Genomic DNA, 72,089 nt, shown 5'->3' with positions numbered 1-72,089 from the left:
CAAATTGTGCTGTGGGGGAAAAAATTACTTAAAAGCAGCAAGAATTATTCAAAACTTGAGAGAAGGCGGCTCTTCTTTTCTTCTGTCTTTTTCTAGTACTCACATTCCAGTATTACTTATGAGCTTATGATAGTCTATAAACTGGCAGCAGATACGCAGCAGTTAGTGCTGTCAGGGTAGCTGCCCCTTCACAAATTTCCCAGTTTGCAGAAGTTATCAATGCAGAAACATCTCCCCGCCCCTGCATCATATACTGATCCTGAAAGGTGGAATCAAAATAAGAAAGCAGTCTGTGCTGGCAAAGGCATTTATAAAATGAATATCTGTCTTTGCTGTTGCAAGCTGTGCCTTCACTAAGGGTTTTATCAATATAGAAATTTCCTAAAAGCTACCATACTGCAGACCAACATTACTGCATCAGCATAAGTCTCTGCACAGAGTCAGTCTCAGAAGCAGCAGAAGTGGGAACTTGCTTTTGCCAGCCCCTGGGGAGGGAGCAGCTCCATGAATTTTGTACATATAGAAGTTGTTGATAAGCCCTCTTGCAACATCAATGCCTTTCCCATAGGCATTGGAGTAACCACTTCCTTTCTTCTAGTTTGCAGCTGCCTGTTTAGCTCAAGACAGAGAGCAGAGATTAAGACCAGCTTAATAGGAGAGAACACCTGGAGGAAAGCCTGCCAGTGGCTCCTGCATCTCCAGGAACAGCTCTGTGAAATGAAAGAGCCATGGCAAGGTCCATTCCTTTGACAGGGAACAGTGACATGATCCTAATTGCAATGGGGAATGCAGCGACCCTCCTGCTCCACTCCACAGAGAGCTTGACTGCTATAAAGTTTTATTCTTATGGCATTTTGCTTTCCCGTGCTTGGAAAGTTCTGCATTTGTTGACTTTGTGTCAGCTGATTAATTGGGTATTAGCGATGCTTTGGGTGAAATCCTGGTCCTGCCGAGCAGGAGGGGAATTACGCCAATGATTAAACTCAGAGTTTATGATTGAATTTCCATACTTTTACTTTACATATGACAGCTGGTGTGACTGGATCTCAGGGTAACTCACAAAGAGGAATACACTTCCTAATTGTTGCCCCCATCTATGAATACACTAGATATATTTCACATATCGAAAAAAAGAGGAATAACCTTCCTTGGACGTGAAGATTATATGACATCGTGCAATGCAGTGTGGACAAGTCCTTGGCTACCTTCTGTAGGAAGTATGTGTTATGTTATTTATTCTTCAGGGGTATGAAAATAGAGCCTAGACCAGGGACAGCCGGGGCTGCTGCCTTTGTTTGGGCTTGAGTCAGACCTGGAGAGCACACTGGCTGGGACTCGCTCTGCCCAATTTTGGTAGCCAAGCTGATGCATGATATGCTTCTTTCGGCAGGGAAGTCACATTTTTCCTGCTCCCTTCTATGTCCCCCTCTATGTTCATTTCTGCATCCTGTTTACCAGCCCTTACCTGAATAAGCAAGTAAGCATGTGGGGGCCACGCGTGTTCTAGGTTAAAAACAAAAATGACCTTCTCCTGGAAAAGATGTGTTGGGTTTTTTTTAACCTGGATTGTTATTGTTATTTTGGTTATAGCATGGCTCCCTAGGCAGCAGGGCCAGCCCCACTGCCAGGGCATCGAGTTGCAACCAGGGAGCAGAAGAGAGCAAGACAGCAGCCAGAACTGCCTTCGTTGCCTCTTTCTGCCAGAGAAAATGTATCCTGAACTGCCTGCAGGCAGGGAAGGACCTCATCACTACCTGCTGCAGAGCAGGGACTGGGGACAAGAAGCTGCATATGGCAAAGGCAGAGATGATGTGGGATAAAACATCCCCAGCCTTTCTGAGCACAGATGATACAGTGAGCCTTAACACTTCCTACCCCCTTCAGGTATCCTCAAACATCACAGCCTGGACTGGAAAAAATTGAAGACATGATGGGTAATTCCCACACATCATACCTTGGGAGCAAAGACCCCAAGCTGCTGGCACCCTGGCCAGACAGAGTACCTGGCCACCTTGCCCATGGGATGTGAGGAGGGACCCAGCCTTTCCCCTCACTGTACCACATCCTCGGGCAGCAGAGGCAACTGCAATGCAGAGGACACAGGAGGCTGTGAAGGACAGGGGCAGCAAGGTGGTACCCGGGGTCTCACAGGAGCAGCCTGGGCAGTGCAGAAAGCCCTGGGGCACCGGCCAGTGCTTCAATGACAAGTTGCCTTTCCTACCTTCCAAGATGTGATGGCAATATCGACCATCCACAATGCTGAAAGTCACCTGCTCCAAAAGTACCAAACATAGGGGTATTTTATATTCCTACATCTCCCATGCTGGCACCAGTGGCAAGGAGTCCTTTATCTTGGTGACACCTGGAAAACTGTTTGCACCTTTTTGCCTTTTAGGTGGCTCTTGCCGCACTCAGGGGTGCCACTGGCAGTGCTCAGCGGCAATGCTCAGCAGCGGTGCTTACACTGCACGCCCACAGCTTGCGGGGAGGAGGGGAGTCAGATCTGCTCCTGGTACAAAAGCAGCAGTACGGAGCAACTCTACCACTTCCCTGAAGTCCACACTGGCTTGCTGTTGCTATTAGGCAGAATCCAAAGTGTTAGATGGGATAAATAAATCCTGAATGTTTTTAGTGCTGGCTACCTCTCCCAGCCGGATGTGAGTTCTCAGGATTTTTCATAGCGATTACAGCACTACCAGAGAATTTAGTGGAGGGTGAGAACTTTTTACTGCAAACCGTTGAGTTTCTGTTCAACTAGTTATGCCCATTTTATTCCTAAGAGACTGGCAATCTGCAGCAGAGATGACTGAGAAGCCACTTCAAGCGCAGAGAAGAGCATTGATGTTAGCCTGACAGGTTATGAATAAATAATGTCAGTATTCACAGCAAGGCTCTGTTAAGGTAAATACGGGATCACACTTGTTTTTTCAGCTTCTCTGGTCAGAGCAATAAACCCACCACCTGCTGATAAGGTTGGTGGGGCTCTCTGTGAAAGCAACGGTCCCGCTCAGAAAGATGCAATTCTCCAGGGTGGCGTGGAAGGAGTAAAAGCAGAGGCACCGGGGAGCCCTTCAGCTCTACTCACTAGTTAAACTCCACTGATGCAACGTTAAGCACGTGCCTAAAGGATAACTTCCAGAAAAAGGCCCCATAATATTTGCATTTATTTCTTTAAACCGGATCTTCTATAAATCTTCCTCACTCTAAAAAATGACTACTCAGCTAGGCTCCAGAAATGTACACAGTTTCTTCTAATTGCCTTCCTTCGTTGCTTATTAGAAAGAATCACATCTACATTTTCAATCAATGATCTGTGATTTTATTTTGACCAGGTTTCTTCTTTCACCTGAGGGTTTCTTTTTGCTGTTGTGTTCCAACATAGCTTCCCTCTGGAGTTGGAAATTATGGGACTGTTCTTCCAATTACTGTGTGAACTTAGGTTTCTAAAATTCAAAAAAGCTTGAACTCAATGAGTTTGACAGGCAAGCAAAACCTGGGGCAAAAATAAAAAAAAAAGCAAAGAAAAAAGAAAAAAAAAAGTGAAATAACAGCAAGACAACAGTTTCATAAATTTGGAAAGAGGGTTTCTTGCCAGTTTGTTTTTATTAACTGCTATATAGGAAATGAGGCTCAAAGTATTGAAAAGATGGTGGGGGAGAAGGATCAGGTAAAGGGATTGCAAAACCACCACAGACAAGTTTAAATTGGTCCATTGAAGAACCAGGCTTCACATGCCTAAGAATCAATAACCAGGAATCACCACCAGCTATAAAAGTACTCACGACTAACCAGTAATAACCAGTAATGACCATTTGCTTCTTTTTTTCCCACCATAAAACACCCAGAAAGAAAGAAAGAAAAAATACATTTGAGTTCGTATTGTCAGAAGTCTGTAAGAGTTTCTGCATGCCAGACCAATGCTTTGTCAGTTTTCCTTTGAAATGCTGGACCCACTGGCATAAACAGATTTGCAGATACTCCCAGAGCAACAAGCACAGGAGATACTGAAAGGTACCATCACTGACAATATATAAACAACACACTTGCAAGTAAAGATAGATCTGAGGTGTTTTGGGAGGGAGAAGCCATTGGTGAAGTCTGTCTTTCTGTTTGCATTTTGTTACTATGGTTTTAGGACTAGTTATAGTAGTTGGTCATCTAATAACTTCCACAGAAAGTGCTCACTTTCCAGTGAAATTCTCCCTTTGATTTCCCTGTAAACCATCCTCAGCCCTCCCCATCACATCCCAATAACCTTGCATCATGTGTACATTAATTCTTCTCTCCCTACCTACCTCACAGACTTTACATTTGAAATTAGAAGTGATTATTTTGTTACTCTGATTTATCATTTTCCACCTGAAAAAAGTCCATATGAGTTTTCTATATGCTATAAATAACAAAATATGTTCTCAGATTGAATAACAAAGTTATAATTCAATCTGGGAGCTTTCCTGTCATTCATAAACCCTCAAGTTGTACCCTGGTGGTTCCCAGTGTCAGTAGAAGCCCGTGATTGAATTCTACCCATGCAGTCAATCAAGGACCACATACTACTCACTTGGGGTATTTCTGTAAATGACAAGGTTTGAATACCCTGAAATATAAGGCAACGCTAGAGGAAGTAGGATGTTAGTCATAATGAGGACAGTTAATTTTTTATATATTTAATGAGACTGTGGCATGGCTTGTGGTTTTTCTTTTTCCTTTTCTTCTTCTTGGGGAAGTAAATCATGACCTGCACATATAGGAAATCATATATTGTAGATAAGCAAATGCTTTTGAGTTCACTATCAAGAAAGACAATAGGGGGGAAAGGAAGGAAGAAAGGAATGAAGAAAGGATGGTGGAAGGAAGGAAGGAAGGAGGGAGGGAGCGAAAACCTAGCAATTTAACTGTGAATTAAGCTCTAGTTTTCTGTTACAAAAAATTCTCAGTAGAATTACACACAGGAGGGCCCTGTGTTTCCTGTTTGTCCTGCAAGGTGACAAACACTTTTGCACATGTTTCTAGTATTCACTGGCTAGTCTGTGTTGAGTGCCCACCTCAGCAGGCAAATTTCAGAAGGACAATATCCGTAATGGGCCATCGTATGGGGAACTGGTCAAGCACTGTCAGAAATTTATAGCCGTTGAAAGCATGAACATGCCCTGTGATGCACAGCTGGGTCCGTCACTGAAACATCAAACGTCAGAGCCTTTATAGAAGGACCTAAATGATTCACAAGCCATATGGGCTTTCATTTGAAAACCCTCCTTATATTTGTAGTGACAAAGAAGATTCACAGTTGTGTTGGGGCAGAGCTGGTTTTTAAGGGATTCACTGGAAGATCATCAGACAATTCTTTGAAATATATTCTGAGACGTGTTTCTGGGAACAGAACTATTGCACTCTCAGTACTTAGCAACCTAACTTCAATTTAGGATTGCGATATAAAGAAACATTCCTTTGGTTTTTGTTTGTTTGCCCAGGAAAAAAAAAAATTATACTCTTTCTGTGGCCTTCAGAAGTGACCTGGTCCTTTTTCAGGATATAATAAAGGAAATAATTAAAGTCCTGGGAAAGGTTTGTTATGGAATCACTGTTTCTCTAGAGCCAGATCAAGTAATAAAGTATTTTACTAGGATACAAAAGGCCCTGGTAATTTAAGAGAGAAGCAACTTTTTTCCAATCTAGTTTCAGATTATATCATCTCTTAGGAATCCTTTGTGACTGGTCTTCTATTTAAAGAGAAATAGCCCCAAACTAATAGGATACTTGACCCCCAATTATAAATTGTCCTACTGTCATAGTCAGTACTATTTTTTATTACTGCTCATGTTTTTTTAATTTGTCTTTCAAATAAATCTAGTCTTTCCACTGTTTTCACCAAACATGGGCCAAAAGAATCAATTTTTTATTCCAAATTCCAAAAACCTGATATCTCAGGAGCTAGTTTCACAAACTCTTCCCTTGTGTTATTTTTAATCTTGGGAAAATGGATCCATGGCAGCAGCCAAATCTTTTGTTTCCTGGGGTAAGTGTCCTACCCCAGTAGATCTCTATCCCTGCAGGGAACTTTCAGTTACTTTCCTGTGTATATGAAAAAGATCACCACTGATTTTTTTGCTTATGTCTGAGTTCTTTGTCAAACCTTTCAGATATGGCCCAAGGCATTGCTCTACTGTCACATGAATACATATATTTATTTGTCTGACATCATTGCTGACCATATTTCTGAGAGCGGCAGAAAAAATGTCACAAGAAGTTTGCAAGAGCTCTTTGCCTGAGGCCACCCAGCCCCTGTAGCTCCCTCCCATTCTCCTGGTTATGCTTATCTTCCATATGGCAACACAGATCCATCGAGACCAAAACTATGGATTTCCAGGCCTTAAAATAGCTATTTGGGGGTTTGTTGCCTTAAACATAGTGAGCTTTCATAGCTCATTGGCTTATTTCTTGCAGCACAAACAGTTCAAATTATCTGCTTGTTAGATTTCTGGGCCAACAATGGTACGAAAGTTGCAGTTATGATGTGCACTCAAACCTAACCTAGCATCACCATCCAAATGCCACCTAGACCAGTTTCAGCTGCTAAATAGGATGAATTCAGTACAGCACAGTATTAGTATAAAAATTATTGCTTGGGGCCAAGGTATTATTCTGTGTAATTCCCTTATTCAACAGCATAATTGTGTCCCCTGCATCACGGACCAGCTACTCCTGTTCCTGTCTTTATTTCCTGTAATACCCATAAAATATCAAGGGCTTTCCAAATGTAGAAGATAGGCACGGAGTTTTTTCCCAGAATCTTTTATGTCATAAAATAATCACATTTACAGTCTAAAAACTGTTAATAAACTGATGGATTTTTCACTGAATTTTACCCATGGTTGCTTTCTTAGCCAGGGAAAGGAGAGAGGTGTGTTTCTGCGCTCAGGTCTAAACGAAGGGCTGAATCCCCATCCCCAAGCAGCTGGGGAAATGCTCACATTAGGGGAAGCAGACTTTGGGCCTCCTCAAGAAAGATCAAAAGGTAAATCCTATGTCCTGCAAACCCATTCTGAACCTGGACATCAACAAGTAAGGCAGTTCAGCCAAAGCACTTTGCCTTTCAAGAGGAAAAAAAATAGATGCTTATATTTAGCTGCCTTACTATAGACACCCAAATTTGACTGTTTTAACCCTAGCTTCCCACTTCAACCCATTTCAGCCACTTCAGAGGCTGTTTTACAAGGAATAACTCACTAGAGTCTTTGCTATATTACAAAAATACAAGGTGGCATGGCACAGTTTGTTCTTACTGTTGCTGCTGAATGTTATTGGACTTTCCAGAAATGTCACCAATGCAGAGGGAAAAACAGTCACTCCCCAGTTCCCTCAGGCTCTCTGTATTCCTCCACGCAGCCCCTAAGATCACACTCCAGACAGCTCAGCTTAAAAATAGTCGCCATAGCTTGATGCAAGCAGATGAGGAAAGGCTACAAAGGGAATTGACAGGCGTGCTTGAGTATTTTTTTTCTGCTTGGCTAAAAGATGGCGATCTGAGAACTAGTCAGCACAGAACTATTATATACCAAGAGTCCAATATTGTATTTTTAAATTTAATTGGTTTCAGGGGTAGCTGAGGAGACTCGCAGCTATGCAAGAATAGGTGCTAAATCTATTTTGCCTACAGAAATTGTATTTTGCTTTGGAAAAGCCCCAGATGAATTTTGAAAAGACTTTACAAGTTCACAGGCTGCACCTGTAGGTCTAATGTCTGCAGTGCTCTGCAGAGAAGTCTGTTTCTTGTGTGAATTCCCTGCAATTGTAATCTCATCTCCTGTAGCACCACTTAAGCACTGGATATTAGCTATAACAAGCAAAGTAGTAGCTACAGCTGCACCTCATCCCCATTGTACTTCATATTGGCTCACTTTACCTAAGACAACCCTCCAAAGCTTTCACATAAAACATTTGGGTAAACAAAAATTATTTATAAATGATCTCATGTTGTTGTGCCATGGCCAAAACTGAGAACAGCTATTAGCCGGCCTGTCGACCAGACCTTCGTTGGGCTGGTTCAGTTTAGATAGTCTGGCGTGCTATTGCTGATATGTTGCATCATGTCTGTATCTTTGATTACACCTCTGACTGTCCTGTCCATACAAGGCATTCAAGGTGAGGTATTTAAAACTGCACTTAAGACTGTCATATTCAAAGAGCTGTGCAGATATTAATTAAACTTTTCAACATCCCTGCCAGCTGGGAAAAGATCCTAGTATTATCATCAACATTTCAGAGGTGACAGAGGTGAAGTCAGAGATGCTAAGACCTCTATTTCTAACATGTCTGCCTGAAGTTGTAGAACAAAACACACAATCAGAATTTTAAACAATCTTATATGGAACCAGCCAAATATTCAGACGTGTTGCCATTCTGTATCTCCCCCAATTTCAGCAAGCACTTGGATAGCGTCTATGAGATGAAGGACTGTCTCTGCACTTAGCATTTGCTGTAAGTAATAAATATATATATATACAGGTGGTTATTAGAAATGATCAAGAAATGTCCCAACTCCCTTTCTAAATAAAAAAATAAAGTCTTAGTATTAAAAGTGTTTAAAGAAACACAAATGTTTCAATGAAAAAGTTGTCAAGAAAATTTTTAATCTCTGGGATAGAATTACTGTGTGGGAAAACCAACTTTGCATAGCCAAGATCCCCCATCTCACCTTGGATGGGGAGATGTCAGGTCAAGCTCCTCATCTGAACCATTGCCCTAACCTACTAGACTATTGAGGCTTTTTTTAATCTGCCTATTTTTTATTTTCTTCCCTCTCCCTTGAAAAAGAAAAAAAGGAAGAAAGATCTCATATTCTTTCTGCACTGGAATGAAAACAAATTTTGAAACCGCAACATTTTTCACAAAACAGAATTCTTGTTTTCCGGCCAGCCCTATTACTTATTATTATCGACCTTTCAGAGACTCCAATTCGAAATTTTTAGCTAAGTTTCAGTGGGAATCAGTGCCAGAGCTGCAGTCAGCGCTCCAAAATCCCTAACCGCCCATTCTGCTAGCTCTCTCACACCAAAGATGCCTCCCCTCCCCAAAACCAGCCCAGGAAGAAAAACCACTAATGATCTTCACCCTTGCAAAGAAAACCATCTGAGTTTTGCGTTTGTGCAGCAAGAACTTCTGTCCTTTCCCATAATAACCTGCTCAGATATTTTTTAAACAGCTGTAACCGATGCCGTCCTCAATAAAGTAAACGAAAGAGAGGAAAAACACGCGCCGCAGCACATTTGACAGTCAGACACCTAGAAGAGAAGTGGTTCAGGCCCTGGGGGACACGGCGTCAGCGTTCCGCCGCTTGAAACTCCCCACTCCGGCTACGGTTGGAAAGTGTCATGTTTTTGACACCTTTCTCCCAGAAATGCTTCCCTGAGGCAGATGCTGCTGTGATTAACATTAGGGAAGCTCAGGACGAGCATGACATCATTGTGATGTCATTCCTCCTGTCCCTGGGGTACCTGGGTAGCAGAGCTTCCACATACACTGCAGCACCCGCAACTGCCTTCCAAGGTGCGTTTTGAGGCATCGAAACTTTTAAAGCCTGTCTCCTGTCCTCTCACATCCTTAAGCTTGGCGTGAGCACCCTATCCAGATTTACACTCCCCGTTTTACTAGCACATCAGGCCTGGGACATACCCTCTGGCAGAGACGTATGGAATGTAAGTAAGTGACTGTGTTACTTGGCAAAAGACAATTTCTCTGAGAAGCTAAAGATCTGAGAGCTTTTACATAAAGCACTTTTTAAAATTTTTTTCCTGAAGAAAGGTCAGAATTGAAGCTGTGGAATAGTCTAACATGTTTCCCAGACCAGTCTCACGAGCAGTCCTGTTCCCATCTTGCTAACCACTAGTCCTCCTACACCTTATCCTTTGTTGGAAGTGTAAGAATATCTTGTGTATGTATATATAACTAGATAGATGCTGAAGCCTTCAAAATGCTCTGTTGGCTTGGAAGGGAATAGGGCAGCCAGTGTTTTTTTCTTGGATCCTCTCAGTAATGAGCATTTGATTAAAATGTTCTTGGCGCCTCCCTTTTATTCCATCCAGCAAATAAAGCCTCTTTGAAAATCTCTAGTTTTCCTGTATCAAAACTCAGCATCTTGGAGGGAAAGCTTCGTTTGCTCCACCAAAATGGGTCACGATGATGAAGCAGCACACTAAGGATTTAATGAACATTTCTGGGTAGGTGTCCTCCTATATCATTTATTATAGAAATCAGGGGTCATGCTCATTCCTGATGCAATGCAATTGCCTGCACCAACAGTCAGGGGCTGAATTTAACCTCTTAAAACATATAGGACTAGATCACTCTTGGGGAGGAGCCCAGAAAACTTCTGCCCTGCCAGCTGAAAACAAAATTTGAGCGTGAGCTTGTTCTTACTGCATAAGCATCCAGTAAAAAATAGCTGGGGCCCTGTTGCACTGGCCCCAAGGAAGATAGGTCCTGCTGGTTTTTATATAGCACTTTTAAGAGAAGTATTTTGTGGACAAGAAAAACATTTAGAGAACCTGCATGCAGACACTTTCAAGAAAACCAAATCCTGGACATGCAGAACCAAATACAGATCATGTGTACGTGATCAGAGCTCCACTGTTGTCAGTCATTTACCCTGAGTCTGACTGTGGCTCTGTAGGCTTATTGCATGTAAATGTGGAGCACACCTGGATGATTTTAAGAGATTTGCCACTTCCATAAATGAGACATGGTCTGAAAGAGAGATTTCTTCTTTCTAACACAGTGGCTATCGTATCAAAGGACTACCTTTGCTATGCCATACCTATTAGCCATCTCAGAGAAGACACTACTGGTCTGGTTTATATTTGGCATGTCCTCCTTGGGAAAGAAAGGCAACTCCCCGTGATTCACCTTAGCTGTTTAGAAAAGACAAAACATTTCAGTCAGTAATGGCCTGTTAAAAAGACTGATCCTCTGGAGAATAACTCTTCCATAAAGAGAAGATGGCCACTGGAGAGGAAAAGTGGGGGGAGAGGTGCTGAGCACTGTCACATGTTGGAACCATACGCTGGGTTATAAATCATGGAGATATCCTTAGCTGCAATCAGGCATGGGCTCAGAACAATCCCCAACGAGGGGTTCTAGATGCATGCTGTTTCAGGATCTTATCTTGATGAATGGACGATGGCACTTCAGTGGATATTGCATTAGCCATTCTGCACTTTTACTGCTAATTGGCTGTAGGGTGAAGACAAATTGTCTCCTTTCCCCTCTGAACAGTGTCAAGATTAAACAGTGAAAGGACATGGAAAGAATAATTGCTTAAGGCTCTGGCGTGATGTTTTCTCCTGTACAAACATACAATTAGGCTGTCTTAACCTCCCAATGTAGCAATAAACACCACTTCACAAACTAATTTACAGGCAAAAGTCAGAGACGGGGCTGGAGCTCTGCTCTGCAAGGCGAGGGCCCTGTCATTCAGCCAAAGGGGCAGTTCCACTAATTTAAGCCAGCAAAAATCCTTGTATGCTTTCCTCCAACTCAAATGAGACTGAAATAAAGTCTATACATTTGAATCATTGAGCAAACCAGCTAATAAAAACTGCATTTGTGACTGGTCATAAAAAAAGAATGTAATTGGTCATACTCAAGAAACTACTCGGAACAGGGAAGTGAGGGGAGCAAGGTCTTAATAATATTGACTTTTCTAACACTTTGACATTTTTCTGCCTCCGTCGCTATCTGTCAGTCAGTAACACCTATGGACGGGAACTGCCAGCGCACATTTCTTCAGTCAGGCTGATGGCAGGGCCAGGTTTGCATTGGAGACACTGCGCTTTTCATGCACCATGCACTGCCCTTCTCTCACCGAGGGGTCACCCAAATCGTATCCAGTGCTGTATTTGGAAAGACAGGACAAGCTTTTGTTTTCTAAATGCAAAGAGCAGTACAAACTGTGAAATATGAATTGACAATCCTTGGCAGGGCTTACGAGGGAAAGCTGCCCCAGGTCCTTCTTGGGCTGGCAGGGCTCCCACGTCCACCCCTGTGCCACACTGGGCACATCTCGCAGCCGCAGGCACTGCCCCGACTGTATGGCCACTGAGCCATGTGCAGCTCTGTGTGAAGGACAGATCTCTGAGGAGATCCTACGAGCTTTCTGGACGCCAGAGTTTGCTGCTCCAATTTATCTGACTTAGGTGAAAACAGCCCAAAAGACACAGCAACCTGAGCAAGCTGCTCGAGGCTCCTGTATAAACCTGGAGTTGAGACACAGGCACTGCCTAAAACCCAATTCATCTTGTTTTCACAGTGAATTCAGACTGAAGTAGCAAACTTGGATTATCTAACCAGAGTTAGGAATGTACTTTTTTTGGCAATGCTTATCTGTGTTAGACCAAGAAATCCACAGCGTAAACTTTGAGAGCTACACTGGTGTAAATAATCCCAAGTTGTTGCCCGTGACCCCTGTTGCACAGACTCTTGGTGAACCTGGCTGGAATTCCAGGGTCACTGGTAACACTGGGAGGGATCCAGTCCACCCAGTCCTTCGAATGCCTGACTTGAGAGAGTTTTAGTTTCAGGTTTTCGTCCCTGTCCCAGGGAGCAGATGGAGTCCTCAGCCTGCTCCCCTCATCCCCGCCGCATGTCCATGATTGGGCTTTGTCAAGACCCCAGGTGGAGCTGAGGTTCCTCTCCAACCACACTGGGTCACAGCAGACTTCTGAGAGGGTGTGTGGGGGCAGATGGGCATCCCCTTCCCAGAACAGGTACTTCTGGCCACTAGCATTCATTGCTGCAGGATCCTTCAGCCTAAGGAGGGAAGTACCTAATGAATTTAGCTGCCTGTGAGGTTAGGAAAGTGGTTAGACTGAACTCTTCTTTAGGTCTTAGGTTCTGGAGTCTCCATTTAGGAGAAATGAATCCCACACTGTATAGAGGCAACATAAAAATATTCCCTGCCTCAGGGGAGATCCACTGACTGGCTTAGGCAATGTGCATCACATGTTATTCACCACATTCATCACCGGCTATTCAGTGCAGTAAGTATCACCTTTTTTTTTTTTTCATATACTTGGCGTGCATGATAGGTGTTTTCACCTTCTATGACAAACCAGGACAATCGATATTTTCGCCATTTGTAAAGCCAAAATGTACTAACCTTTGTCAGCTGTCTTCATGTCAGCTTCACAGAAGCATAGTAAGCTTTATTTCTTTCATTTATTTCCTCCCATAAGCTGTCAGTACAGCCCATTGTCCATTGTTTTTTCTAATGTGTCCCTTAAGGGTAAACATGGCTCGGGATGACAATAACATTTTGCTGAGGCTCCTAACTAGCCCTTACTGTAAGGCTGTGCCTGGTTTTGTCAAAAGCAGTATCACTTTCTTCAATAAAATATCTTTGAACAGCAACAGCACCTCTGTATTTTGGAAGGTGGGCCAGCTCTAGCTGCGCCGCTGAGAAACTGCAGTCTTTCCATTCTTCCACAGCCTCCAACAGTATAACAAATAATAAGGTTACCAGAGGGTATGCAGCTTAGTGTGTCAAAAAACCCTAATCAGATATCTTTGTTTCCCATAAACACTTACAGCTGCAGCTTCTCTGCCAAAAAAAAAAAGGGTGGTTTTTCCAGTGGGGTTGCTAAATTCAGTATCTCACTGGGAAGCATCAATGGACAGGAGGGCAAGAGAGCTTTTACTTCCATATGACTAAGGCAGGCAAATCCCAGGAGGAGTGAAAGACCTATCTCAAAGTAAAAGCTACCTATGCTGCTCTGAATTGGGGTTTTAGAGCAAGATATCTACCACTGGGTAAGCAAACTCTCTTCCAGCAGTGGGGATGTAGCCTAAGAACAAAGTTGTTTCCAAGAATTTTAAAACAGCTACAGAGGTATTTTCCTCTGAAATCTGAGTAAAGGCTGGTCGTATACTGATGAAGACTGCAGATGATGTCACATCTTCAGGCTGGGACAGACTAACTTACACAGCAAAGGTGAAAAACTATCCTGAGGAGATCTGTGTGGGGAAACTGGGCAGCAGGAGAGAACGTGATTTAGGAAACGTTCCCGGCTGGGACTCGCCTACAGGTCTTAAACACCGAGACAGGATACTGGCACCTCCCCAAAGCAACATTTTTGTATATCTCAGTTTTTGAAATGTATCTCAAGCCAATCTCTCTGAAGTAACCCTGGAAAATATGAGTGGTAACCAGGGTGGGCTTCCTCTACACGCAGTGAGGCATTATCCCTTCATCGTCAAAGGAGAGGCAGAGGCACTTGGAGGATGCAGTTCGCCTCAGCCTACATTCGGTGCTTAGGGTCAGGTGAGATGAATCCCAACCAGAATGTCCCCACGGCACGGTGCAGTGCCACGTGGGACACCCACCCCAGCTCTGAGCAAGCATGCAGCGTGAACACACAGTGGCCTAATGTCCCAGCCAGGCTGGGAAGGCTTCTTGAACCACAGTAAAGGGACCTACCTCTTCCCTGGGTGATCATGGGCATAGCAACTATGACATTGGTTTTCTTTTTTAAAGACAGCTCACATATTCAGGGAATTGCTGTTCACCATCAGGTTCCAGGGACTGCAGACATTCACCCATGCTTATCAAGCTCACATATTCAGGGAATTGCTGTTCAGCATCAGGTTCCAGGGACTGCAGACGTTCACCCATGCTTATCAGAGGTTTCAAGCTTTCATCTCTACCTGTGGTAATCAGACATGTACTTCTCACCTGTTCTGACAGTAAAAAACTCCTGATGAAGTTGGCATGAAAGGCCACGGAGTATTACAGCCCTGCAGGTGAGCTCTGTGAGAACATGGACAGGCAGAGCCAGCTGAGAGCCGGAAGACCTCTGCATAGACAACCCAGTCTCCCTGTTAACCTTGGTGCAGGTGCTGGACATACAACCCTTCTGATGAACAGAGCAATTTCCAAAGGGAAAACACAAAAAGACTCAACCCCACTTGGCTGCCTCCTGCACCCATCCCACCCCACCCAAACATCAGTCATCTAGATGAAAGCACGATACAGTTGCCTGTATAAAATCACTGGCTTGGAGGGCCAGCAGACTCTTTGAGGTCCGACACTGAGCTGGTGCGGGAGATGCAGTCACTCAGCTCCCACTGCCTTCCCAGGCTTTGAATTTGGGGCAGTATTTAGATAGCAAATCTTTGGGAACTGCATCTCACTCTGGGAATCTGCTTTGCCTGGAAGCATGTGCCTTCAGTCTCAGCAGAGCTAGCAAGCTGTTCACAATACACATTTTCAAAAGCATATGGGCCAAAAGTCAATGAGACCTTTTTCCTGAGTAATAAGACTGGGTTATCCAACATCAACACGCAGCTATTTCTGCAAATGTGTGACAACATGCCACAAACCTGCAGAGCAGTCTTCACAAGAAATGCCACCAATGCATTAGGCTTTCTGCCATGATATTCTGGGCTCACGAACAGCAGCAAGGCAGCCTGGGATCGGCTCAAAGGCTGAAGCAAAAGCTGGGGTTTGCCTGTGAGCAGCATTCTTCTCTAAATTAAAACCCTGATATTTTATACTATGGAAGTCAGTCTTGGAAAATGGGGGATTCGTCAAGGTAAGGAACAATTTAGTAGTTTAATTATGAGCCCTTTAATGTCTTTTCATAATCAGTTAATAAATACCTTAACAATAAAATTGAATTTAAGCTTTTAATAGGCTGTGTTGGATTGAACCTAAACAAAAGAATTAGCAGCTCCAGGCATTGTGCAATAACTTCTCACTGCTTGGTGCCAGGAGAAACAAAGCATTTCAAGTACATTTTTTTGTACCTCACTATAATAAACGCTTGTAATATTCCCCAATTTCTGGAGTGTAAGATGCAGATCTTATTTATCACAGTATGTGACACATCTGGCACATGGATCAGGAAACAACTGTTTTACTTCATTTCTGTCATCACCTTCCAACAGATTTCTTTCACATTCCAATTTGGACGAGAGAACTTGGACTTTCTCTCCATAAGTTCTCCATTAACAGTTTCACAGCAACGAGCACTATTGGTTCGTTCTCCTTCCACAGCAATTAGTTACACCAAGCTGCATATTTTGACTTTTATTACAAGCGAACATGTAAAATTGCTGGTATTTACTCCTATCTGCTCCCAGCGCCTCTGTCACAGGCAGAGCAGAGAGATGCTTGCTGACTGTCATTACCTCCGTTTAGTACCACTTTCAAGCAGCGTTGCTGCCTGGATGCACGTTGCTGCTTTCTGCCGCCTCCTGTCACTATTATTAACATGTGTTTTATTTACAGTAGGGCTTTTGTTATGTCACTGAGTGTGTTTCGCAGCTGAAGAGAGCACTCTGTCTTCTGCTTGAGCTGGGGCGGGCATATCAAACTCGCCGAGATGGGAGCTTTGCAAGCTGCACAAACGACTGTGCACTAATAAAGCTTGAAAAGCTTGAATTACACTGGAACCCACAAAAATTTTCAAATTAAAAAGCCATATTTAGAGGCCCCCTGTGGGCTGTGATTTTATTTAGTTTAATCCCCTCTTGAGGTCAATTAGGTAGACACCCTTCTGCACATGCACACACCAGCACCCCCCCCCCCCCCCCCCAAAAAACTAGTTAAAAAGGGGGGGTAGTATATCACTCATCCATTCAAAGACTGAAATTCTTTTCCCTTCTGTTGTCCCTGAAAATAACATGGCTGTCAGAAATCAATAAAAGTACATGCAAACAGTACTCATTTTATTTTTCTAGCTCTGCTTTAACTTTCCCTTGCTTCTTTCTGCAACATCTAGTAAATTTTCACTGTTGCATACTGTTTCACCAAATGTATAATAAGTGCAAAACCTCCAGTGTTACTGGCAGGGAAGGGCCGGATGCCTTGTTTCTTAGCCTGGGAAGTAAAGAGGTGTTGTGAAAATAAATTCCTCAGGCAACTGATTGAAATGTATCATCTCTGCGTAAAGTGCATGGATGGGGTGGGGTAAGGATGTGCTCCACTTTCCCTAGATGAATCCTGTTAAGTGCAATAGTCTTGTTCCAGCAGCGAGCCCAAAGAAAGTCTGACTCTATATGCACACATTTAATTCACCCCTCCCCATATTTTTTTTTTTTGCATAAGCTGTTGGCAAGGAGCCAGCTTCCTCACTGCTGCTCTTTGCATCAGAAGTGCAAACTTTGTCTCCTTTGTACCAAGTGGCAGACACCACATGTCCCATATGAAAAAGGAGTTAATAAAGCGCATGCTGAAAATATAAAAGAAGGTCAGAGGTGATGTTTTGGTAATGAGGACTTCTCCAAGTGGGGAAAACAAAAGATCAAAGTTATTGTAACTGTTACAGCTGTCTACAGCAATGGGCAAATAACAAATAAGTATTCCCACTACCGACTAGTGCTTTCACTACCAGAGTGGGTTAAGAGTCCAAAATAATACATTCTTAAAACTTTGTCAGATATTTAGCAACAAAAGCACCTTTCCCGAAGGTAACACGCTCATGCTGAAGTGTTTACAGGAGAGGGTCTCTCCAGCCCAGATAAAACAGCCACCACGGCGTGCCCTGGACTGAGCAGCCTCCTGGCCTGGCCAGGTGCCTCAGGGCACAGGCAGCACAGGGGTCTGCAGAGTGGCTCCTGGCATATTTGGGGGGCAAACATGAGCTATGGCTAGGAGCCACAGGCTGCCGCCACGGTACAGGGAAAGCAACCGCTGGTATGGAAAAGGAAAAGCTGATTTGTGAAATTCAGCAGCTCAAGTGAATTTTCAGGATAAGCATCTTTCTGATTATCCGAGGAACTGCATGGGGTCTGTGCTCAGATACACCCACTTAAATCTTCAAGAACAACATAATGAAAACAAGGGCTAAGGAAATGTGCCTGAAATAAATGTAATTTTACGGCACTTTAAAACAGATTAGGGCAAAAAGTCTATTTTGTTTTACAGGGGCTCTTATCCTGTGCTCATTTCTATAGCGTTGGAGCAGCACTTAGCATATCCCATATGTTTATTCTCTCATCTGCCACACAGGGGCAATGCATCTGCAACAACTGTCATGTTTGGGGAGGCTCCTGCTTCGCTTTTTCAGAGATTGCCCAGAGGCATGGTGGGGGGCACTTCTGCCAACATGCTTTGTTTGGGATTTATGTTTGAGAAAGTCAGGTGAAAAAGGGAAAGCTTTTTAAAAAAAAACCCAAAGCAAATTCAACCGATTTTTCCAGAGCAAGGGTAAAACTGCATGGGAGAATCCTTATTCAAGTTACAGGTCAGGTAAAAAAAGTCACTTAAGACATAGGGAATAATATTCTAAAAAGACTAAGGTTGTCATAACTTTGCAGGTATGTAAAATCATACAACATGCATACACAGACAATGTATAGACCCATCTCTGGATCTGATTCAAGTCTGGGAAAAGATGTCCTCTAGGCTCAAACTGAGATCAGGGCCAACTGAAGGAAGAACTCTTGCTGCAAAAAATGACATTTTGGAAACTCAGCCACTGCAGTGTACCCCAATTTTACCCTGGTCTGACTGGAATCCAGCTTTGCATAATGCAAGAGGAAGGATGAAAGGATGGAAAAGACACCCCCCCCCCAACCAGGAGAGAAAACCGTGGACCAGATTGTCAAAGTCTTCTCCAAGTCCCCCACAGGGCCAGCATCTGCCTCCCATCAGACACCTTCATGTGCACAGAGTTGGGTCTGGGGCAGTCTCCAAGTTCAGTTCCTGGGCTGATGAAGGTAGCTGCTGCTGTAGTGGTATGAAGCAACAAATGCTACTATACCTCATCTGCATCAGAAAAACAGGTTTCTTTAGACACTTAAGAGAAATTACACATGCCCTGTCTTTGTATATTGATATATATATATACATAAAGCACATATAATATAGGGAGCATTATAACCATCCTGCATAATTTCATGGCAACAACGCAATTTTAACTTATTCTAAAAACATAGCAATCTCCTACTGCCCATTAGGACTGCAGGAACTCAAAGGCTGCAATTTACGGCCAAACACTGTGCCGGTGTGAAGGTCTGTCAGGGTGCCTGGAGCGCTGCTGCACGGACACACAGCTCCCACCCCTCTCGGGCTAATGACAGGACTGGAACACACTACTTACTTGCCTGACTTTTTAAAAAAATGCATTTGTGAGGGGTACCTAATGACGACTGCAAAAGCAGTCTGTAGGACAGTTAACTAGCAAAGAGTTTCCTGACTCTCTGGGTTTCCCAGCATCTGCAAATTAGGGAGGCAGCTACTTTTTTTTGTCCCATGGAGAAAGCAAGCCCTAAGTCCTTACCCATCCCCCTCCCATGGAGAAATGAGCAGGAAACTGCATGCTGAAATTCATTGAGTTTCCTCTGCCCTACATGTGTTATTCCCCTGTAGGGGAGAATGGGGCCTTTTATACCTCCATAGCTCTGGGCTCTTTGAGTAATGAAGGGAACACATTTATTGGTACAAGGTTTGGTGTTTATTGATGCTACCCATTTTTCACCAGGTTTAGCACTCTGTGGGGAAGGCACATGGACTTTCCAAAACACATTTTATAATCAAGCCATTTCAAGGTTTATGCAGTATAATATGTTTAACTGTTAAATTGTAAATAAAAGTCACTGCCCAATGCTGAGCCTCCATCGAGACGTTACAGTCAGCTACATCTTTAACTATCTGATTTATAAGCAAGTTGCCAGCACTGTTGCATGTGTTACATGCACATGCTGTTTACCTGGCAGATGTAGCATGCAAAATTATACTTCTAGAAGGGTTGTGGGCTTAATGTACCCCTGCCTCACCCTTGGCTCAGTGAATAGGGGAAAAACTCCTTTCCCACTGTAAAAACAAAACATATTCCTGGCTCATCCTCTTCCCAAGTAGGGCTTCACTTTTTAACAAACCTGCCGAATGATTTGCTTTCACTGCCCTCCCCAGCAGCTCCGCTCCCTCTTGTGGCAGCATCGACCCCGAGGAAACCCCAGAGCACAGGGGATTTATTCCCAGAGAAGGTCCAGAAATAAAACGCAGCTCCAGATATTATGAGGGAAGGTGTTTGAGGAGGAAAACCCACATCCATATGCACAAAAGCCTAGGCACCCCCAACCCGCACCAGATATTTCCCAGACTGTATGCCTAATATAAATCAGCAGGGAATTACCTTGCTGAGTGTGAGAAATCTCGTGCTGTAGTTTAACGGAGGAGACACTGCTGCCCATCACTCTGCAGGCAGCCCCGCACGCACCCAGCAGAGCTCCCTGGCTCTTTCTGGAGGCCGTGCAGAGGGGTCCATCTGATGAGGCATGAGGAGTATTAACTGCTTCCAAAATCCTGCATCCGGTATTGATTTAACAAAGTCTGGCCCTGGCAAACACTGTTAGCACAAGGAAGGCTTTCTTGAGTGATTGTTCTGCCCTTGTTTGCCTTTTGCCTGCAAGCATAGCATTGCCCATCGCAGTGCCTGTTCAAAGACCAGTTGCTACAAATGCTCCAACTATTTACTTCTCAGTTTGTTATTCTCCACCAAAAAGCAAACCCTTCAAGGAAGAAATAAAGGAATAAAAACATACCATCTCAGATTAGGGATGAGAAACAGGTACCCCATCAGTTTTAGTTAGTAAATCAAAATCCCCAAAGATGATGAAGTAGCTCTTATCTTTTATGACAGCACAGCCAGATCAAACACTTCTCATGGCAAGAGAGAAACCCACAGGGGGGAGCTCTTCTTTGCAGAGATTCATTTGCTATCTGTTATTGATGTGTTACTTAATTTACTGATCCACAGAGGAATGAGAATTCAAAGGCAGTACAAACTGCATTCTGCATAGGTTCTTAGGAAGAAAAAGGTTTTATCTCCTCTTCCTTCTTGTAACTATTTCTGAAAATGGGCACCCCTGTCATGGTCTCAGTGTATTGCCATGGTACAAAAAATTTCAGGTCAGTTTAAACCTGACGGCTTGTCAATAGGGCTGCACAATAGGCCTTACTCTCTGGTTCATTCCTGTTGCTCACTTTGCCAGTACAAACTCTGCAGCTGTCAATTTAAATAAATAAATAAAATAACTTGCATGGAAACATGGTCTTTAATCCTTATTCTTCCTTATAAATCCAAAACCCAATCCATTTAATGGAAAGGTGTTAGGGGCGCAGCCCAGATAAGATACATAGAGAATGGGTTAATATTTTCTCATTTATGTTTTTACCATTTTAGTGCTGTTCAGACATTTCAAACCCATGCACGTGAAGGTTACAGTAGGTTACAGGGGAGCCTGTAAAAAAGACATACCAAGACAGGCTAAAGGATGGAGACCTCCACTGAGGCTGTATTCTACAGACCATGGTGAAGAAGGAGGGAAGGGCAGCACAGCCTGACTCAGCCTTAATGCAGCTGGACCCTTTCCCTGACATCTAATCTTTGTATCCCTTTCAATCCAGTTGCATTTTTTGATGTTTGCAGAATCTCTTTTCAGGAAGGCACATTGCCCTAGAACAGTTTGCTTTTCCCCTGAATCCTAGATAATTAGGAAAAAATAAAAGAATGTAATTTTTCTACTGAGCAGTAGATTACTAAGATATCACCCTCTCCCAGTAGAGTCAATGGGAGGCTTCTGTCTAACCTCAGGAGAGTAAGTTCTGGCCAATATTGGGCTTGGGCTCATCAGAACTGAGCAGGTGACGGTTTTCTCACCTCATAAGACTTTTTCAAGACAGTGGAAAACAAAGGTATCTCATTCTGCATTAGAATGCCACCAAATCCCTGGAATCTTGTCCATGACAAGAATGGAGCTGAAGGAGAAGACCAACACAATAGCCACTAGTTGGGCTGGGACAAGAGAAACTGAAGTTCAAATCCTTCCATTTCCAGCTGCTTTTATATCTAAGACAATGCATTAAACAATGAGTCAGTGATCCAGTTTCACCTTTTCTGTCTTAATGAACCTTCATTTGCCTACAGAAGTGGGGCAGCTTCCCCATGATCGCTGTTAAAACATTTCTCGAAGTGCCAGAAGACTTTGGAGGGCTCAGGAGGTAGGTGTCTCCAACAGTCCATAGGAAAGCTTTAGCCATCAAATTGTTATTTGCTTGGTCCTGTAATCTCTCTTTGATTTTCAGATCAAATTCTACCCTGGAGCAGAGAAATAATTTCTCATCAGAATTGGTACATGTCCATGAAACATCAGTTTAGTATTTGCCTACTGAAAAATTGTTTCATTTAAAAAATCCCAGCTTGTTCCAGTCTCACAAATGACAGTCGATGGTGGCTATTCAGGTTGGGATCTATACTGCTAATAGTAGCTGGTTTGGTGAAATCTCACATAATAACCAAATCCTCTGAAAGAAGAATTGCAGTCTGGGACACATTGCACCTGATTACTATTTGCACCAAGTTTGCTGACATTTAGCTTCTTAATGACCGTTTCAGTTGTCAGCACAGTAGGACCAGGATTTCAGGTTTTATTTTGGGGGCACATGGTGCTCCCACCTCTTGATGTGTTGTGCAGGGTTCCACTGTGCTGAAGTTTGTGACTCCTATTTCACCTTCCTTAATTTCAGCAACTGCTCCTGTAGGAATATGTGCTATCAGACAGTGGGATGTCATCAACACTACCCTGCAAGACACTTCTTTCCTCAGTTCAAAGTCTTCCAATTGGGGCTCCATTTGATCAGAGATTTACTGCTTTCACATTGTCTAGATATCATGTGGATATCCTTGACTTAGCAGCTGCTGAGAAATTAATATGTAGGCTGAATAAATTATGCCAAACTTTCACAGTTCTGACAGGTTTAGAACTTCTTTCCACAGTATTGCTTGAAAACTTGAGCCCTTTAGTAATAAAAATACTGGCTAACTAATTAAAAAGTAGAAATATTTCTTAAAAGTTGCTACCCACTGAAACAGCCCCATTATTTTTGTTTACCTTATTTCCTACCAAAGAAATTTTTCTCAGAGTCATGACATCCAATTTTATGATTGTCCTAAGAAAGTATACAAACAAAAATATAAAGTCCCCCAAATATGCAAGTAAAAGTGTCTGTTTCTCAAATATACCCTGTATAGATTGCTGTCTAGACTCTTCTGCTCACTATTATTAGTCATGACCATGCATCCTTCAGTGTTTCCTAATTATTTTACTGGTCTTCAGAAGTCTGCTGTGGGAGTTTAAATTTTTTTAATGCCTTTTATTTCCTTTTTAAATGGCCAAGCACAAGTTTGGTTCTGGTTTAGTCCCTTAATGGAGTTATTTCTCCAGTGGTAATTGAAAGGAGAGTTGGCAATGAGTGCCTTCCTTTATCAGCACTCAGAATCAGTACCTTCAAAGCCATCCTTGTGTCCCTACTTACCCCAGACTAAACTGGGGTTGCACACTTACCCCCCTGATGTTGTTCTTGTCCTCTTTGTCTACCTCATCCCTTTTTAGGACACTGAAAAATATTTACAAAACCCATGAAAACAAAATCAGAATGGCACTTCTTGATCCTACCCTTGAGGCAGCCTTGATGTATATTTGACCATGAGCCAGCGATGCACACTTGCAGCAAGGACTGCCAACAACCTCCTAGGCTGCATGAGTGGGAGCTTTACCAGCAGGTCGAGGGAGGTGATCCTTCCTCTCTACACAGCTCTGGTGAGACACATGTGGAGTGCTGATCCACTTCTGGGGTCCCCAGACTCTTCTCAGTGGTATCCAGTGACAAAAGCAAATGAGCACAAACTGAAACACAGGAGGTTCCCTCTGAGCATCAGGAAACAGTCTTTTACTGTGAGGGTGGCCGAGCACTGGAGCAGGTTGCCCAGTGAGGTTGTGGAGTTTCCATCCTTGGAGATACTCAAAACCCCACTGGTCACAGCCCTCAGCAACCTGCTCTGGTTGACCCTGCTTGACCAGGGGTGTTTGGATGAGATCACCTCTAGAGGTCCCTTTCAGACTCATCTATTTCATGATTCTGTGATATATGACACTGGATTCTCAGACAGCTGACACTGCAGCTTTGGGCAAGCCATGCTGAGCATCCCAAAGGAAAGCAGAGGGACAAGGCTGTGCCAAAGATTCTCTCACATCTGTAAACTTGTCGTCAGGAAAGCTATGAAAATGGGGATAGTCAAGAGCAGATTAGTAAACTCTAGCTTTTGGGGGTGGAAGAAAAACATGTTATATGAATTCCTCCACAAGTTTCACAGAGAGCTTAGTTTATGCTATGAAAGTCACATGCTGCTCATTCAGGGTATTATGTTTTCACTAAATCACCCAGACAGTATTGACATCTCTCCTTTTCTCACCTGGGAGGAAGGAAAAGCGTCACAATAAGAGCTGTCTCCCTCAAGACTGATTAACCCTTCAGTAAGAAGGAAACCCAAAAGGTGGACACTCTTTTCCTGCTGCAGGAACCAGGTGTCAGCAAGATCAAGGATTCATGCTTTCTCCTACATTCTTACACTTCAGGCAGGTACAGGTGACTGGACTCCAGCTTGTCTGAAAAATCGTACCGCTGGAGAAGCTTGGCTATCACCAGAGCACTGGCTATCAATTTGCAAGATCGCAACAGGGAATTCACCCACTCAGAAGTTGTGGGGTTTGCAAAGATAAAGATCTCTTCAGATTTCATTTTTCCCTGCGGTCAATGACCATGCACGTAGTGGCCAGCTGGCATCCAAACAATGCCACTGTAAAAAAGCAATCTGTAAACAGCATATCACATTGCTTGCAAAAGATAATTCAGCAAACAGAAGATGCAGTTCAGAACTCTATTACTTCAGCTGGTAGATGGACAACCAAGACGATGGATATTGTAATTTAAAGTAATGATTTGTATTCTTGACATCACAAACACATGCATTGATCTTGTACAATTTGTGACCGTTACATGTTCAGTACATCAGTGATTTTGGGTGCTGGACAGAGGGTACCACTCTTACATGGTACTGCATGCTTGGAAACTCTGGATGGTAAGGACTGAGAGAGAAAAGGAAAATAAGGAGAAATCTCACAATCATACAAACTAATGGCTCCCATTTGCCTCTTTGCTGCCAGCAGTATATTAAGCCTCTGAACACAAGCAAAATGTCTAAGAAACTATTTTTTTGTAATTGTCTACCCTTCTCTTGGGCTCCAGTGATCATTATTAATTGAAGGTCCAACATATGTTTGCATTAGACTGTATTAGGAAATGGTATGGTCTCCACCCATGTTCAGTGGGATTTCAGGACTATTTATCGGCATGATTCCGCTCCCATTTCAGTGAGAGGTAGTTTTTCATTGACTTGAGCAAGGACAGTGTTAGGCCTACACTGAGAGTTTTAGGGGAGAAAAAAAATTGCCAATTAGAACTGGCTCCAGACAATAATAGTATCATTTTCTTATATTCAGAGCAGTAAAGCAAATATAAAACAAACAACAAAAAACTGACAAAAAAGGGAGTTCATTCTAAGTTCAGTCCATTAAGAATTACAGTTTGATACTGTTGATTTCCCCTGAGTTCAATAAAGACAAACTCACAAAAAACCCCCATATCTGTCCTTTTCCAAAAGGCATTAATGAAGAAAGGTAATAATGAGATCTGACTTTATCTAATCAATGAATAGCCCCAGCAATAAAACTTTGTCTCTTGAAGTCATCAAGCTGCTGAGAGTCATAGAATTACATGTAAAACTTTACGAAGCTGCAGTGATAAAAGCAGTTTTTAAATGAACAGGTTATCAAGGGCACAGAATTATCTTCACACACACACTCAGCACACTGAGGAGTGGTTTCTGTCTGAGATCAAAACTCCTACATGGAAATATCTACAAGCCACTATCTGTGGGCAAGAGGAGGGTCAGAGCTCCCACTGTACTCCATGAAGATCCTAGTACAGTTGGAGAAGCCTTGGCAGTGATTCACCTCATCCTTAGCTGGTCACTGAGAGCTTGGTCCAATTGACTAATGTAGATGTCTAGTGTCACTTGAGATGCTCTGTGGTATCCAAGACACCCTCATGAGGCTGGCAGATCTGACATGGGACCCTAGGGATACCCGTGTCTGTCTTTAGCAGAAGATGAAAGCTGACAGGATACCTGTGGGCAATTCAAATACCACTCGATGCCTAAGTTTAGGCAACTGAGCCCCTTTACTGGCCCCCATGAGGACACCTAATTGTAAATGACTAAGATAAGGTGCCTTATTCTTGAACCCAACCCCACCAAAGTCAGCTGGAGATGCCAAAGAGCTGAAAAAGTAAATAAATAACCCTAGCAATACCCCATTTCTGAATGCATAGCAATTTGGTCCTTCAGCAGGCTATATGTAAACAAGCAAAATAATCCAGATGCTGTAGTGGTTGCAGTCACCTTGGTGAGTATCTTGTCCCAATCACAAAAAAACCCCAACAAACCCAGCTCTTCACAACATGCACTAGATGCTTATGGTTTGGGGAGTAAAGCTGAAAGTGTTATTTTGGCCTTTAGAGCAATTTTTAAATAGAAAAAAGTAACTTGACATAACAGAAAAAGAACTCCAGTTTCAGCAAAATCTTCAAAATTCTTCACTTTTATCAGCAATTTGAATCCACCTCACGCCTCTGGCCATAAATTCTTAATGCCTTTGTGAAAAGAGCAGAATGTCTGAGTTCAGTTTCCAAAAGATGAATATAAACATCATCGGTGGGCACTTCTGGTAGTAGATGCCAAATATGATTTGGGTTTTGGAAATTACCGTTGCTTCTCCCATCACTCTTTCCTTTGAGCCAAATTGGATGTAGATTACTGAAATACTTCTGCCATTCCTGTATCTGGTCCACACATACATGAAGGACTAATATGTATCATCAGAGCATAACACATAAGAATATGTTGGGTTTAAAGAGAAAAGCTATGGGTATCCATAGGATTTGAAAGATATTGGTGTAAATAGTGTACATTTATGGAGTCCACATAAGCCACGTTTGGCTTATGAAGCCCTTGAGTGGTAAGTGGTTGGAGCTGGGATGTATTACTGAGAGGTATCACATAGGCTTCACCTGACATGCTCAACTCCAGGTTTCTGGTTTTGGCCCCGCTCAAAGACTGACCCAATATGGATGCTTTTTCGTTTTGATGTTCTTGTATACATTCAAGAACCAGACACAGTACTGAAACATGAATGAATCTATAAAGGCTATCTCAAGGAGTCAAGTAAGGGTTACTAGACCAAAGTTGCCAGTATGCTGAGAAACAGAGACCCTCATTTGGAGAAAATACAGGTCTGACATAAACGCTCCATCTAAAATATACCATGAATCAGTACGTATGGACAATTAATAAAAGGTGCAAGATTTCTTTCCTAGAAATGGAAAATAATCTGAAAATAAATATCCACATGCATGAGAAACTTTCTGCAAATCTGGTAAGCATATATTGCATGGCAGAAAGACAAAGACTATCTACAAAGTAAACCTATTAATCTTTCTTTTAATTTAACAGCTAGCCTACAGAATCAGTGCAGAATCAGATATAAATTTAATGGTATGGATTGTGTGAGTAAAATATGTTCATGAGTGACATCTTGGAAATACGCTTACATGAATTAAAATTTAATATATTATGGAGAACAAAGTCTTTTGTGCTTTAACAGCCTGATCCAGCTCTTTATGAAGACAAAAGAAATATTCCCATTCACTTTTGTGAGTGCTGGACCAGATCGATACCAAGAAAATAACAACCCATATGTTTCTGATTCCACTGGTCTTTTGGTGGTGACGAATAGTCATCTCTGACTAAGGAAGTACTATGACTCTCAAAAGAGAGTAATCCCTGATTTACACCATTCTGGGAGAAGAGTCTGGCCCACCCTTGAGTGCATGCCTTCTTAACCCCTTAACATGTGGCAGTAAGTAAATCCTGCAGAAAAGCTGCTGAACTTGCACATGCAGTACCTTCTAAAGTAAACTCCATGGCTGCCAAAAAGTGTATAAGAAGTCAGAAATAACTTACAATATGGCAGGTGTTACAGTGCAATAAGGGCATGTCTTAGGTACATTATAAAACACAGACTGAAGTAGTTCCAGGATCTGAGAGTTATTACGACACAGACTATGAGGTTGCTATTTAGATGAAATTCCTCCTACCATGTCTTCAAACCAGTTTTTTTCCCCCTTATTTGCTCCATTCACCACATTTAGATGCCACCATCTTGGATTTCCTTCTCTGAAAAGGAAATCTCCACTTCTCAGCATGAAACTTGAAAAGCTTTCAGTCTCAGAAGGAGCTGCTGAGCCTATGTTCTACACCCAGGTAACCTAAGCCATGTGGAAATATGAACTGTTCACAACCTTCAAGTCCTCCAAAGCGGGCCAAGCTCAGGACCTCAGCCAGCACCATTAGTACCTCAAGCAGCAGATGGCAGTAGTTAGTGGGAAAGTCAAAAGTCAAGGGAGGGAGTGGGGAGAGTTGCCAAAGCACTTAAGAACATGCATGCATTAAAGCACCACCCTTGGGAAAGAGATGTTTGCAGTAATTCTGTGCATGCTGGTACATCCCTATGACAATGTCGATCCAGGAGATGCTGACTCTTGTCCTGAGAGTAGGATGCTGCCTCTCAACTAAGACGACCTCTCTCCGGTGGGATGCTGTCTCCTGACTAACAAACCTTGTCTCCCAGCCCACTGCAGCATTGCTTCTGCACAGCAACACAGCTGCCCACTAGGTTGGCATGTCCTCAGTGCCTGTGGAAAGCACATCTCTAGGTACGGCATATGCTCTGCAACCCCAGAAAGCCAGGCACTGGGGAAACTCTTGAGTCAAATCCATGGGACTTCACAGCTCTAAGAATTTGACTTTTTGGCCCTTTTGAAAAATCTCACACTAGATCTTACAAAACTGGCAGTATTCACAAGAGTATAAATTAGGACTTCAAATCACACACTAGATCTTACAAAAAGGGCAGTATTCACAAGAGTATAAATTAGGACTTCAAAAATAATTACTCTAAGAAGTAAAAACCAGCCTCTCATTAAGCCAAGGCTTCACCCTACAACAGCAAAAACCAGAAACCAGGACCACGTTGCCTCATCTCTAATGTGAGACAAGAAGAGCTTTGGGTACAGCTACAAGCAGGATTTTGCTTCATAGGAGGAAATCCAAGATGGTGGCTGTGAAGTGACAAATTCCTGCTCGTGCTGTTTTATTTCTGCTGAACGTAATTTGGTTGTTTAACTAGCCTGGCCTTCGCGTAAAGTTAACTCCCGCACACACATGGCCTTATATTTGCTGGATCAGTAGCAGAGGTATCATAAGAAGCACTTTTCATTTCAGTTTCCATAGAAGGGTACTAAGAATATGGAGCAAAATTTGTCTTCTCAAACATGGAATTAGTCTTCAATTTTTATAAAAACCTTTTTTTTTTTGCTTGCTGATAGGAAAACTGTATACCTTCTTCAGATCTGCAGTTTTGTTGGTTTGGGTTTTTTTATTTCACAAGGAAGCAGAACTGCTTTCCCCCCCAAAATGAACGCAAGGTGGTAAAAATACGCCACAGGGCTTGTTTGGGGAGGAGGGCTGTTTGTTTTTTGAAGCCATTAAGGTGGTCATTCATTCTACAGTGCTAACCCTTCCTCCTTGCTGGAGCTTATTCCTTATTGGCATCTCTCTTCTACCAGAGATCTGCTTTATTTGGTCTCTTCTCACACTTTTTTGACATTGCAGTGCAGCACATCACAGAACAGCCGTATCACAGAGCAGAAATACTACTAGCGCTGGTGGATGGCTCCCTTCTCATCCAGGATTTCAGCTTCATTTGGCTTGTGATCAGTAGTCATGGACTCCCTAACACAGAGATGGACTCTTTTTTGCTCCTTCTGCCTTGCCTCCCTTTTTTAATCCTCCACTGTGCCAAAAAAAATTACTTTGAAAGGTATTTGGAAGCTTTTTGACTTCAACATTTTTCAAGGTGTCAGGCTGGGACTTTCCCCAAAAACAGCAATAGTTAACTTAGCTAGCTATCATGTTTTAAATGTTTGTTATATTTTTAAAGAGGTTTTTTCCTTTCTTCTGAAATGTGCCAGAAATATGGGGTTTCTGTTCCATACAGTGGTTCCCCTCACTTTTATTTTCTTGGTGTTGGTGGGAAAGTCAACGAACAGTGTCTTAGGAAGACAGGAAGGAGGCAGAGCAAATAGTATGCACAAATCAGGGAGAATTTCCTTGTTCTTCCCTCAGAAAATCATGTCTACTTTGTTTCTGGCTTTCTGTAAGGAACAGAAAAAAGCCACTTAAGTTAGCAAATGAAGTTCCATTTCAGCTGGGGCAACTGATATAGCTCAAAGCATGTCAGCTGAGTATGTTATGAAGAGAAAACCTGCTCAGCTTAGTGGGACTTTATCTTTTACTTAGACACTAAAAGGCAAGGGGTTGCACTGTGCCTGCAAGCAGCTGCATGCAGATGGCAATGCGTTGAACTCACCTACAAGAGTTTGAACTGTAAAGCATACAGTACATAATTCTGGATTTTAAACACTTTTAAAAAAATCCTTCTCATTTTCACTCATCCTGGCAAATTTTTGCCCTTCGTGAGCTTCACAAGTCAAATCAGGCAAGCAGGACACCGCTTATTGTTCAAGTCCAAGTGATGAAGGGTGGAGAAAGGATTTGTCATCGCACTAAGTTCTGGGGAGGGCTTTGGGTCCCTAAGATTTCACTGTTGTCAGTGGAGAGAGATGGCAACTCCCGGCTCAAATTGCAGGTATGTGAAAGTGCTCTCTGGAAAGGCTCTTTTCTCTCTCTGTGACTTTGGAAGGAACCCAGGTAATGAAGACAGATATAGATAGACAACAGCTGTAGAAAAAACCTCCTTTCCTTTCCTTTCCTTTCCTTTCCTTTCCTTTCCTTCCCTTTCCTTCCCTTTCCTTCCCTTTCCTTCCCTTTCCTTCCCTTTCCTTTCCTTTCCTTTCCTTTCCTTTCCTTTCCTTTCCTTTCCTTTCCTTTCCTTTCCTTTCCTTTCCTTTCCTTTCCTTTCCTTCCCTTCCCTTCCCTTTCCTTCCCTTCCCTTTCCTTTCCTTTCCTTCCCTTCCCTTCCCTTCCCTTCCCTTCCCTTCCCTTCCCTTCCCTTCCCTTCCCTTCCCTTTCCTTCCCTTTCCTTTCCTTCCCTTTCCTTCCCTTTCCTTCCCTTTCCTTCCCTTTCCTTTCCTTTCCTTCCCTTTCCTTCCCTTTCCTTCCCTTTCCTTTCCTTCCCTTTCCTTCCCTTTCCTTCCCTTTCCTTTCCTTTCCTTCCCTTTCCTTCCCTTTCCTTCCCTTTCCTTCCCTTTCCTTCCCTTTCCTTCCCTTCCCTTTCCTTCCCTTCCCTTTCCTTCCCTTCCCTTTCCTTCCCTTTCCTTTCCTTCCCTTTCCTTCCCTTTCCCTTTCCCTTTCCCTTTCCCTTTCCCTTTCCCTTTCCTTTCCCCTTTTTTCTCCCCTGCCCTGCCCTGCCCTGCCCTGCCCTTCCCTTCCCTTCCGTCATTGCTGTAAGGAGGAAAATGCGCACGTGCAGGCACACACACACACACACGCACACACACACAAACAAACACACACCCTCTGTGTCCCCACTGCTACATTTTGCAGAACAGGAACCAAGTCCCAGGAAATGCAAGGTACTTCTGCAAGACCTAGAGTCAGGCCAGGACCCTGGGACTTAAATGTGTTACAAGTGCATATATATTTATATGGTTTACACAGCAAATGTGTAAATTCTTGCACAGCATCAGGTATATAACTCAGCTTTGCATTCATGCTACCAGGGTGTTTTTAGAATAAACTTGTGCCCTTGCACACCAGCAATCTGCACGCCAGGAAAACTGTGGCTCAGTTTAGTTTGGTGCAACTTGCACCAAGCATGTGTTTAGGGAACTATTGTAGGAGGAAGAGAGCTGTATATTCCAGGCTAATGCTGGGATTATGTGTCATCTAACTTGGCAGCTCTGGGGCATTAACTGACATCGCATATCAGGTTAGGTTAATAATCTACCACTTGGTTCTGCTTGAGCAGATCTGTGTGCTCAGGCTAGAGATCAGTGACAAAACACGGAGTCTCGGAGGGATAGGATTAGTTGCTCTGTGATCAGCAGGATGGCACTTGCACCACAAGATGTACAGACTTAATGCCTGGATCTGCTCTGAATCAGAAGCTACATCTGGAAAGTAGCAATACAAATCTGACTCTCCAGGGATGCCCACAGCAATGAAAGCAGGCTTGGATGACAAAATGACAGATACTGGCAATGTGGATGGGATATTACCAGAATGGGAGAAAAACTTCAAGGATATAAAAATACCTGCTTGTTTTAACAAGATGCCCCAAGAGACTGGGAAGACTTTCCCTCACTCCAAACAAGTTGGGAATTACCTAGTAGGCAAAATGATCAACAAGGGCTCCTTTGCCAAGGTGATGGAGGGGCTGCACATCCCCACGGGGGAGAAGGTAAGCTCCTAATGAGAGGGTACCATGCACTAGGAATCGCAAGTAACCTCACACTAATTTATGTCAGAAAATTTCAGACCATTTAATCCACAAACCACAACCTACTCAGTGAATTATCCTCTGAACCTTATCCTCATAAATTAACCTCATAAATTGAGTTTATTGCTTATGTATAATCAGTCACATGTGTGAATATGTATTGAGTGCAACTGTTTTCACAACTATAAAACAATATAGACAACAAAGATATCCTCCTGCTGAAAGAGAACAGGATGACGGCATAAGGTCAATTTAAAATCTGCTTTCCCTGATAATCCTCATTGAGTAATTAGTGCCGCGTATCTGACCTTTAAAGCTATGGACAACACTTATTGAAAAGCCAGCCACTCCAACAGCAATCATCTATCTGGCAGGACACAGATAACATCTGTTATCTCTAGCTCAGTTGGGCTAAAATAACGTAGCACTAGACATAACTGTGGAAAGGTGGATTACTATCAAGTGGCTTTTTGATTTTTACTTTTTTTTTGGCTTCAGTAGCTTCACTGGCTGACTAGCTTCCCAAACTGCAAAGAGTTTAATCCCAGCCCATTATAGCCAGCATCTTGAGTAGCTTTTAGACCAAGTCAGAAGGGAACATGTGAGAAAAAAGATGTGGTACAGTACAGATGCAGTTACCAGTCAAGCATGTAGGGATTTTTTGCATTTGAGAACATTTCATATATGCATATTTATTTATGCAGAGGCATAGATATGACAGAATTCAGCTTTCCTGGTTTGGCCTTCAAGAGAAATAAAAAGTGTATTCTTCCATCAGGAATGTCTCCCTCTCTGATACTGATTATCAACGCCATGTCAAAAACAGCTTCTCCCATGTCAGCTAACTCCCCACTCTTTTGAAAATTAATCTGGGTTGCAAAGCTTTTTGCCAATTTGCATATATCCTGCAATTTAGGTAGCCATAAAAGTCATTGACAAGAGAAAAGCCAAGCAGGATTCCTACGTTTTAAAAAACATGAAGCGCGAGCCACGGATACACCAGATGATTAAGCACCCCAATGTTGTTTGGCTATATGAGACCTTGGAGACTGACAACTCCTATTACATGGTGATGGAGCTGTGCCATGGCGGGGACCTCCTGGACAGAATTTGTGACAAAAAGAGGCTGGCAGAAAGGGAAGTAAGGAGATACACCAGGCAAATTCTGTCTGCAGTAGAGCACCTGCATTGCCAGGGATTTGTTCACAGGTAAGATGTTTCCCCCCTTCCAAACAACAGTAAGAAATGAAAGTGTGCAAGAGCGTAGAGTGGTCTTCTTCACTGAGAGCATTTCTTAATTTTCCCTTGTAAAAACAGGGATTGCCAAGAAGACTATGTTTCTCAGCCCATCTCAATAAAGCATTTTATTCTCAGTGGTGGTAGAAGATAAGCTGTTATGCACTCTGTGGGGAGTAAAGTAACGAAGTCCAGGGATAAGAGCTGACGAGTGCAACAAATCAATACTTTGCCACGATTATCTTAGAATTAGCTGGTGACAAACATGTATCTAATTCAAATATTTCAGTGTGGCTATGCATGTAAATATTGATTTCATTTGGTTAGCCACAACATATTGAAATAAGCACACATCACTCTGGACAGAAGATTGAGGAATCACAGCTCACTGCCTGCACAGAGGATGTGGTCCTGTGGGTCCAGGTCTGTGGCAGGTCGCTGACCTTCCACGCTGCCTTTTGCATTATGGGGACAGATCATGACTTCAGCCACTGCTAGAGGAACCTGAGCAGCCCATGCAAGGAGAGCTGATCTTCTTCCCCCCATCGGGGATCTCAGCACATGTGCCAAGAACAGCAGAATAAGGACTTCCATTTTAGGTGGGACAATAGGCAAGAAGCAGTTTTTCCCACCATTTTTCTGTTTTACTTAGTAATTCATGGTCAATCAGATCCTTAATTTTAAATGGTAAATGCACTCATCAAGAAAGCCCCCAGGACCTAACAAGTAATCCAGTTGACTGTATCGTTACAGCAACCATGAAACAAATAAGCTGTGAATGTGATGGCTCAGCATTTACAAGTGCTTTGTGACTTGAAATGCTTGCAATCCAACACCTAATTATATTGGGTTTGTTAATTAAGAAGGAATGGACAAGAAAGAAACAGTCAGTATCTGACCTAGAGAATTTAAACAAACAAACAAAAAAACCGCCAGAAAATAAGCCCAAGGGGCTTCACCCATTGAGTCCAGGCTGAAGTCCCTGCCTTGCTGGTTCCCTAACTAATAATCTATTTTACAGCATTTCTTCAGTGCTCATGATCACAACATTTACGTTCTTCCCATGACAACATTCCTCATGAATTTCTCAAGCCCTCTTCCCTTTTTTTTGTTTGGCAACAACTCTTCCCGGTGAGCAAGGGAGTAGCCTGACTTCTTCCCCTACTTTTATCTTCTTCTGTTGGTAACATTTTGCTGGAAAAGCTTCGCAATAGAGAAGAATTTTGCTGCACACCCCAAGAGCAGTCAGGTATGAAATGGTGTGAGCTCCTCTGCAGACACGCCTTAATATCAAACCTGCCTAACCAAAGGAAAATTCATCCCTGGCTCTCAAGTGCCTTTTCATAGGGTTTATGAAGTTGCATGGTCCGGCAGGAGCCCAGCTGCCTTGCTAGGTCATGGGCATAGGTTTGGTGAGCAGTACCTCAACTCGTGACCTGCTGTTAGGTTTGAGATTCAGAGCTGTGGCCTTAACCTCATACCAGAATCAGACTGGAAAGGATCTGGAAGGGCTTCCCTGCTCAGCTGCAGTAATTTATAGCAACTTGCTGCTGAGGTTAAACTGATGAGGATAATTGTGGGTGTATCCTCTTCTGAAAAAAGGGCATCAATGTTTCCAGAAAGATGAGCACAGAAACAGGAAAGTTACCTCACAAAGTCAATCTGATTTTCTCATCTAAGCACTGAGCAAAGCTCAACTCTTTGCATTGCTTTAACATAAGGAAAGGAGGGTTCCCAAACTGCCTGTTGGGAACAGCTGCTGCTCCATGGGGACGGTGCTGGTAAAATCACACCAGGTATCATGGTTCATGACATGGATAATTGTGTGCCAATGCCTGGGTCTATGCCCAGCCCCCCTTTATTTTACTAGAATGCAGGTGCCTCGTGATTGCAAGTTTTCATTCCTAAGTGATGATCTTAGGAATTTGCTAATTTAATTTAATTTTGCTCAGAAGTGTCTCACAGGCATTCCTGATTTTTAACCCTGGGATATACCTCAGAAAAACAGTATTTTCTATTGTCTTAATAATATACTTGATGAAAAACTGGCTGGTTTTGTAACTATTTTTAGTCCACACTGATATCACTCATCAGAAATCCTGTGCTATGTTTTGACAGCTATTTTGTTTCTTGAGCTTTACTTTTCCTATTCAGCACTAACATCAGCACTGATCCAACAAATCCTTATGGCTTAAATTAAGGTTGAGTCTACATTTCACAGTAAAGGTAGTACCTTTCTTTTCACAGTAAAGGTAGTACCTTTCTTGTCCACGCAAGATCACCGTTGATTTTGATGCCACAGTTGCCAAAATGATCCAGAAGATGGATCATTGACTCACTTGCCTATTCTCCCAGCACACAGCATTTTACTGTGCCAGATATAAGAAGGCTCAGGCACAAGATCAGGTTCAACAGCTTCACAAGCTAACACTCATCAGCTGAGGTCTGCTAACTATCCCTATGCCTGCTCTAGACATGGCCAAGTGGTGAGGTAATGCATCTGAGCTTAAAAACCTCAAATAAAGACATATAAACTAAATCACATTACCTCGCAATTGGATTGGGCTAGCGCATGCACACAGTCAGCTACCAACTCCTAAAGATGGTGTTTGCTAAGTGACAGTAACTTGCTTGTATGTACAGTTCCTAATTTTTCCTGGATATTTTTCCTGGATATTTTCCCTTCTCCCATATATCCTTTTGAATCACTGCTGGACCAAAGACCTGGAGAAGCATCACAAGCTGCCCTCTAGGCACTCTCTCTGAAGTCCCCATGGGAATGAGAAAAAATTCATGATGTTGCTTAAACTTACAACATTTCTGGGAAAGTTTCCTTTGGAAAAAAAGAACAAGATGTATCTTTGATGCAAGATAACTTCTGACACTGTGTAAACTTTAATAGTGACCATTATCAGTTTTTTCAGGCAAGAAAGCATACATTTTTATTAACTGTGTGAGCACTCAGCTCAGCATATAGAAGAGCAGTTGTGGCAATCCAATGTAACATTATTTGACTGTAGTGTAGTAAAAGTCATCAGGGTGCACTGCGGGGTGCTAAATCCGATAGAAATGCCAGATTGGCAGTGGCCTGAAACACAACCACACAGTTTTAGTGCACAGGGTTATGTCACAGGGATAGGCTATAAACAAAGTTATCTTAAATCTACCTCCCAGCTTTTGGGCACTGGCTTCTTTGCCACTCCAGAAAACATGCTATTGAAATTAAAACTGATTAAAAAGTTATCATTAAAATGATCTCCACCCCATGTTCAGCCTGGGGCAGCAGAGGCTTTCAAATGCAATGCTGTCCCATCCAGAACCATGGAGATAAAAGATGCTCCCATAAAACCACCCATCAGGACCACCAGGTACACCTCCAGACTTAATCCCCTGCAGCAGTGCAGTGCTGTTCGTGCAGCACTGGTCCTCCCAGCCCTTGCTCCTTGCTCCTGTCCTTGTTCCTATCCCTCCTTCTGGTTTGTCGTCCTGTACTCTCCAAGGTCTTTGGGCTGACGGGAGGGAAACCCATTTACCCAGGGCCGCTTCTGAAACTTGCTCTGTCCCTCTGTGTCCCCCACAGAGCCGAGAAAAGCCCCCAGTGGCACGTGAGAGGCTGTGATGGGAGTCAGCAAAGCATCACGGGCTCCTGGACTGGCTCCCAACACCCAAATTACACTGGCTGAGGATTCCTTCACACTGTGAAAGATTTGAGCTGCCACTTCAGGCGCTCCCCACAGTGGAGCAATATTCTGGCTTCTGGTTTGAATTTGTAAGGATATAAATGTTCCCACAATAAGAGAGTAAGCACCTGAGCCAGCTAACAGCATTTTTTCTGCAGCTCTGAATTACGTCCTCCTGTGGGGGCGGCTGATACTGGTTGACCCTGTTTACATAAACATCACTGTGGAGATGTCTCCACCTTCAGGGTATCTGTTCCCAACCCAGGTTTGGTACATGTGCCCTCTTCCGCAAGCAAGGCAAACCTCACTTTCCAGTTCTCTTCTCATCCTTCATATCTCTCAGGCATGATTTACTCACAAAGAAAGCAAAAATAGTCAGCAGTGCTCAGTACTTCAAACAAAGACAAAAAAACTGTGGTCCAACTATGTGTAACTTTCTTTGTTACTCAAAAGAAGAAATAAATGCTGTTCACTTTTTAAAAAAAATACATAGGTGGAATGGATGATTCCTAAATGAATGGTCTATTTAAAAAATATACTCATAAAATATTCCCTGAAATACAGAAAGTTTCCATTTTCCCAACTGAAAACTTCAGGAAGGAATAAGGATCTTGTTACAATTGTAGGCAGAGCTGTGCAGAACTATTGTTATTATTTCAATTAAACTGCTAAAAACTATCTGCAAACGGTTAGCTGGGACATCAGGCATCTTAAAGTTTGCTTTCTGTCTTCATTTCAGGGACCTAAAAATTGAAAATTTTCTTCTTGATGAGAACAACAACAAAATTGTTGGTAGGTGCACATTATCTGTGAAGCTTGGTTTCAGCTTTTTATTTTGTGTGGCTTTCAGTGACAGTTTAGCTACTATTTAAACAGCACATTTTATGACTGAGCTTGTGATTATTCAGTAAACACAGTTGAGCTTTTAGAATAAATAGAAGTTATGAAGTATAACTTAACAGCTTGTTTATTTGAGCTTTAACTAAAACATATTTTTAAGAGAACAAGGAAAACAATTTTGCCTATTGTTTTCCCTTGTGTATTGCTGGAGAAGCAAGAAACAATTACAGCTTTTATGCGTAGAAAGCTGTTCCTAGCAGAAGTGATTTGTAGACAAAGAAATAAATCTTCTGGGGTGAAATGCAGGTATGGACACATTAGCTTCTGTCAAGTCATTACTCCAACTAGAAACCTCATCATTTGGTATGTGCTAAAAAAAAAAAAAAAAAGACTATTTTGGTCACTAACAGAAATCTTGCTAGGGTTGTGAAGCAAACATTTATAAAAATGAGGGAATTTGCACCAAGCAGTTAACACAGCTCAGAGAAACATTAACTTTATTCTATGGAAACCGCACAGAAAAATCCCCGCAAGGGAAGCTCACTCTTGGAGACGCCACGTGTTTAACCCAGTGTTTCCCAAACTTTTAAAAGCTTAACACCTCTAAGAAAAAAGGCACTAACTCTTCACCCCTGTTTTATAGCCAGCCAGTCCTTCACAATCACACCTTTCTCTTCCCTCCCCCTTGCACACATGCACATATACAGAGAAAAAGGCTTAAGTTAGCACATTTTACTCCACATTTACAACGGGCTAAAGCACACCCAGCTGAGCCGAATGCCGTAGCTGATTAAGCCATGCTAATGCAGCTGTGTAGCTAAGCTCTTGTACTAGCATACAGAAACCAAAATCAACCAAACCAGACCCATGGCTGGGTAACTTCACTGTTACTCCTCTGCTAATTCATGGCACATTTATTTGAACCCAAATTGGTATCCACAGCTGAGACATCAACAGATGCTATAGCTAGCTGCTGTTTTCATCTTTCTCCTATCTTCAGCCAACTGGTAAAGTTGAAATATTTTGAGAAGAGACTAAAACTTCTTTGCCTTTGTTTTTGTGACTGTCAGATTTTGGACTGAGCAATACTGCAAAGTTCAGGGATCTATCCCAGGAGCTGTTACACACCCAGTGTGGAAGCCCAGCTTATGCTGCCCCAGAACTCCTTGCTCATAGGAAATATGGTCCAAAGGTGGATGTCTGGTCCATGTAAGTAGATCTAAAAATATACTTATCAAAACACTCTCAGCACTGAATGGTTTAGACAAGACTGATACAAATGGGTTGGTGGCACTCAGCTTTGGGGCATCAACAGCAAAAGCAGAGATATATCAGAGAAGGATTGCCAGAAAAAAAAAAAAAACTTATGGGTGTGAAAAAAGTATCTTGAAATGTGTATCCATTGCAAAACACTGGACAAAAAAACGAATGAGCAATACACATGCCATTCTGGAGAAACCCTGTGGCAAGGGAAGTCAGCAGAAGGTAGGGTATCTGGATCTAGGAGCCTGTTCTGAAAAGACAGAGAAAGAACTTGTATGTACCAACCCCCTCAGGTGAAACCCCCACCCGCCTGTCCTGGCACACAAGTTCAGCTGATATCTGAGTAACTTCTGTCAAAATCAGAAGCCCTGGAAGCCCTGGACTGACAAATGGGCATTTTATGTCTAAGGCATATTTTGCCAAAAGAAGAAATCTAAACAGAAAAGTTGAATCTCAGGGACACACAGACCAAAGATGTGGATATAGCAGAGCTATGAGACCTTCATCAATACCTTAGTGAGGCCCTTTATATCAGATTATGATAAAAAGGTAGAGTTATTTACTTCATAGGTGGCACAAACCTGAATGTACTTCATTTTCCGTGTTCATTACATCTACAGGATGTATCTCTTATAATAAAGAAGAATGCAAAAGGTGCCATCAGAAGAGTAATTTTTCACATAAATTATCTCAGACTTTTCAAATGCATCTGTGGTTCTAGCAGCCAAGTTGTGGGTTTTTTACTTTTTTGACAGTTTTTCTAGGTGGAGCTGGGAAAATTATAGTATATTAAGTCAATTTTTTTACCCTTTGATCTTCATGGATGTGGATAGAAGAGTGGCTCTCCATGTCCATCATTCGTCCAAAGGCAATTCATGTTTATCTATATGTATATATATATGTGCCCACGTATCAGCTTCTCAACTGTTTTGATAGTAACCATGTGCCCAGGTCTGAGTGTTCCACCTAGAACACATTTTTTAAGGACATTTCTAGCAGGTATGATAGATGAGCATAGAAGATGAGCATGAGTAATATAGACTAAGCCAAATCTTCATCTAGAGCATTAAGATTAAAACACCCCGTGGCTGGTCAAACACACCTTTGTCCAGACTCCTCCCACCTATTTACAATTATAACCATAATTCCTTGCAGTATCTGAACTTACAAGTGGTAGGGTAAAAATCCAGCTATTGAAGCCGGTGATAAAAGCCTGTGGATTTCAAACAGCTCACAAGGCTTGTAAGAGTGATCAGACTTTCTGGCTTAGAAGTGCCACCTCCCATCCCACCCCACAACCATATTATCTAAAGGCTCTTAATGTTCTGCTTCTGTTCAGCACACAATGCTAATTTGATCCAAATCCAAACTACCTCATTCAGGACACCTGACAGAAGGAATGGGAGGCCTGGACATACAGAGCTGCTCTGAACTGGGATGTCCCACTTGCTCGTCCAGCTGTGAGAATATGGAGTCTCCTTGAGGAGCTCTCAGCAGTCTTTACTAAACTGTGTATTCACAGAGGACAAAGTGTTTTAGTTTGCTCTACAGTGTTGCTGGTACCTACATATAGGCATCTGATTCAGATGAATGGTACACAAAGTTAAGGATGAAGGGCCAAATTCTACCAAATAACTTCAGTGTAAGTCTGGATTTCAAGAGTGCTACTCTGAATTTATGTAGACATAACACAGATGAATCAGGTCTAGAGGATGCTGTCAGCACTTAAATAGGGTAATACTTATTTCACGTTTCAGATATCTGAATGCGGGCAAAGCAGTAACCTTAGAACCATTTACTGAGCTCACTCTGTTAATAAACATCACATAACAGGTCAAGGGCTATATAAAACTTACATATGGCCCTTGGTGTTTAACATCTGCATCTTAGGCATAAAACATATTTACAATTTAAATCTGAATTGTTCACATTATCATAGTGGAAAAGGGAATTCTGATGGACTAAAACTTTAATTAGAAAGATAAGTTACTTCTATTGTCACAAAATACATAAAGGATTACAGATCGACCGGACTCTGGAATCAAAAGGTTTCAGTGTAGTGCAGAAATACTGATTTTATGCAGCAGGACTGAGGAGTCATTACAATGGGAACCAGAAAGCCATATTAAGTCAAAAGCACATTCAGAAAACCAACCAGATTGAACTGCAATACAGCTAAGGCTCCTATGAGGCAACAGCGAACAGCAGTGCCTGTTTTGCCTAATCATGACTTTGTGCAGAAGATTTTAAAGATTCTTCGGAGGACTGGAAAGTGATTAGCTTTTGTGCACCAGCTGAACTGAGGAAACAGCTGCTGTATTCAAACAAATCCAGATAGTTCAGTGGGATAGAGGAGAAGCAGATTGTTATAGCTAATAAACTTCCAAGTTTAACATACCATCAGATTCCAGCTACAATTAACACTAAGTGCATTACTGTTAACTAGCTACAATTTGTGTCTAAGATTTGAAAAGAGATTTTAGGACGGCAGCTCCATCCATTCCCCAAATTCCTGTACGCTGGGGATTTCCCCATCCAGTAGGCTGATGAAAAGAGCTATTGCCAGTTTAAAGCACCAATCATGCATATCATCACCAGCAATTTAAAGTGCATGGTAGTGTTTACAGTGTTGAAAAGAAAAATGTATTTAATGTTGTAATGACATTAGAGATCCATTTGCACTGCATATTACTCCACTCATCAGAGAATATTCAGGGGCCCTTCTCTCACTTCAACTCCAGCTCCATTAAATTCACATGCTATTATGTATTATAGAACAACAATCCTTGCTACTTCAGTCAACTCAGTGTTGTTTCATTGCAGTATGTTTCCTTTGTATCTCTGTACATTTTTACTCAAAGGATTCATCAGGAAAGTTTTCAAAAGCATTACATTCAAGGACTAGATTTACTGGAAGGTTTGGTAAAGTGAGAAGCGATTAATCTCACTTAAATTTAGCCATCTAACAACCAGGCATTTGGATTATACCAGGCAGTTAGTGTCCTGTTATTGCCAGTGCAGGAGATAGCTCATCTCCTGAGATACTTAACTGTAGCCTAAAACAGCTATATAACATAGCTGTGACGAATCTCTCTTGGAATGGCCCATCTCTTTCCATTGATAACTACTGATATCTAGGTTTTAGCTAGTTAAACTGAGGCAACATAAGTCCTAGCTGAGAGTAATAAAATGCATTTATCCATAGGTCACTGGTTCAATTGCAATCTAATGCAACAATTAGAAAAAGGTGCCACCATCTTCTCACGGTTTTTCAATGATGCCATCATATTCTCATAGTTTTTCAACCATCTGAAAACATTAAAAAAAGGTTGCAGTTGTGCACACCAAGAGCAGATCCGTTTCACAGATAACATTGTGATCATCTGCACTAATGTACGAACCAGATCAATTAAATTAGAATTGCCTGAATTCCTAAAATGACAGTCTCAGCTAAGTTCAACAGAGAAATGGCAAAGGATGGCGAAGGGAAGTGCTGTTGTGGTGGTGTAGCTCAGCTGGAGCAAGGAAGTACCATGGAGAGTGTTCAAGGAAACCTCCCCATTCGCAAACTCGGACAGCTAAGCAAGTTTTCCTTTCCAAACGTTGGTACTTCTCCAAACTGAATGGCAAACCTTCACAAAGTTTGCTGATCGCTGCTAGCAGACTCTTAGTCTTTTGCAAGAGTTAAAGTTTTAAGTCTTCAGCCAACAGCAAGCTGTTACCAAACAAATGCCTTCTAGGCATAAGTCACACCTAATTTAGCAATCTGAGCAAAGCAAGAAGAACTGAATTACTATTTGGAACAAGATCTATCACATCAGTCCCAGCTCTGTGTTGTCACTCAGCCTCCAAATCGAAATGCTTTATTCTGATGGGCTGGGTACGCTACACTGACACTCCAGTGAGCTTGTTTTAAAAATAAACAGCAGGTTTCCACTTTCAACACTGCAGGCTTTCCAGTCACTCACTGTACAGTCTATTTTATACACACTTCCCACAACATTCTTTTCTAGAAAAAGTGGCATTTACATGAAGAAAAAAGGCGCAAGATGTGTATTTGGTACAAATTGCTGCTTAGAGGTGATTTGTAACCTCGTTCTTGATACTGAAGGCAAATCTCTGAAACTTGAGTCATAGTTTTGTGGGATTTTTTAAGAAATATTTATTAGCATTAAATGGAGCTCTGATGTTTATCTTTTTCTTTGATAGAGGTGTAAGCATGTTTGTTATGCTAACCGGCACATTACCCTTCATGGTGGAACCCTTTAATATCAAGCAACTACATCAAAAGATGTTAATTGGAGAAATCAGCCCTATTCCGTCAGATATCTCCCCTGGTAAAGCACTCCAAGTTTTATAAAAAATACTGATGTATAAAAGGTCTAACCCATGTAGCAAAGTGAATTTAGCAATAACATAATCTTCTGGAAAATAAAAGGTACCTTTTCCAGTTGCTTTGTTTGCATTTAGAAATAACTTTTTTGTGCCTTAGGCAAGATCTCTTTACCTCAGGCTAGTAGGAAAACAACATTGTTGTCTCTTTAAAAGACCACTATTCTTGGTTCTTATTTACAGGGGGAATAAAATGTACATTGCTTTTACATAAGTGGAGCAGCTGTGCAGTAAATGAGAACACTGTCATGTTTAGTATGTCCCACGCTGTGTGTCATAGCCAGGCATTCTTTCCTGTTTTTCCCCAAAATCAGTTATCAGAACCTTAGATAATTTTTCCTGAAGTGCTTATCTTTTGGCTACAGACAGAACCCACAACACTGAGATAATTAAAGAAATGGGAGAGCTATTTTTGTGAAGAGCTTGTTCATATTTTTCATGAGAAAGAACTGAAATACAACATTTTTCAATGAATCTTACTGACAATCTTTAATGAGGTACAGTCTATGGAGTCTTTTAGGACAACTGGGAAAGATAGTTCTCAAAAGTTCTAGCCTGAATTACAGCCCATAGTTCTAAAACCCAGAAGTCATGTTAGTGTATATACACTCTGGGTTAGCAGTCTGAAATTTACTTCCTCAAAGCTCAAAATTCTGCTGCTTTACAATGACTCCTATACACCTCTGGCTTTAGTCCCTATTTTCTCTCCACCTGGACTAGCATCTTCTCTGTCGACCACCACAGGCTTGGGCCCCTTCTCACAGCTGTTACCGTGCAGCTTCACTGACCAAGTCAGAAAGCAGAGCAGAATGAGACATGTTCTGCCCAGCTATCTACCAGCATGAGTTCAGATCTCACCATCGTTTTGAGCAGCTTTACTCTGACATTATGCAAGAATGACCCTAGGAACCAAGATTAGCTTCAGCGGCTGCCTGCAGCCAAGTGTGGGGAAGCAGCAGACAGTTCCAGACTAAGCTAGCTGGATCTAGTCCGGAGTTACAGTATCAAGATAATGTGATGATTCAATTTCTTTTTTCTCCCCCAGTAAATGGTATGAGGATATCTACCATAGCTGTCCAGAATGTTTGTACATTAGTCTCTCATTTATCTTTCTTTGGAGATTGGTTGCCAGATAACAGCTCCACTTTTCTACAAGCCCTCCATAGCTGCAATTATTATATTTCTAATTTTTCTTATTTATGCTATTGTTATAGCTTCTACTAATAAATGCATTATCTCTGCTTTTCTACAAAGCCCACACAGTTAGTGGAAGATTGCGGATAACTCCATTGTTCCCTTGCCCATTGGGAATTTAGTGAGAGAGCAGTAGTAAACAAGCTTTGCATACTTTAGATCTAAGTTCTTCTGAAGGAGATTACAAGTGAAAGGAGCAGTATGTTCCCAGTTTAATGCTCACTTGCCATTTTGCTCATTTCAAAACATCCCCAAGGAATATGGAAGAATTCGGTAGAGTTTTCCCAAGAAGAAAAAAAAGAGAGGGACTTTATGCAGTGTTGGAGCTGAGTGATAGACTTATGGGAATGTTTGAACTTTCTCTGTCCCAACTCCAGGAAGCCAAAGTACAACACGTTATCTGAGCACACAGGTCCACCTCCCTCCTTCGATACAGAGAGTTTTATCAATGGGATTAGCTCTTTTGTGTGAGGAACATTAACTCCTGGGTAGTCAGCTGGCACAGAAGTGCTCCTTCTCAGAGCCTTGATCAAATGCTGAGTGAGCACAATGCTGAGATTGCTATTGATGCCGTAGGCTGCATTCACGGGGGTAAATCAAGCAAATTAGGAAGTGAGGTCCAGTGCTGTATCTACAGCAGCAGCTTCCATAGGTCCATAGCATGCCTCCCACCATGGTTTGGCCCATGCTGCCCACCCAGCTCAGGTGTCCTTGGGGGAACAGGGTCACCACACAGGACCACAGCAGTTTCAGAGGAGAGCTGGAGCTGATTTATTCAGCAGTCCAGAGGCAGCCCTAGAGACTGGATTTTAGCTGAGTTTCTTACGATGTGGAGAAGCAGGGCAAGTGCCACATTTCTGAAAAAGGAAATTTTGCACTGCCCAAATAATCAGGTATTACTAGTAAACAAGCTATTTCATCTGAATACTGCACAGGAGCTGTACACTTCATGCAGTCCTTACTTGAGCCTGACCCTGCTAAGAGGCCTGGAGTCAAAGAAGCAATAAAAGACAAATGGTTGAACGAAGGCTTCACCAGGAAAATACTGAATGCTGCTACCTATGAGAACAGGTAACAATTTTCACATCTCTCTTCTAGCTTGGGATTTCAGGATTCAGGATTTGGGGGGGAAGTGTTGGGGGTTTTAGGAATTTTTTTTGTTTGTTTTTAGAAGATTTTTGTTATCTGCTCAGGGCTGGTCCAAAATGACAGAATTTTATTTCAGAAAACACCACATCAACTTTTCTCACCATGGATAAATTTTATCTAAGAGGAAACATCCTCATAGAACTGCTTATATCCATTGTATCGATAATTTTGTTCTCAACATGCCTCACTGGTGCCACTGATTTCTAGACAGTGTGCTTCTAATCCTTTCCTGCAAAACTAGGTCTCGCATGCCCACCTGAGGGAATGACATTTTTATATTACACTGAAGTTCTTGTTATTCTAATAATTTTTATTCTCATCCATCTTTGTAACTGGCCTTAACTAGTCTCCATTTTTTCTTAGCAAGCCACTTCACAGTTTAAAATTATTATAAAAGTTTGAAATAGATATGTGCAATATGACACTTCACCTAAATATTGCCAGCTTTTGAGATGTTATTGATCTTTCATATTGGGAGGCTGCAAAGTATATTTTCCATGTCTTTAAATACCTAATTTCAGTGATGGACCTTCTACATCTTCCTCACAGCTGAAAGTAGCTAGCCATGGGTCAAATATTTTATGACCAAATCATTCTGTAAAAGCCAATAGTTTACACTAACTGAAAAAGAGAGTAATTTGGCCTGTGTAACCTGCACCATCTGCAATGGTGTCTACAGGACACATGCAGGTTTTCCTACCATAATCCAGGTGATCCACTGCCAGTCCCAGCCAGGGCTATTAGAAATTTATGCACAATTTGTTCATTTCTCTGAGAATTGCCCACCACTCCTACCTTTGCCCTCCTTCCCTCTCCTCAGATGTGTCTGTGCCCATTCATGTTGAAGTTTGACAAGTTTGGAAAAACATCTTAGGAGTCTCAGAATCCAAGGCTGTCATATTTCTAAAATGCCTTTACTAGAATTTACTGCTTACAGAAGCCTGTGACCAAAGTAATTATGATTGTAACATAACCAGTTTTATTTCCCAATCATCTGATTTATATAAAAATAAAAATCCTTCTGTACTTTTCTTAGTTCTTTTTTTGTCCTTTGAGATTTTCCTGCCTTTGGGGCTCTTCCTTTCTTCCTACGCACACGCACACACACTATCTCTCTGCTAATCCATTTGAGACTACTGTACTGAGAACTAAAATACACACACTTAATTAAAATGAGAAAATGCTGTTTTCCATCTTTTAATTTTTCAAGCTTAATCCTGGTGGGTGTCCTTTCAGAGTAATCAATTATATCAACAATAGGATATTTAGTAATGCAGTAACAGCCTCAGCCCAGCAGTGAAGTTGGCGTAGCCAGACAGGATTTTTGCACAACTGTGTATCATAATCTGTCTGTACAATCAACTTAGCCTACTCCAGCTACATCACAAGAAGTGTGTTGTCCACTTACTGTAAATTCAGACATTGTACCTGGACGCATCATTTGTATTTAAATACTTTTTCCTAATTTTTCAGACTTTGCCCCAGTGAGTTGAATCCTGTTGTTTTAAACTACATGACAGAAATTATGGAGTTCAGTCTTTCAGAAGTTATCAACATTTTAATAAATAACAGACCCTCTCCTGCCATGGCTTCTTATTGCTTATTGCTGAAGAAACTGCTCAGGTACCAGAAAGACTGCAAAAGAGCCCAGGTAAGATATCATGATCATGACAGGCATAAAGTGCTCCCTGGATTCTTATGAGGAACATCACAACAGCCACACAGCACACGTGCAAAAGGTCATTGTCCATGGAATGGAGATAAAATTCATCAAAAATAGTAGTGAAATTGCAGATCTGGGTGCAGTCTCAGGAAACCTACGTTCTGGCATTCTCAGAGGTGATTATTTTAAGAGATTTTTTCCCCAGAGACAAATATACCCTTTTTTTATGACTAATGAATTTTAAAAATGGGCTGCTGGTTGTAACGGGATTGAGAATTATTTTGCTTTACATAAAAGATTACTTTTCCATTGGGAAAAGGAGCATTAGCATCTCAGTGACCTCACCATCCCTTCCCTTTCTGACTGGTCCGTGAGGGCCTGATCCACAGTCTGGGGAAGCAAGTGGGAAGCTGTGAAAGTTGTAAAATCTTTTCCCAGCATCTTTTTTTGTATTTTTACTGCTGTATCTTAGGCTCACACTCCAGCTCTGACTCACTCAGGGACATGGAGTGAGATCAGAGGGGACAAAAGTTTAAAAAATAAATTCAGAAAATTATGGTAATCGCTGGTAAGGCCACAATTAGTTAAAAAGGCTGTAAGCTTTTCTTTTACAACCGTCTCCACTAAGGGGTTCACAGCCCAGTCATAAAAATTTTGCTTCAGGCAGAAACTAGGCAGACAGGAAGCCAAATTCCAGCTTCTAACACACAAGTGCAAAGGGAAAAGTCTCAGCTACAAAACAACACACACCAGCGATTAGCCTCCTATTCAAAGCCTTCGCCCTGGAGAAGCTGTATTTTGAGAAGGTCCAGTTGACTCCTCTAGAAATTATTCAGATGAGCTTGAGCAGATCCAGATCTCTATCCCAGCACACAGCCCCAAGGTTGCAACAGCCTGTGCAGTGTTTGCAGGCAGAGCCATAACTCAAAAATATGAGTTGGAGAGTGTATGTGTGTGTGCATGCTTAGGGGGAGGTGGCTGTCCTTCACATATGTGATTTTTTCATATTATAATTTTAAATTGGATCTGCTAAATCATAAGTCACTCAAAAAGAGACGTATTGTGAAGGCTATTGACCAGCTTTCTTGAATCTCTGGATGTCAAGCTGATTTACAGCCCCTAGAGACCTAGCCTTCCAGGCAAGTGGTAGTGTTTCACGTCCTCTATGACCTCTTTCAGCATCCTACCCTGGTGGAAGAGGGAAGCGATCATGCGTATAAAGTAAGTTACAAGCTGATTAAGGGGCTGTGTTGCTTCCTGCCACTCCTGGCATCCAAAATGCCCTCTTAAGGCAGAGAGTCAAGCTGAATTCAAGCACAGATGCAAAAAATGGCTCCGATTGTAAGGTAATAACACTACAAATTATTGTTCTGAAGTCCTAGTATATATATATTTCCCAGGCAGGCTGGAGGTTTTGGTAGAGCAAGGAGAAAAAGAGGGGAAGTTTAACAAAGGAATGACTGACATTTTCCTTCTCTGTGTTGACATTTTTCCAGTCAAAGGTTTAAACCCAAACTGGTACTGACTCAAAATAACCTAGCCAGCTACCAGCTCAAAACAGTGGTGACTTTCACAGACTGGGACCTCTGTGGGTCATCTGGTCCAACCCCCTCACTCAAGCAGGGCCACCTAGAGCTGGTTGCCCAGGACCATACCCAGATGGCTTTTGAACATCTCCAAGGATGGACGCTCCACAGCCTCCCTGGGCAACCTGTGCCAGTGCTTGGTCACCCTCACAGTAAAAAAGTGTTTCCCGATGCTCAGAGGGAACCTCGCGTGTTTCACTTTGTGCCCACTGCCTCTGGTCCTGTCACTGGGCACCACTGAAAAGAGCCTGGCTCCGTCCTCTTTGCACCCTCTCTTCAGATGTTTGTAAACATTGATGAGATCCCCCTGAGCCTTCCCTTCTCCAGGCTGAACAGTCCCAGCTCTCTCAGCCTTTCCTCATAGGAGAGATGCTCCAGTCCCTTCATCATCTTTGTGGCCCTTGGCCGGACTCTCTCCACTATGTCCATGTCTCTCTTGTACTGGGGAGCCCAGACCTGGACCCAGCACTCCTGGTGTGGCCTCACCAGCGCGGAGTAGAGGGGCAGCATCACCTCCCTCGACCTGCTGGCAACACTCCTCCTCATGCAGCCCAGGACACCATTCATTCACTGCCTTTGCAGCAAGGGCACATTGCCAGCTCATGATCAACTTGGTGACCACCAGGACCCCCAGGTCCTTTTCTGCCAAGCTGCTTTCCACCTGCACTGTTCCTCCCCAGGAGCAGGACTTCGCACTTCCCCTTGCTGAACTAAACCTAGCGGGAACATGTTTAGCGTGTAAACTGTGTACGCACTCTGGGGTCTATTCAGTTGTGTCATATCACAGCTCCCCATTTCTACATCTTCCTTATATCCCTTTCCATGTAGATCCCAGGCGTGCAGTTCTTTCTTCTGCACCACAAAACAATGCTGATCTGCAAATCTTGACAGGTTCAATCTAGGGACTTCTTAAATTTGCATTTAGACAGACAGAATCTCCCTTTGACAGCTTTGCAGGGAAATGACCCGCTTTTAGGAGATCTTTGCCGAGAACCCGAAGTACAGGCACAAGCTAAATGCCTAAATTTGGCAGAGTGGATTCTATCATAAATAATACCTTCTAATATCTGTTACTAAGACATAGAAATTAGAAAATTAGACCAGAACAATTCATACCATCTTTTCATGTTGCTAAAAGTTTGTTTCCTCTTGTTTGTCAGCACAAGGTTGTAAATGTTACCTTTAAACACATAAACACAAAGTACTGGTACTAGTAGCATTTAGAGATTATTCTGTTATCAAAGAATGTTTATAAAACTCATAGTTTTTTCCCAGTCACTCTACATTGTTTATTTCTTAATTTTGTCCATCTACTCTCTCTTATATTCTTCTGTATTATGAAAATTAATATTTCTTCCCTGCTAGTAGTTAGGCTCTGCAACTATTTTTAGTTAATAATGATCACTGCTCAGTTGTTTCTTATTCAAGCCTTTTACACAATTAACGTGTGCAATCACTCCTCCCCAGGAGCTCTTTTAAATCATGACTGTCAATGCTACCACCTTATGTCAGTTTCTCCAATGTTCAATAACATTCGTATTGCCCAGAAAGGTTGGTGTTTGGGCAAAAAGAGGGGAGAGAGAGGGGAAGGCTGGCTAAGAAATCAATTTGGGCATTCTTACTCAATGCTTTTATTTTTCCAGTATTCTCTGGCCTGTTCTTCAGCAAAAGCTACTTTATGCACATGCTTACACAATGGCAAAACTTAGCCCTAAGCGTATGCAAAGTATATAGGGAAAAGAAAAGAATGCATCTCTTGGATCCCAAGGCGGAGCCCCACACGGGTGGCATGACGTTTTTGGGCAGAGGCAGAGCCAAGAGCAGCCCCCAGCTCCCCTGGAGCCTAGCCCATGCTGCGCTGGCGCGGCTCTCGGAGGAGGCAGCTGGCAGGGCATTATCTTGGGGGGAGGATTCTCTGCTTTGGTCTAAAAGAGGCCAAATTCAACCACCTCTTTGGCAGTCTGCAATGCACTTATCCGACCACCCGGCCACAGAGAGTTGAAACCGAGGAAGAAGCGTAAAGATTAACAGAGTGTGAGGGGGAAATTTCCAACTTTTTCTTCATCTTCTTGTTGAGCTCCTGATAATGTTACTGGAGCTTAATTACAACAGCATGGGTATTTGATATTTGTATTACAAATTATGCCAAGGATATTTCAAAATGCATAGATAGATGTTCTTTCTATTCTGTATAATGCCAACTATTTGCTATTTATTACTAGCAGTGTGTGATCTGTCTTTAAATCACATAATTTCCTTTCAGCTCTCCAGATCTTGCAAACGTATGCATCTGCTTTAAGTATGTGAATAGTTTCACTGAGCTCAACAAGACAACTTGTGTGCATAAAATTAAAGCACAAAAATAAGCATTTACATCTAAATGAGTGCAAATTTAGATCTAAACGACCAAAACAAATAAGTAACAACTAACAGTCACAGGCAAAATGAAGTACCCTGAAAACAAGTTGCCATTCATTTACATTACTTCTGTCTAGGACCATAAAGGCTATTGTGTATTCTTGTCTGCCTATGAAGAGATATTTACAGACAGCTAATATTTATAAAGGAGTAAATTTACGGTAAAAAAAATACTCCAGTATTTTTGAGTAAATTAAAAACCTCCTCTCAGTAAATTGTAGAGAAAGTTGGCATCTGGCTCTTCTGAAAATTCTGTCCAAAAAGAACCAAGCATATCAAATACCAACACAAACAAAAAAGTATTTGCATTCATGACAATGCTCATGAATAACACGCAATAAAAAAATCCACCAACACGATCAGCCCAAAACATTGTTTGGAATTCAAACACATATTCACAAACCACTGCGTTCAACTCATTCCAGGCAGCAGACTACGCTATGATTTTTCACACAATACTGAAGAAACATACAATTTCCTGGGGACAAATTTTCAGCAGAACTTCTAATCTACAACTGCAAAAAAGTCTGTGGAAATTATTTTTCACATACGAAACCCCTGTTTGAAAAACCAGTGCGAGTCATTGTATTTGCAACTCCTTGTATACACAAGTTAACATTTGTACATGCAAATAATAGTTTTGGTGGATGCAAACAGATGTGATTCTCATTTTTCTGGGTGCAATTAGAGAAGTCTGCTGAAAGCTTGACCCTGAAAAAAGCATAAGATCCTTCCCGTGTTCAAATTTGAGCCATAAGTCATTGGATAAACTTAAAACACACCCTGTCCTTTTATGCATCGTAATTTCTCCAAGCAATGTATTTACATTTTATGTGTTCTGTTGTAGAAGAGGGAGCCTTAATGATTACAATTTGCCATCCAGAACTTTATAGCTAGTCCTTGCAGAAAATAGCATTTCTGCCAAAAAGCTTCCTGCCCAGGTGCTTAACCAATTAGCTCTTAAGAGGTCTGGCAGTAAAACCAGTCATGGCAAGTTTTCTGATATACTGTATATAAGGTGACAGCTTGCAAAATGTAAGATGAAAATTTGTTTTCTTAACTAGCAGTGTGTAAAATCCTGGGAGACTATTTGATTGCATAGCCTAAAATGCTTATGACATCTCAAATTCCCAATTGATCGAGTGTGGTTTTAGCAATATGTTGTCAACTTAAACATATTGTGTTTCTTTTTATAAATACTTTAAAAATAATTTCCTTAATTGTGATTGGGTGCTGCAAATATGTACGAAGGATGGAGTAACCCCACAAGTTTGAGGTTTGGGGCCCTTCAACTTTTTCCAAACATTTTTGTTAACTCACAAAATACACGCAAGCTTTCAAAAGTGCCTTTTCTCCACAAATTACACCCACTTTTTATAATGGCATGTTAGATTTAGAACGTATTTTTCACAAGGGGAGTAATTTGCAATGCAGAGAATAGAAGAAAACAATGAAAGATAACTATACCATAGTAAAACAAATGAGTTCTCCAATTCTGGAAGCAAGAAGTTTGTATTACGTGGTGATGGCAGTGAAAAGATCAAAACTCACTACAGAAAATCCTTGAAGTGGTAGCTGCGTAATGACAAAGTGGGTCTGTCAAAAATGATATAGAGAACATGCAAAAAAGCTTGGTATTGAACTGGAATATCCATGTGGGTAGTCAATACATTTCAGAAATTTCATTTTCAGGAGTGCCAGACCTGAGGGAAGATGGTCTTTGGCAGAAGCAGTACACGGGACTTAGTACCGTAGAAGTGGATTCATTTCACTGTTCAGCCCTTGCATTTTAACCAGGTTTTGATACCTGAAACTCAGTGTGCATGAGGCTACCATAGTGAGGACTCTGAAAACTTGGATCATGGGATAGGCAAGTGTACTACATATGAGAACACACCCCCACGTGCATGTAGGATGCACGTAGGAGTAAGGGTGATGGCACTGCAGCAGGAGGGAGTCCTGGAGCCCATGCTCATGTCAGAAGGCTCAGCCCTGTTACCACAGCTCCATGGAGGTCTTCCTGCTGCAATCCCACTGCAAAACCTTCCCAGGACTGGGCTAGCCCTGTGCTGACTGCCTCTTCTCGCAGCAGACAGCAACAGTCCCACAATAATCTTCCTCCTGGATCGGGGGATAGCTCAAAGCATCCTGTAAAGTTTTTGCTGTGCAGCATGAGCTCTGTGGTACCCTGGTCTCCCTTAGACATCTATTAGCAGACTTTGTGAGCCATAAGCCTCGAAGGAAGACCTACGGGCTCTCCAGAGGTAGCGTTCTAGTCTCCAGTGGGTTTTCAGGAAAACTTGCTCCCTATGGCCTCTGTGGTAAAAGGCAGGGTCTGCCAGCCCCTCTGCAGCTGGGTTTCAGGAAGAAACTCTGGCATGGGGTCTGCTGAGATGAAAAGTTGGTGTGTGGAACTAAGGCTTGTGTGAAAACAAGATTTCCCATTGCCCATGTTATACTGTGATATCCTTTAAAGTTCAAGATGCTTTTTTGTTCCATACTAATTGAATGCTGTCCGATCATTTTGCAGAGGGAAAATGAAGTAAAAAACCACAATGTTAACCCTGATAAACATCTGAATGAGGAGTCAGAAATTCAGATTTCCCAGAAGGCTGAAATGGACACTCTGGAAAACCTCAGGAGTTATGGCAATAGGGCATTTCCTTCTGTACTAACCCTGGCAGTGCCAGATGCTATTCAAGAAGATGAGATTGCAATTACATTGGAAAACCAAGAAAACTTGCCAGAAGGTACTGTTCTGAAATATAGTCTTGGCATCTTAGTCTGAAAGGGTACTAGGGTATCTGTCTTGGGGGAAAAAAAGGGAACACAATTCCTGAAAATGCTATAGAAATATCCTTCCACTTTGTTTTGAAATTACAGGTATTTTGAGCAATTGTTTCCCAGCCCCAAGTTTGGTGATTGATTTAATTTTGATCAGGTGAAAAAATTAGCAGGTGAACACCTGATCCACTTCATACTCTGCAGGTACTGATTACAAATCACTGTTCTGTGTCATTGGGCAGGTTAGTTCCTCTATGAGTCACCCTGGGATGGTACTAGTACATTAAGGCACTTCCAAGAACAGACATTTATGATTTAAAAAAAGGAAATTATTTACATTCCCAGGATGAATGTGGGCATGGCGCAAGTGTCACAACTTCACTGTACTCAAGAAGGGGTTGCACTCACATATATGGCATCATTTTCCGTAGTCTCAAAAATCTAGAAGATGCACAGTACTGGATAATCAGAGTCCAGATCTGAATTTAGACTTATTTCTGCTCCTAGTCCATATTGCATGCCCACAGCTATTTGCGTATGTGGCATGGTTAAATGAATGTGATATAGCACCAGAAGCATAAATGAATAATAGTCACTAAAATTAAGCCAGGCAACTTTATGCTGAGATGCTCATTTAAGACTGTTCACCCAACCAAAAAACCTGCCGATTGCCTACCTGCAGATCACCATTTGCTTTAAATCCTTGGTGCAAAATTTCTTTCTATGTCAAAATCTACTTTTATTTATGCCTTTACAAGTACTGACTTTTTTATTATGGGATGAAGCTGTTTTGATATTGACATGTTATTTTTCTTGAAAATGCCATTCCCACAGAAGCTGATCTGATTTATTCTATATTCTATTTAGTTTCCAAATTTGCAGGCAGAGAGTTGGTCCACCTTGGACCTCCTAAGTCACCAAGCAAAAGTACGCCAAGTGACCCCATTTATCAGCCACTTTTGGACTTTCAGGAGAATGTGAATGATTTTGAAGACTTGACTGAAGCCGAAAACCCGTGTCTTGATGAGAAATCACCATCCATGCCAACAGATAACCAACCTCCGTCTTCAAACATCCCAGCAATGACATGTACAAGCAAAGCACCTCGCAGGTTGCTAATAGAAAACAGAATTATTACCAGAAGTCCTTTGTCTCATCAGGACATGAGGTTTAAAGATCTTCTGAAGGCAGTAGATGACAATATTCACATCCCAACACAGTGGCACCTTGATGAAGAGGGCACTGATGTCCTCATGATTGACCCTCTCCAGCTGTCACCTTTCCCCAGGCTGCGACAAGCTGCCCTGAGAGAAAACCCAGCTAGAAAGATTTCCTGGCTAGGGACATCACAGCAACATACAAATATCTGCCCTCTGGTTTTATGTAAAAGTTCAAAACCACCAGCCTCCCCCATGTCCCAACAGCAAACATCTACCATAAGAAGTATGAGGCAGTCTAAAGAAAAGCCAACCCATTTTTTCAACAAGAAAACTAAGAAAAACTTTGTCCAACTCAGACACATACCTAAAACTACAGATCTAAATCTTCCAGTTTTATCTCCACCATATCAAACCAGGTTGGGGAAAAAAGCAGAGATTCTAAGGTTAAATTTTGCATAAATAAAACACGCACAGAGCATCAGAAGAAAATAGGATGAAGAGGCAGGAAAGAAATAAAGATGGAGAGAAACAGAGGGCGAGAAACGGAAGGCGGGAGAGAGAAATGCAATCTTAAAATGAGACATCTCCAAACACAAAGAAGAATGATATGATTTAAGCTGCGTACCCTCTGATATTCATCAAACATTGGGCTACAAATTTTGCAGAGTGCACCAAAGATGCAGAAAAACGGATGCCACTATAACAGTACAACATCAAGCATGTTTAGGCAAAAAAGTGGACACTGCAGGCAGAAGATACGATTTTAAATATTTTGTATCAATACATGTTGTCCCAAACTTGTGTCGCTTGTACTTACACATTTCATTCAGGAAATAAACCTGGTCAGGCAATTTTCATCAAGCTGTGAGCATAATGCAGAAGGTAAACAAACAGTAACAATGATGGAATAATTGATTTTGGGGGGATTGTCGTAATAAACAAAATAGTCATGGCACTGATCTTCTATTTATTTATTTATTTATTAGTTTTAACTGTGTGTATTCTAATTAATGGAGACTATGCAACCTAACTCCCCTGAAAGGAACAAATGAATACATTTTCCTTGTAAATTTAGCAGCTTAATTAGGACTGCCTATTTGTAACTGTGTGCCTTTCCAACATTTGTCCCTTACTACTGAAAACATGCATTTGCTTTCAGTTTCAATGACTGATGCTTCTTAGTTAGATTTTCATAGTACTAAGCTTTGAGCCTGATTCTGTCCTCAAACCAGTTTTATATCACTTTAAATCCCTGAAGTTCAACAGATTTGAACTTGATTGACTCCAGCAGAGGTAAGGATACAATGGGAATCTGCATGTTTGCTGCTCTGTAAGCTCACATGTAGAAGTAAAAGATGCGCAAAGGGTTTCTAAGTAACACCAGACAGATAAACAAAGAACAGCAGCAAGAAAAAGCCGCAGAAGGCGGCATAATCCTATGAGCTAAAACCAAGGCTTTTATCTGACAAGCACCGTGGTAAGCATTTGATCACACCAAGCGGGATCAAACCTGTGGTCCCATTTTACTCTGTCTTGCCTTCCCCAGTGCGCCAGGACCACATCGACGGGGTGAGCTCTTCATGGTCCACACAGCTCCTGCACAAGCGTGCCGCACCGCCTTGGTGAGGGCAGCTTATGCAGACCTGCGTGGGTGCCGGCCACTCCGACCTCTCCTCGGCTGGGCTGAAACAGCTACTGCAGAGCCCTGCTCTCAGCCAGCCCTGAAACAACTTCTGAATAACAGAGCTGGTTTTAACTCAGTACATCTTTGCTGACCGGGCTTACAGGGCAAGTCCAGAGCTGCAGCTGAAGAGCTGGAGAGGAAGGATGGGGCGTGTAAGCAGGAATTTATTACACCAGCTTCACCACTGAAGAATCATACTGCGTAACTTTGTCCTGTGAGCCTGTGGCTGCAAGTCAGATGTGCCACCTGCGCTTGCAGCTGAGCTAGGTGGAAAAGCTAGTGCCTCTGCCCGTTGTTTTTCTCCAAAGCTTAAAGTCTCCTCAGAGCATAACAGCACGTGTAGTCACTCCAAAATCTAGTTGATCAGAATGATAGAGGTTGGAAAGAAACTTTCTATTAAAAATGCTTGGTGACCCCAGCACAATTTGGCAGAACGTGGCCAGGAAGCAGATAGATACACATGTGGCATCTGCACTCCTCTGCTCAGAGAGCAAGGAAGAACCACTGGTCCCTGGACAGGGGCAGGCGGCAAGGAAGCTCAAATCCAGCAGTTTCACTTATGCACACCTGAGGTAATGAGCAGCACAGGGGCCATTTGCTCTGCTTATAACTCTGGCACCATGCAATTCAGAACCTAGAGGTAGCTGAGTGATTTCCAGATAATATTTTTCTCAGAAAATCTGATTTCCTTAGAATTTAGAAAATGTTTATGTCTCGAAAATATTTTTAGCTTTGAATTGCCCTTACAAAACACTTTTTCTTTGAATATACAGTTTGAAACAAATTATTTCAGCTGTAAGTTGACATTTCAATTTACTGTTTCCTTTCACAATACTGAAGTGCTTAATTCTGACCATAAATGTCTAAAAGCTTTTTCCTCCACATCATTTTTTTCTGAGAAAAATTTCTTTCCTTGACACTTTTTAATATTTTGTCTTTATACTCCAATTCCAGATGACATTAATGTCAAAATGCTCTAACTTTTTTCAACGAGTCGAAACTCCATTTTTCCAAACAGCTCTACCACCATCTTGCAGCTCCTCCATGAGCCCTCAGAGACAGGAGAGCAAGAGGAGCTCATGCTTCTCCTTCACCAAGTCAGTCCAGGTGTGCCCATGTAGGTGCCAAGCAGACAACAGCCGCAGGAGAATACCCATTCCCCACTAAAACAAAGCCCAGAAAGATCAGTGTTAATTGACTGTGCACCATGATCCAAGTGCAGAAGAGCCAGCTCTTCCGGGAGGAGCTCCAAACTGTGATGCCTTCATCCTCCCGTGGCCTCAGCTGCCTCCAGCCCAGCCTCTGCTCTGGCTGCAGCACAGGACAGGGATTTCCAAGGGGTGAGACACTTACCAGCGATCAGAGAAAACATCAAGCCTTTGCAGGGTCCCTGCCACCTCCCTATTCTTTCCATCTTCAAGGTAATATGGTTCTGTGGTGGGTTGACCCTGGCTGGACACCAGGTGCCCACCAAAGCCACTCTATGACTCCCCTTCTCAGCTGGACAGGGGAGAGAAAATATAACAAAAGGCTCTCATGGGTTGAGATAAGGACAGGGAGAGATCACTCACCAATTACTGTCACCGGCAAAACAGACTCAACTTGGGGAAATTAGTTTAATTTATTACCAATCAAAACAGAGTAGGATAATGAGAAAATAAAACTAAATCTTAAAACACCTTCCCCCCACCCCTCCCTTCTCCCCAGGCTCAACTCCACTCCTGATTTTCTCTACCTCCTCCCCACCAGCAGTGCAGGGGGACGCGGAATGGGGGTTGGGGTCAGTTCATCACACGTTGTCTCTGCTGCTCCTTCCTCCTCAGGGGGAGGACTCCACACTCCTCCCCTGCTCCAGTGTGGGGTCCCTCCCATGGGAGACAGTCCTCCACGAACTTCTCCAACATGGGTCCTTCCCACGGGCTGCAGTTCTTCATGAACTGCTCCAGCGTGGGTCCTTTCCGGAGGCTGCAGTCCTTCAGGCACAGACTGCTCCAGCATGGGTCCCCCACGGGGTCACAAGTCCTGCCAGAAAACCTGCTCCAGCGTGGGCTCCTCTTTCCATGGGGCCACAGGTCCTGCCAGGAGCCTGCTCCAGCACAGGCTTCCCATGGGGTCACAGCCTCCTTTGGACAACCCCCTGCTCCGGCGTGGGGTCCTCCCCGGGCTGCAGGTGGAGATCTGCTCCCCCGTGGACCTCCATGGACTGCAGGGGGACAGCCTGCCTCACCATGGTCTTCCCCACGGGCTGCAGGGGAATCTCAGCTCTGGCACCTGGAGCACCTCCTCCCCTCCTTCTGCACTGACCTGGGGGTCTGCAGGGCTGGTGCTCTCACATCTTCTCACTCCTCTCTCCAGCTGCAGTTTCTGTTCAGCAGCAACTTTTTTCCCTTCTTAAATATGTTATCACAGAGGTGCTACCACCATCGCTGATGGGCTTAGCCTTGGCCAGCGACGGGTCTGTCTTGGAGCCAGCTGGCATTGGCTCTGTCAGACATGGGGGAAGCTTCTAGCAGCTTCTCACAGAAGCCACCCCTGTAGCCCCCCCACTACCAAAACCTGGCCATGCAAACCCAATACAGGTTTCTTATTTCTAGGAGTGGTTTACTAAAAAGTAAGGCAATATCCCTTCTTCTGCCCTGTCTGGCCCTTTAAAGGTCACAGTGCTGAAATAAATGTTTCTTCAACATGCCACAGCTGAGTATTGCTTTATGGACATCATGTAGAGAGAAAAGAGATTTTCTACCTTTGCTTTCCATACACTTATTTAAGGACTAGCTTCAGCCTGGCCTTCTCCTGAGCTGTTCCAACACCTCTGAAACATATATCTGCAGCTAGCACAGAGCAGCCATATCTGAGCAGGAACACTCATCTACCATGGATATTAACACTTTGAAATAAAAGCCCCTCATTCCTGAAGGGGAGAAGGAAGGAGTGCAGTTAACGGGTCAATGCCATAAAAGCAGGTCCGATAACGTAGCGCATGACAATGGAAACACCTTCAGGCAGCCCGACTGCCTGGGTGGCCCAGGCAGGGAGATGGTGCCAATATTTTAACAAGTGGCTCCCACAAAAACATTTTCCTTCAGCAGGTGATAAATTTATGCTTCAGGGATGTGATGTCTGCAGAAAGAAGTGAGGGGCTCTGGAATCTGCCCTTTTATTTAACAATGTAAATTAAAAAATATGCATTTAACTAAGGAAGGGGACATCGCTGCTTGGCAAGAAAACATACATTAAGACACACTTGGCCAGAAATGCACTGAGTCATGCAGAGGCGTGTTTGACCAGTGCAATTCATGTTGGGGGACAGGAGGGAGCTGAACACCTTGCACAGGAGTCCCACAGCATGCTACTTCAGGAACAGTTATTGAAAATACCTAACACTGAGTAAAGTCTTATTACAACCCTGATAAAAAGCCAATGCTAATAAGATGCAAGGCAAGGTGAAGTGGGACAGCAAGGCTTTCACACATCCTCTCTCGCATCTGGTAGCAGAAATGTAACAACAGGCTCCCAAAGAAACAGCTTCTGAAGGAGCATTTAGCTACTTCATTACATCTATAGCAGTCCCTTGTACAAACAAACTTTGCATAGAGTCTCTGCTGGGACTGACACTGGATCTTTAGGTCCTTCAAGTCAGTCTCTATAAGTGGATCCTGCTATTTGCATGGTCTGTCAATGCAATCACAAGAGATTCCCAGCCCTCCATTTCATAGGTTTTCCATTTACACATAGGAAATGGCACCTTTTACTTCTATCCTGTTTCTGAGCTATATTAATAAGTTCAACTGCTTTATGTATTACCAGTTTCAACACTGTTCTGCTTTTCAAATCACAACTGTTTTCATGTCAGCAAAAGAATTTCAAACCACAGGAAATTCTGGGGATGAAGTACAAATATACACTTAGAAAAAGCTATCAGGAAGCAGAATCAAACCTACAGTTGGAAAAATATGAAAAAAATGTCACTGCTTTCATACTGCACTTTTAATTTCATCATTCTTTAAACACATAAGTGAACAAGATTAATAATTCAGCCAGTGAAGGAATTTCTGTTTAGCCTCTGAGAAATCCCTGAATAATTCAGAAGTTCTGACATTAGATAGCCTTTGTCATGCTGACCCATCCACCCTGTGTAAAACGCTGAAGAGAGATCGAAGTGACTGACCCATTCTCTCACAGCTGTCTCACATTACACCTTATGAACAACAAAACTCTGCAAATCAGAAGCTCACAAAAACAGAGAAAGCAGCTCGTGTTCACCTGTTGTCTGTGCCAGCAAGATGATGAGAAAGGGGAAACAGGAGCATTTTGCTCATTCCTTATAAACAGGGTGTTAAAACTACAACACCTGATCTGCAGCCCAAGGAAATCCACTCCTTTGACTTGCCCAGGCTTTAATCATAGGGTATGTGAACGGTTTAAGAAATTCAGAAGATATTCATCATACAAAAGCCATTTTAAAAGAAATCAGCGTTTGCCAAACTGAAAGTGAGCTTGAGAAATATATAAACACGTTTTCTTCTATAAAGCAGCACTTACAATTTTTTATGTTCCTTATATGTAACATACATTTGCCTCACCCATATATCTGAAATGAAAATCTTTTAGTATCATAATGACAATAACTACATATACCTTTCCTCTCTTTCACCACTTTTTCAGTTCTGGTTGTTGGTTTGGGTTACAGATTACATAGATGGATACTACAGAAAAATATTAAGGTAGTGAACTTAAGAAACATTGTCTTCTTAAGAATAAATATTTGAGATTTCTGCTAGGACTTCTGGCATAAACTATTCCAGCATGAGAATCAGCAGAGACCTTCCCACCAAGTCCACCATTTTCCTGGCTGTAGTGTTTGGGCTCCAGTCCCTTATACACACATATTTTGTGGCTAATCCATTACAGAGAAAGCGAGAGCAGACTTTCAGGAAAGAGCTATTTCCAGCTAAGAAGGAGCTATCATAGAAGTTAAGATGTCTACCACCACTCAGGAGAGCGGGCAGAGGGGCAAAGGGAACAAATACAGCTAAACACCATGAGGCATACTCAGGTTGAGATTTTGAGGAGCAATAGGGTCCTGCAGTGGGATGTCACTTACCCAACGTTAAATAGAGGAGACATCTCTGACTAAGCTGGTTGTCTAGACTCCTTTGTTGTCAATGGAGATTATGAACATCTGGAAAAGAGAGAAAGTAAATTAGTTTTGGAGCTCCTTGGACAGAGTCTTCAAAGGCTGCCCAACTGCACTGCCATAAGGATGACTTGATCCCGTATTTTGGGCTTTGAGTTTCCACAGACTGGGGAATAAATACAGAGCATTCATCTCATCTCATGAACATTATAGCCAGCAGGACTCTTTCCTGACCTCCACAGGAGCACAAAAGTAAGAGTTCTAAGTCTCTATCTGGAGCATGTATCAAAGGCTCAGAAAGGTAGAAGGGAGGATCAAATGGGTCCTTAAACCTAAACAGCTGCTTCTAGGCAGGCAGATATTTTACTTGGGACATCTGTATTTAGTAACTGTAACAGCCTTCTGAGGCCAGCAAGAAGACTGGAAGCCACTTTTTACAAATCCTTTCTTAGAAAGCAATTCCTCTGTAAAGCAGAAAGCGAGTATTCCCCTATTTAGACAAAAGAAGGATTTAAATATCAAGCCTATCCATTGTAGCAGCTCAAGCAGGCAATGAAAAGCATAAGGGACTATGTTACACAAGTCTTTTCTATGCTAATAAATACTTAACTCACATCAGCAGTTTCTACAGTACACTTCAATGGGACCAGAAAGGAAAGCAAGTGTTCCCCCAGCAAAGGAGGAGCCCTTTCATTCAGATCTTCAGGGTGTCTTTCCAGCGAAGTTCTGCATACAAGCCCTTGTGGGTATGGCAGTATTTCAAACTACCAAGAGGTCTCTTTCACAGAACACAGCCTATACATCTGCCAGACAGCCACTCTTAGCCAGCCTACACCCTTTCCTAGCATAATCGTGAATTCCTACGTTACAGAGACCCTGCTCTTTCTAGGTATTTCTACTTGCTGCTTCCCATATGCTTTAACTACTCAGCATCTCTCCTGCAACTAAGCCAAAAAATAACTCCCCAAGATGATTGACATATAAGCCACATACATTTACAGGCCTTTACACGTAGGGTAACATAGAGAGGTGCGAAGGATATGCTGTTACACAATGGATATGAAAGGTCAAATGACACATTCTGTGTTTGTGCATAATGCCTCACTTTTATTGCTGCGAGACCATTCCCCTCCTTGGACATTCAGTGAGATAGACAAGTCATAGAGATGATTATACAGTACCAGCTCAAGCTGTTTTGTTATGACATCCTTCTAGAGAAAGAAAACCATGTTCCAGTCACTTCACTGCTTTCATCAGAAGTAAGTAAGTGAATGACCCAATCCTGCAGCTGAGAAGAAAATTTATGTTTCAGAAAACCCACCCCCAAATTGTTGGAAACGCTCTAAGGATACCCTGCTCCAATGAGCCTGATTCTCTTCCATTAAGTTAATTATCTTCCTTCCACAAAAAAGCAAGCAAGCATCCCTTGAGTTCCCAAAGGCAATCCTTTGAGAACAATGGACATTTGAGAGACTTCTGTGCTCATGATGGCAAAATTTCCCAGAAAGCCTGAAAAATAGCTAGCAGTGACTGAAAGTCAGTAAAATCATGACTGTTATATAGCTATTATGTTATCCTGATAGATATCAGTATGTGAAAGTATCAACTATTGAACATCTGAGCTCAAAGGGCACAGCCTGTGACTATAGATCATATATTACACATCTCTATGCAATACCAGAAAGAATTCATATGCTGCCCTTTCTTGCTGCTTTCTCTGCAGGGATCTCTCTGCTTCTATGTCTAATTCTGCTTTTACCCTGTGGATATGATAGAAGAAATGTCAAGCACAGATTTCAATGTATAAACATATTATGTGGCATGGTAAGAGAACCTCATAATAACCCAGTTTGGAAGTACTGACCAAAAATTGGCTTAGCAATAACTAAGAGTTGAGATTTTTGCCCTTCCGTTACAGCAAGGAAAGCAAACCATGGCTTTAGGCTTCACCAGTTGCACCAAGCTCAGCGTCACTCCAGTGACTAAGTACACTCACTATACTTTATGACCTCATACCCTGTGGTCTCTACAGATTTTTTCACTTTAATTTGTCTTGTGAAAATGAACGCCTGCTCACCACATCCTTGCTTTTGCTTCCCTGTGCCTATCATTGACCCAGAATTTGCATGTAGGAAAAACCAAGTTCAGTGTCTGAAATGAAAATAAAATCTCCCTTCAAATGGCACAAAGTTCCTTAAAAATGTTAATCTGCCTTATTTTTATGATGTGTTTAAAATTAAATGTTCCCATATGGGTACAACAGGGCAAACCACGTCCTTCCATTTAAATAGCCTGTTTACTTTAAAATCTGAAACTAGCTACAATTTTAAACCCTTTTTGTTTTTGTCCACCTGGAAAAAATTATCAAATTCTTAAGTGTGCATTGTAATAGGAGCAAACACTGAAGAGTGTGAATTCTTAGGTTTCAATATCTATTTTTAAATTGTTTTTCATGTAAGCTTTTAATTTAGATTTAATAAGATTCTAATTGCATTTTTAAAAAAATACCAGTTGATTATTGAAGACATATTTATGTAGGATTAACTTACATAGCTTAGACTTTTAAAATATTGTTTTAAATAATAATTTGGTATTTTATGATTTACGCTACCAAATCTAAATATAGTTAGTGTAAAATAATTACAGAATGATTGCAAGAAATAAACTTATTGAGGATTATCCATTTTATAAGAGACACACATCTCCTATGTAATTATTCAATGTCAGTAAGTGTCTTCAGAAATCTGTTGGTAATTAATGTATGATGAGTGCTTAGTTATATTTTAATATATTGTGTAATTAAAGCCAATTGAAAGTTTTACCATTTGCCGTACAGCTCAGAAACAGGAAGAAAATATATTAGCATGCTAAATGAAATGTGCTGTGTAGCTTCATTCTCAGGTCTGCTCCAGCTGCTTTTTGCCACTTCAGCGGTGCAAAAGAGCCAGAGACCCAGCAGTCTTGCTCTCCTGATGGTTCTCCATCAGGGAAATACTGGGTAATTCAAAGCAGGAATAGTGGCTGTATGCCACCCTCCCTTCTTCAGCTAGAGGGTGTAGTATCAATACTGTGTTCCTCCCTTGCTGCCAGATGTACTCTTTGGGCTTACAGGTAGCCAAGATTAATTTATAATAGTTTTACAGCAGCCTAAAGATCTATAAAGTAATTTTTGCCTCCCTAATCTGGCACTGCCTGCTATAGCGGATCTGGGCCTTTAAGCACAGGAAGGTCTTATTTAACTGTAGTTTTAGGCTAACTGTAGGCTTTAGACCTGGACTGAAAAGGCATTAAAATCACCTGGAATCTGTCCCTTGCCCTCGCTGGGAGCTGCGCAGGCCCTTGGCATGTTGCATGCTCCATTGAAACACCACTCTCCTGGCAGGCAAAAATCTCCTGGAATAGTTATTATTATGGATATTATAGGAAGGACTGCACTGGCAGAGATGTTAATGAGATAAACTATTTCTTCTTTTTCACCAATTTATTTTTACATTCTCATAAATACCCCTTCTCATTCCACTCACTATTATCATGACACTCCCCACTGCACCCCCCAAGTATTATTTAGAGCATTCTCTTCAGGAGTTTTAGGATAGAAAATGCTTTCCTGCCTTGTTTTTCTCTGTTCAGGTTGTCACGTGTTTTGATTTTTACCATAATCTTGATGTATAAAACCTGAGCTAAATCAGCCATCCAACAGCACAGCCCAACATTCAACAGGCACTGAGAACTGGAAGAACCCATAAAGGTAACATGTGCCTTGACAGTGTGCCTCTTGTGAGTAAAACTGCCCCTAAAAGAAAAGCGTTGCAGAACAACAGCAGAATGACTTCTCCACGTAGATGACTCTTCCCTTAAGTGCTTTTAAATACTTTACAGGCATCTTCCGTACCGCCCTCCTTTAGCGTTAGCTCATAAGATAAAAGTAATCTTTGACAACTTTATTTGACTTAATACTGTTTCATGTCAAAAGTTAGACCCTGCAAAACTGCCGTATGTGACAAGTAAGCCAAGCGCATGTCCCTCTGCACACCAGCAGGAACCTCCAAAGAGCTGGAAGACTTCTGGCAATCCACATCATCACAGGCTAAGTAACTGCTTGAGACCGCACTGATCATGAAGCTGAGTTTCTCTGCCATGAATCACTCTTCAAGTAATTAAAACCAGTATACAAGTCAGAACATGACAAAGAATAAAAGCCTGAAAACCCTGATTTTGACACTTGATCAAAGCCCTTGCTCCTTGTGCAACGCAGTGGCACTACCCTGCCGGGCTGCTGAAGGCAGCTATCAACCAGTACAAACATGCCACTGGCCAAGGCTGCACCAGCCCAGTGTGGGTTGGTAACAGCAACAGTCAATCACAAAACAAAGGTTTATTTGAATTTGAAGTACAATTCAAGTCATTGTTTTCTAGGCTTTTGGAAATTAGTGAAGACTAAGTTAATCAGCCTGCTCTGTCTTTATATTTACTGAAGAGAAGTATGTCCGATGGGGAGAAGATTAATGTGAATGTGGGCTGTCTGCTCAGTGGAGCAAGGGACTGAGTGACAATGGGCATGGAAAAAGCTGAAGTACTCCATCTGTTTTGTTTTCCCCTTAGTTTTCACTGGGTAGGTGTGTTGTCAGGCATTCCAGCCCCTGAAGGCTACCGGCAGAGTCTATGGGAACGACACCATGCCTGCAGGAGAGGAAGGCAGGGTCAGGGACCACTTAAGCAGACTGAGCACATGCAGCCCATGGGAGCAGATCAGATACATCTGAGGGTGCTGAAGCAGCTGGCTGACATCATTGCAAAGGAGCCATCATCTTTGTAAGGTCACTGTAGTCTGGGTTGGTTCCTGATGACTGAAAAAAGGTAAACATCACACCCATCTTTGGAAAGGGCAGGTGGGATGACTCAGGTCAGTCAGCCTTACCTCACCCCCTGGGCAGACTATGGAGCAAATCCTCCAGGAAGCCATTTCTGATCCCATGAAAGGCAAGAAGATGACGGGGATCTAGCAAGGGCAAATCATGTCTGACCAATCTGACTGGTTTGTATGATGAGATGACCAGCTCCATGGACAAGGGAAGAGCAAAATGTATTGCACATCTTGACCTCAGCAAGGCTGATACTATTTAGTCTTTACTAGTGACTGGACGTGCTCAGCCTCTTCACAGGTGATAACAAACTGGGGGGATGAGTCAATATGCAGGAGCATAGGCTGCTGTTCAGAGGGTCCTGGACAGGCTGGAGGAATGGGCTGACAGGAACCTCATGAGTGCTAAGGCCAATACAAAGCCCTGCATCTGTGAGGGAATATCTCCATGCAGCAATAAAGGCTGGGGCTCAACCACCTGGAAAACAGCTTGGCAGAAAAGGACCAGGGCATCCTGATGGACAATATGCTGAATGTAAGCCAGCAGCGTGCCCTTGCAGCAAAGAGAGCTGATGGAACTGTATTAGGAAGAGTTCAGCCGGCAGGTCAAGCAAAGCGTTTCTTTTCCTCTATTTGGCTCTTGTGAGACTGCATCTGGAGTACTGCACCAGTTTTAGGCTACTCGGTACCACAAAGACATGGAAATGCTGGAGTGAGCCCAGTGGAGGGCCACCAAGATGGGCAGGAGGCCAACACACAGGGTGCACGACAAGAGGCTGCATGAACTGGGTTTGTTCAGTCTTCAGAAGAGAAGAAGGAATGATGAGAAGGGGGACCTTATTGCTGTCTGTAACTACCTTATAAGAGGCAATATGAAAGACAGAGAGCGCCTCTTCTCAGAGGTGCACAGGCGTAAAATAAGATGCAAGAGATGCAAGCTGGAGCTCAGTTTGATCAGAAATTCTGATTGCACAAAAGGAAAAAACTTTTTGCCACAAGGGTGATCAAACACCGGAACAGGTTTCACAGGAGATTTTCAAAACTAGGCTGGACAGGTCCCTGAACAACTGGCCCATCTTTGAGCCAGGAACTGGACTAGATAAGCTCCAGAGTTTGCTTCTAACCTGCACAATTTTGTGATTCTGTTTTAGGAAAAGACAGGTCCAGATGCATTTGCTCCCTGGGGGTGCCCATTTCTTTCCATTGAATATATATGGAGATGAAGCTGACTAGCTTAGACCCCATTTTTAGACGGTTAATTTACAGAAGAGAAATATCACTTTTAGAACAGAAAACTTCCATAAAATAGAGACACAGTAAGCATGGTATTGCACATTAAATGCTAGAAGAGCATTAGTGTTTAGTAAGATACGTACTGCTAGATATTGTTATCCTTGAAAAAGTTCCTAGTTTATTAGAAGTAGATGCTTTAACTCTTAGTTTCTTTCCTATCCCCTGTATTTCACTTGAGATAGAAGAATTCAATGGTGGCATGGGCTTACCAAAACCAGAAATATATTTGAAAAATATAATAGATAATTATATATTTTATACGTACATATACAATCCACAACATACAGAAACATACATCCTTAGTTGTTGGTTTAAAACAATTTGAGTAGTATAAAATAATCTTCTATACAGTTCTTCTAAGTGCCATCTTTAAAACCCAGGAATTCTATCACCAACATGACTGGATCCCAAGTTAAATAAGAAAGGTTCCTATTAGACACAGGACATTTAAAATAAGAAAATCTTGATTCTTAAGTTTTCTTTCCTCTGTTTGCTCCCCAGAGTCTGATTTTACTGATTTTTAGGTCTGTTGTACATCAGTATGCATTTTCTCAAAGAATCCCACAGTGAGGCTGACTGGGAAAGGGCTGTGGGAGAGATTCAGTCTGTGTGGTTTGAGCAGACTATTAAGGTTTGTATTTTAGTTTAGTTGGTAAATTGCACTTTTTTTTCTAACTAAAATATATATTCAGGTTTGATTTGGGGAAGGAAGAAGAAATGTTTTCTACCAACACTACAGTTCAGACTTTAAGACCTATATTGCCTTCTAGTGGTGTCCATCACTTTCCATTGACTATAGAGAACTTACTTGAGGACTCTGCTCATTATTTAGGCATTTCAACTAGGTGCTTAAAGAGAGGTAGGGTAAACCAACCCCTACAAGGTTATGTGGCAGTGTATTGTGATTTTGTGCATTATGGAATTGTGAGATGGTGCCATTTTATTGCATTTGCTTTGTTGTTATTTTTAAAAGGGACATCAAGGGGGATGTTGGTGCACACTCTTGACATATTTGATGGCCTTATTCCCGCTTGACAGATGCATATTCCAAAGAACTTCTCTTACCTGTGGCACCCTTGTCTGAGGTACGAAGCATTTCTTATATGTTTTCTGGGTATACAATCTGGGCAAAAAATTCCAGGCTCATCCACACAGAGGATATTACAATTAGTTCATTTATGAGCAGCAAATGGCAGAAAGTAAGGCATGTAATTATCTGAACACCTGATTTCTACAATAACCACACCTCAAAATTGAGTACTTACTTTTAAAAGTGTGTTTACTTATTCATCAAACGAGTCCAGATTCAGCTAAGAATGACCCATGTGTATGTCTGTACTACATTTTCAGTAAATGCTAATACTTACATGGGAACTGGAATACTTCTGAGCCTTTCAAAAGATGTGCTATATTTTGCTTTGAATATCCAATTTGGACCATTTCGCAGACCACTAAACACTTTCTAGACTTTCTCCATGATGTCTCCCTGCATTTCCTGACACTAGCTAGAATATGGGATTGAAGGATCAATAAAACCACAAATCATTTGCAATGTACTTACAGTCCCCCTCCCCAAATAATTAAGTATTCTAAACACAAATTAAAAAAGAAATAACTTCTTACAGTATTTCCAGGGCAGTTTTGCAAGCTTTGCATCTTGGCCTGCTACTTTTACCTGTTAGGACAGTTTTGAACTGATAGTATTTTACAAGTGAAGTTTAGTTAGTTCAGAGGAAACTGGGTACACATGCAAGGAGCTGGGGCAAAATTTGTACCACAGTTCTGTATTTTTCAAACAAACTCAGTCAACATAGATCACAGACCTTCAGCTTGTGCAAATCAGCACAGCACTACTGCAATCATCTCTACCAGCAGCTGGGACTCTGGCATGGATAAACCCTTTCTTGTTAAACTAATAGTACTTCTTCTTGTCAGTGTTTCCCTCTCAGGCAGTCATTCTCAAGAGCACTGATTATGGGTGCTCGAATATTTTGTGACTAGAGGACTAGATCAATAATGACAGGCCACACAGTAACCATATTTCTTTCATCATTTATGTCTTCTTTTTGTTGCAAGGAACAGGTGCACCCAGGTCCCAGTCCCATATTTCATCAATGTTGTCATTTAAAGTAGCAAAAAAGGCAACTCTTAATCCTCCTGTGAAGCCTGAAAATCAAAATTATGCAGGTTGGAAAATAGGAAAAGCCTTCTAGCTGGATTGCTTTTTAAATACTGGAATAGACTTCCTGTAGAAATTACAGCCTCTCTGGTGGATGTCCTTAATAACAGGAAAGATAAGCTCATCATGAGCAACAGAGCTATACTGCATCCTACCTCTAGGCAGGATAATGGACTAGGTGATGTCTTAGATCCTTCCTGACTTATTTTTCTGATTCAGTAATACTACCAATTATCCTTAAGTGCATGGGAATACTACATCTCCTTCCTACATGCTATGTCAAAACATTTGTTCCTTTTTCATCTCTTCCTGACATTGCAATATCATATTTAGTCCTTATTTGCTGTTGGTTGTTATGCAAATCTGTGTTCACTAATTTACAGCATCTCTCCTAAAATTTCTAAATACCATACATTTATTAATTCAAGCTTTCAAACAGTCCAAAATGTTGTTCTAGTTTAACCAGAATGAAAGATGTATTACAAAGCACCAAATTATCAGATGCGAGACAGCAACCCAAATTGGAATTCAGAGCTAGCTGTGTATGTGGTCACAGATACTGTACCAGAGAGTGAATGACTCAGCCTCCCTCTGGGGGGATTATATGCAGGAATCTCTACACAATTCTGGGTATTTCAATACCAGAAAGAGCAACAGAATGATGGGTATGTGAAAAAAAGCCATAAAAATGACTGAGCAGCTGGAGGGGCTGATTTATGAGGAGACATTAAAGGAATGATGTTTGATTGTCTACACAATGTCCAACAGCCATATGTTAACCACTTCAAGTATCTGAAGAGTGTAAACACCAAGGAAGGGAATAAATAACCAGGCTGGAACAAGAAGGTGTAACTAAAAATACAGAAAATTAATATACTAGGGGACATTCTTAACAATGAGCTTTGTTAACTAGAGTAAGTATCTGAAGAAAAGCAGCAGGAGTCTTTTTGTTCCTAGTGACTTCGAGAGCAAACTGGACAAATCACTGAAAAAAAAAATTAGGTATCTATCTGGGGCTGGCTGGCAAGAGAGCTTGCAAGCTATTATTGTTTGATAATTCCTTCCTTTATGATATTTATAAATCAAAATGCAAAAGACAAGTGATGACTCATTCAACTGCATTAGCCATTTATATCACTTAACCTTACTTGTCTA

At 42.1% G+C, this 72,089-nt stretch overlaps 1 protein-coding gene across 1 annotated transcript; it reads left to right on the top strand.

Moving 5' to 3' along the window:
- The first annotated feature begins 31,957 nt into the window (after positions 1–31,957).
- Positions 31,958–56,699, top strand: LOC128140211 (hormonally up-regulated neu tumor-associated kinase homolog A-like). Its single transcript, XM_052783745.1, has 9 exons — positions 31,958–32,376; positions 33,332–33,624; positions 38,071–38,123; positions 39,242–39,380; positions 43,644–43,771; positions 45,956–46,091; positions 47,643–47,820; positions 54,367–54,586; positions 55,488–56,699. The coding sequence occupies exons 1-9, from the start codon at positions 32,125–32,127 to the stop codon at positions 56,237–56,239; spliced, it is 2,151 nt and encodes a 716-aa protein (XP_052639705.1). The 5' UTR covers positions 31,958–32,124; the 3' UTR covers positions 56,240–56,699.
- Positions 56,700–72,089: the final 15,390 nt, after the last annotated feature.

This window comes from Harpia harpyja, chromosome 3 (genome assembly GCF_026419915.1).
Source record: "Harpia harpyja isolate bHarHar1 chromosome 3, bHarHar1 primary haplotype, whole genome shotgun sequence".
Classification (NCBI taxonomy): domain Eukaryota; kingdom Metazoa; phylum Chordata; class Aves; order Accipitriformes; family Accipitridae; genus Harpia; species Harpia harpyja.
The sequence above is the reverse complement of the archived record's forward strand: the minus strand, read 5'-3'. Positions and strand labels throughout refer to the sequence as shown.

What these genes read in the sequence shown, in the direction of transcription:
- LOC128140211 (XM_052783745.1), top strand. Translation starts at nt 32,125, where the DNA reads ATGCCCACAGCAATGAAAGCAGGCTTGGATGACAAAATGACAGATACT. An exon ending in TGCCAGGGATTTGTTCACAG is followed by an intron (nt 33,625 to 38,070) that starts GTAAGATGTTTC and finishes TCTTCATTTCAG; the next exon opens with GGACCTAAAAATTGAAAATT. An exon ending in GAACAACAACAAAATTGTTG is followed by an intron (nt 38,124 to 39,241) that starts GTAGGTGCACAT and finishes TGTGACTGTCAG; the next exon opens with ATTTTGGACTGAGCAATACT.